We start from the raw sequence: 72,089 nt of genomic DNA, 5'->3' as shown, positions 1-72,089 counted from the left end.
ATCAAACTGGCCCAAAATTGGCTAGGCAACAATAATACTAGCTATGCTTTTGGAGCTGAATATTGGACAACTTGGAAATAGAAAATCACAATTCCTATTTTTGAGGGATTTTAGGAATCTCCCCAATATGAGAACAAATAAAGTTGATTGAGATGGTTCAGGTATTTACAATAGAGATCAATGTTTGTTCCAATAAGGGAGTGCTTTGGTACAAGGTTAGGTACAAAAAATGTAGAGGATGACCAGAAATGAGATGAATTGAGGTGATAAGAGATGTATGAATGTACATGCCTTGACACAAGAAAATTGAACGGCGATTCATGTTACTGGCCCTAAAATAGTTGGAATGAGGTGGTGAAAATGATGATGATGTTTGGGCTCTATCACTATAATTGGGGATTTTGTACTTTATCTGCATATCCTTTTGGGGTCACAAGAGGTTATTTGAATACACATGCCTTGACACAAGTTGAGTGGAAAAATTGGATTCATGTTACGGACCCCAAATAGTGGGGATAATATAATCGGGAATTCTGTTTCATATTCACGTCCTGTCAAGCCTTTCTTATGTTGTGTGGAAAAGTTCATCTGTATAGAAGTGGTGGTGTTAGTAAACAAACCAAACTTTGGGATTTTGTAGGAAAGCTTGAGGGAGAATGAGTGGTAAGGTCTTTGTCTTGAAATTGAAAGAAGTGATTTCTTTTGTTAAATTAGTCCCATGAGCATGGTTCAATCGATTCAATGGAGCTATGTAGAAGTTATTTTATTTTTTTGCCCTTCTCACAATTGCAGGATAGATCATGTTCTTTGTTAGGACTCATTTCACTGTTCTTATCAAATGTTGGTAATGTTGCAGTCGAATGATCCTGCGAGGATCCAGGAGTTCAGAAATATTATTGTTGGAGACGGTTTTTAATGCATCGAAAGAATAATGATAATCAATGAATAGTGAGTGGGATTACATATACAATTTTATAGTAAGTCTACTTGTCTCTAGTACCTTCAAACATTATTTGCAAATTTAATGAGTGGGGTTTAACATCACATCCATGTTGGTTTTGATTCTAATATCGTTGAACAACTAGCAAGCAATTTGTATGTTTTAGTTGGTATTTAGTCGTTCGAACCATCTTTGATTCTTATCCATGTCTTCATACATTTTTTCTTTCCAATACCCTATCATGTATTTAAAGAATTTTGTTCTCTATACAGATTTCATGAGCTCTCTGAATTCGACCAAGGAAAACAAAGTTGTCGTAGAAGTCTTGCTGGCCACAACGAACGTCGGAGGAAGCCACAACCTCAATCTTTATTTTCTTCACACTTTGCATGGTTGTCCTCATCTCCCCAAGGTTAGATAATCATCAATAGAGATCACTTCTTGAGGGTTCAGAATTGATTCTTGAACAGGGTTTGGTTTGCACTCGGTTTCCTGATTCTCGCAGAAGCCAGAAGCCAAAACCGGGCCAGAAGCTGAAGCTGCCCATACTAGCTTTTGGATTCTAGCTTCTAACGGAATGCGGGTAGACCACAAAAAATGAGTTCTTTTGGATGAAAATGTCCATAATATTCAACTTAATGACGAAAATACTCCTGAAATGATTTGAGGTTTTGATGTTAACTGACCAAAATAGTTAACAAAGGCATGGCTTTGGACATGACTGATTGAACAGGGTTCATTTAGCAGACCCCAAATTTTTGGGATAAGGCCTTGATGATGATGATGACTAGAATGTCCACAATCTGTTTTTCACCAAATGCCCCACAGCTTCTAGAGGTGTTTTTGGACTCCAAGAGCACTTCGTTGTCAAACAATCAATGTTACAATCACAATTCTTATCTAAGTGATTCAAATAGAAGTCATTCCGTAGAAGCACTTCTACTGACAGTTGTGCTAGACCATAGTCACCAGAATCTAAGACTTATTGAAAAAGTCGCGACTAAATCGTGATATTTTCCTTCACCGATTAAATCGCCACATTTTCATTAAGCTCTCAATTTTTATGAACTTCACAATTCTATCATGAACATCACGATTAAATCACAAACTTTGTGATAGAATCGGGAAATTAAAAAAGATGTCCTTGATGCACTAGTAAGAGAAGCTGCCTGACCACCGATGAAGTGTTAGATAATGATGATGCAAATGAAGATGGCATTGATTTTGATCAATCGATGAATCTTAACCTACACTAATGATTGTTAATATTATTATTTTTTTAACCATATAAACGTTGATTGTGTGGTAGACATTTGATTACTTGTTGTAATTTAATATGTGGGGTTTGGTGATTTTTTATTGTAAAAAGTATTTGATTATATAATATGAGAACAATTACATGTTCTTAACCCTTGCTCTATTTTTTCTTTTCCGATTCTTTGCTAAATTTGCCGTATTTTTCGAATTTTTTCCCTTGCTGACTTATTCCTGAACCCCAACTTGGTGACTATGCACTAGACGAAACCCAACTGGTTTTGTGCATGTCATGATTTTGTGTTTGATCATTTGTCGTTTGAGAATTCGTGATACTTCATTGGCAGAAAATGGAAGCAGAGTTGGGGGCTTTCTGATGGATTTCACGATGTATCCAAGACTGCCAGCAATGGATCTATGGCTGAATGTAAACCAACCGACTGCAGAGAGTCCTCCGGCTAACGTCTTCTCTAATGCATCCCTCCCATCTCTCAAGGTTCAATAGGTGGGACAGTCTTAAACTCCAGCTGTGCTCTCTCTCTTCCGTCAACTCAGCTATTGGGCCCTAGAAACCAAGCGTCGGGCCTTGCGGTGAATAACATAATGAATTCTGATGTGGTTTCAATGGGTCGATCAATGGCACCTCATAGTTCTGCAATGGCCAATTTCACAAGCAATGTGTGGAGTTTCAAGGGCAACAAAGCTAGTGGCAGCTCACAAACGATGCCACATGTTTTGAGCCTCGGTCAAGTTTCACAACTTGAGTTAGGTCAGCAGATGGACCGACAATATATGAAACTTGGGCATTTCCGGGGTCACGGCTCTTCCGCTCATCAGATGCATTGGCCTCTTTAAAAGACCCCGTTATAGCTCTGGTCCTAGGATTACTTTCGGGTCCTATGTTTTTTTGGTTGTCGAAGCATATTAAGGTATGTTAGCATGATTAGTTCATTGTTTTGAAGTTGTGCATACTTGCTTATAAGCGCGTATTGAACCTTACCTTAGATTAATGAATTTGCATTTAGTCGTCATTTTTTTTTTTCATTTGTTAGAAGGAAAGCATATATGCATTATAGGCATTTTGTTACAACCCAAAGAGAGAAGGGCTTAACGTTCTTCACCATTACCGCCTAGGTCCTTATGTGTAATACTTGGGTTTGTAAAACGCTTTCCGTTTGAAAATCGTTCTCTTGTGAAAATCGAGGTGTTTGAATCTAAATTGGCTATCAATAAATCAGAACTTGATTTAATCCAAATTGTTTGTTTTTTTATTAATCATTTTTAAATCACCTAATATTGATTGGTCTCTAGGTCACTTACCATCCTAATTTCAAAATGAATGGAATGCCGGATGCTTGTGCAATGCGCTTGAACCTTCGACTATGATCTTCTCACACTTTAGATGACTAGGAAATGATTCATATGGATACCGAGTTGACTCATCTAAATCATCTCGTCTCCATGAGATAAACCATTTTAACTTGAATCAAAATTATTTATTAATTTAAGTTTATATTCAAATATATATATATTTTTTTATCTTTTCTTTTATAAAAAGTGGATTAGAAGAAGCTCAATCACAAAACCATATTGTCATATGGATGATGAGTACTAAATTATTAAAAAATTAATTATTTTATCAAAAGATTATAAAGCCCAATTGATTTGGCTAACTTTTATTAATTCAAGATATTGGTCTGAGTCATATTGAATCATGGACAAGTCAATGTGATGAGTGATTCACATTGTCTATCTAACTCGATTGCCTTTGAAATTGGGATGACTTGCTTGTGTTAGGCCCAAGCTAGGGAATTTCAGGTCGAGCTCCGATTGTGTCACACTCTTGGATTTGACCTAGTTAACTGCAATTCTATCTTAATAGTAAAACTAGCGACAAAGATTTGTTTCCTTTAGTTATGTGTTTGAAACTTTTATGGAGTTGAGGCGTGCAATGATAGAAATTAGTTCTATCTCATAAGGGATGTATACCTAGAGGCGGAGCTAGTAGGGGCAATTGCCCCCACAAAACTTTGAGACACCCCTTTCAAATTTTTGTTGATGAAAGGCCTTCTCATATACTAATTGGAAATGACCTAAATATCCTTTTCTCCAATTTTTAATAAAAAACCTCTCAGTTTTTCCCTAAAGCCTTTCATCTTCAAGTTGTTCAACTAACCATAATTTGCCCCCCACTACAAGAAAATCCTCGCTCCGTCCCATGTATACCCTCTTTTATCATAAAATACATCATAAGAATAGATTGTTGAGTTGTGATTTTCTAACTCCCCCCTTCTGACATACTCTCCTGATGTGGCATGTGTTAAAACCATAGATTTCTTTTCCTTAGGATCCACAATTAGACATCCTCATAAACATGTGTAGTTATGTATCCCAATAAAAGAAATCTATGATTCTAACACAAGTCACGTCATGAGAGCATGGTGGAGTATATCAGAGAGGGAAAACTTGAAAATTTTCACTTGGTCAATACTCGGCAGATGTGGCATGGACACAAAATCATAGATTCTTTTCCTCAGGATACACAACTACACAGATTTTATGAGATGTGCAGAATTTATGATTCTGTGTTCATGCCACGTCAGCAGAGTGAAAACTTTCTAGTTATAGTAAATCAGAACTCTATTCTAGATTCTTATATGATCTCACCCTAACTTTACGAACTCCAAATTTCGAAATTTGATGTTTCTACCTACATCAAAAAGTTTCTCCTCCAGTCTCAAGCGGCACCGTCCAAATTATTCTGTGGGTCCCACCCAAAGTATCATATTAGTGGACACAATACCCAAAAACTGTCAGCCTCATGACGGGTATCATATCCTAATTTCATCTCTGCTTTTGCTAACAAATCACCAGAGAATCCTTCGCCTCGTATTTTTCTTGTCTCCTGTCCTCTCCTTGCTTACCTCAGTTATAGGCTTTAGAACAAATAATTCCGAATTTAATTGCTCTGTAACAAAAGCTTCCAACTCCTTTCCTAAAAGAGAGATTTACCCGCCAGATCCAGGGGTGTCAATGGGTACCCATTTTCCTGAAACCGATGGTTGATTCTTTTTTTTTTTATATATTAAAATTGAATTGAATTAGGTCTAATTTAAAATTGAATCGATAGGAATCGGAATCATTAGGTTCTATCTGATGAGTACCCTTCGATAATTAGAATCAATTTATTTTATCATTTAGTTTTACATTATACATGATTCAAGGTAATCTTATATTTTAAAATTAACATATATGATAAAAAAAAATTTTAACTTTCATATAAATTAAATATTTGAGTTTAAGATAAGTCATTTCTTTTTAAATTTATTTTTTTGTAAAGAAACTAATTTGAATATTTGAAAATAAAAGTCATTAAATCATCATTTTAGTGGAACAAATTATTATTAAGTTGATACTTTACAAATAATATGTTATTCTTTAGAAGGAATTTTTTTATTTATTATAATGATCTTGAAATAATTTTTCTCATTTGATTCTTGATAATCGAAACCAATGGATACCTATGATTTTTTATGGTTCCGAATCCGTTTCCACTTATTTTAAAATCAAAACTGAAATCTACAAGAATCAGAACCAATAAAATATAAAAGTTATGGTTCCCATATTCATAGGAACCGAATCGGAACCAACCTAGCCAGACCTAACTATTGTATTTTTATTATAAAAATTCCCCTTGAAGTTTTGACAATTCCCAAGGAACCTTACTTTATGAAGTTTGTTACCCATCAAACCTTATTTTATAGAGTTTGTTGGTATTGTTACTTAGGAAACCTTGGAGTGGGGATCCATGTCATTAAATTCAAATTGATGGGTTAATTTATTACTTAATATACCTTGGAATAGATCCTAAGGGCATCAATTTGCAATAGTAGAAACATAATATGATGACATAGGTTATAAAGGACAAAATTTTAAGAACTTTGAATAAAAAATTTAAAATAAATTAATTTTTATCATTTAATTTTAAATTTGGGAGTTCAATACCCATCCATTTTCAATACCTTCAATCAAGTTCAAAAATGAATTTTTTTTGTCCCTTTGAATCTAAGTTTTTCCATTAAATCTAAAATGATGTGGTGTTGGATTGCCAATTTGATAATCCATGTGGGTACAATGACCATAGTCATGCTAGCTTGATTCATGAAATAAGGTTTGTTCTATAATAGATAGGTCTGCCTGATAAATTTCTCTTCGTATAATCCCAAAAGGACAACATGATTGGGTCAGGTTATTCGATAATTTGATATGATCTGACCCAACTTAAACCGATTCATTAATATTGGTTAAAGTGTAAATGGGTATGTTTTGATTTGACTCTTATAGGAGTTAGAACGAGAATAGTTAATTTTTCTTAGTTTTGATACCTATTGTAAGTATTCGGGAAATTTTGGTTTCACTAAAAGAAAAAAAAAAAAAAAAAAGTAACAAATAATAAATAAAGAAAAATCTAAACGTGAAAAAGAAAAGTAAAGGTGAAATTGATCGAGGTTTTTGTCCAACACAGTGTCCTTAAGACAGATTTGTTCATGTTATTTGGTGTCTACTGTTTTATAAACAACTGTGTCCCAAGATATAATGATTAGACATACAAAGATAGTACTTCAATCTGTACGTCTAGCGAACTAAACGTTTATGTTTATATACTCAAAGATGCACACAAAAATCAAAATGCAAAGTAATAAAATTTTGATAAAAATTTTTAATGCCAAACAATGAAAACAGATGGAATTAAAAAGGGTGGATTAAACCCAAATCTAAAATTATATCCAGCAAAAATGACCTTTGGCTCACATCCACGTGAAGCTAATGGTCGAGATTCTCACATTAATGATTTTCATACCATGAATTTTAAATCCTTCTTGAACCCATGGGCCCCTTACGTGTGTATGGGTTTAACCAAGCCTCTTTCTCATATTCTCTTATGTGACATGAGAAGTTCTATATAACAATTAAATATTTTCTTTCTATTTATCCAATGTGGGACTAAAGAGTTTCATTAACAAAACTCAAAAGTTCCACAAATCACATAAAAACAAATCATGACTAGTAAGGATTGTTTAGAGTTGATTTTTCATTCACCCATAGAGATTTTTAGATAATTTACTAACTGAAAATATTTTCTTTAATAGAGGGAATAAGTACCCAAGTGAGCCCACTTCAAATAAAGTATGGATCCCACTTATCATCATGATTCAAAGTGACCCACTTGATTACAAAAAATCTGTATAATCTGCAGATATTTTCCAACACCTATCAATTCCAATTCTCAAATCAATGGAATCAAAATTAGAACCGTAAAAAAAAATTCTTTAAACTACTCTAATTCTCAATCTTTATCAATTTTTGATTCTCAAGCAGTTCAATTTCAAGAGACCTAACTCTAATTGATTAAAAAAAAAAAACCCAAAATTATCCTATTAGTTTCAATTTTGGTTCCATTCCACTTAAATAAGTACCCATTGACATCCCTAATATTAGGTGTATTTGAATGGATCAACAAGATGCATGATTTAAAAACTCGGTTTCATGTCTTGTCTCATCCAGACCTGATATCAAGTCGTCTCAGACGAGTTTTCCGATACGTTTGAGACGTCTCGTGAGACAAATAAAAAAATTGAACGTGAGTCCTAAATCTCGAGCAAAAAATGATTTTGTGAATTGACCTCATTCAGCTCCGCTACTGAGTTAACTCAGGCAATATGTTTCGGTCTCAGACGAGTTTAAAAACCATGATACGATGTAAGTTGAATTGATTTTTTATTATTTACCCGATTTATATATGGGGTGACTTCGAATCGGTTAGGTTTTGGATCCACCTTGAATTTATCCGATCACCATCCAAACCTAGCTGCAACATCAAAACATTCATAAAGAAAAGTGTCCCTGTCCTCTTTAAGGTTGGCATCATCCTTGAGATGGTTTGTGTCGATGTGATACCAGCTAATATGTCATAACTAAGGAGGACATTAGTTTGGGAGTCGATCCTCCTCCAATCTTCAAATTTTTTGAACTTTACTCTTATAATAATCAATTCTTAAAAAAATATATATTTATTGTCTATTTTATGAAGTACTTTTTTTTTTAAATAATTAGAAAAGACAGTCGTTTTCCCCTTATATGACTATCAATGAGTTAGATCTGACCAAAAATCTTATTTGATAACTTTAGGTCTGTATCCGATTCTTATTGGATTGGTTTATTAATATTCTTATGCGCTTATGTATTAAAATAATGATTATAATGAAATCGTTATTTAAAATTGTGAGGCAACAATGATGTAATAATGCAAAGAAAAAAAAAACTAAAATATTTTTTAAACCAAAAAATCCATCTCAAAGTTTTCTAAAGTATTAAAAAGGAAGAAATTATTGTTACAATAAAATTAAATAGATTTTACTCATTAATGATGAATTATATATATATATATATATATATATATATATCTTTGGGGATGTTACGTTAGTATTTTTCAATATATTTACTTTTTAATAATATCCTTATTTATTTTATTTTTTAGTGAAAAAGACAGGGATATGTTAGTTTTTTATATAACAAATATCATAGACGTTTTTTATCTTTGAATTTAAATATCATATTTACATTGCTTTGACAATTAGTGCATTTATTATGTACATAAGCATTAATTGGAAATACATGCAATTATTATGTAAAAGATCAATATACCCTCATGTTTTTCATTAAAAGACAAAATAAATAAGGATATTATTAAAAAGTGAATGTAGGGAAGAATGTTAACATTCTCATGAAACTTTAAACATGAGCATACATATATATAAGATAACATTTGGTAGTCAAATTGGGAGCCTAAGTTTTCTTTGAGATTTTATTAATTTAAATTTGTAAAAGAGAAAGGTTTTCTTGTTTGGTAAGTAGAACAAGTGGAAATGATGAACCCCTAAGTTGATATTTGAATTCAATCAGAAGCGATGTGAAAATTTGATGTATGATAGACATGTATTTAACGTTCTGAAGGCACTCTGGGTCCAACGATATATATGGACTTGGTACTTTTACAATTGCACCTACACTTACACATAACCAGTACTGTGTTAATGATCATGGTCCGATGACATTTTTGCTGAATCAATACGGGTCAGGTCTCAAACAGGGAATGATATTGAAAGGAATAGGGAAATTCAACTGCTTAAGTAAAGTAATGTTACAGATAATATAAAAAATAAAAAAAAAAAAAGATTTAGATAGGAAATAACATAAAATAAATCAAATTTGATACCTAAATATCTAGTTTGATAATTTGTTACTAATTTTTTGATTTTCTTAGTTCAGGTTCCTTTATGGTATCCATTTGTTAAAAAAACTAGGCATAAACTTCTTTATAACAAAATTAGAGCTTAGACCTAAATCAAATCTAATGGATCCCCAACTATTGGGGGCATAATTAGGTTTATAAACTATTGGGCTGAGCTTTTGCTCATCACATAGCTAGCCCATTAGTACCTCCAATAACTAGAATAGATATTTAATGTATTGTTGAAAATCGAAGCTACTACTTGTCGTGAGTGTTTAGACTAAAATTCGTTTTATTCACAAAAAAGTCAATATGAGGATTTCATAGAATCTCGGATCGACTAATTACACAAACCTGTGTGTATTGAGGCATCCCCAAATTACAAAACTACCCTCGTTAAGTATCGTGACATCAGGGATTTTGTTAAATCCCGGATTGTCTTTTCCGTGAGAAAAAAAATCATTCTTTATATTTTAGATCTACATTTTAAAACTCGAAAATTTATGAGGCACTTCAATGATTCATGAATCGACTTGTAAGAATCCAAATAAATATGTATTCAATTTATTAAATATTTAAAAAGAATTGATATTTAAATATTTAAAATTATATTTACTTCCTTTTTTTATTTATTTTAAACCCAAAGTTTCTAGTCTAACTTAGTGATGATTTAGAATTGGATCGATTGGGTTTTAGTATTTTGAGTTCGACAAAAAATTCAATCAATCCTAGTCAACTCAGCAAGATATATTGAACGACCAAAAATGACCCACAATTGTATGGTTAAGATCATACAATCATGACAATTAGGTGTGGACCCTGTAACTAAGATCATATAAACCCATTTATAAATCCAAAGTATTGATTTTCATGCCATGATAGTAAGTAAAAGACATTGTTTTTGTAAAAAAGCTAGCTTTGTATATGTGGATGGGCCTTGAAATTGCTGTTGAAAAAGACAAGATTCCCATTGTGTCTCTTTTATTCACTTTTTAGATGGTTGTGTATGAGAGTTAGTGTGAAAGAGTACAACTTGGTTTCTCACTTATGACAATCTCTTTAACAGAATTTGTGAGTGAGTGTCCCAAGGTGGATCCCTTTTATCAGCTTTTATCTAAATTCCCTCCACAAATCCATGTTAGGTCTGATTTTGGCTCTCACTCTTTTACAACTCTTAACTTGTACTTCCATTCTAATTAGGTGGAATCATCAAATCATCTCAATTTAATTGACTCATGCATATATTTTAAACTATTCAAGAAGACTTTAACATATTAAAAAAAAAAAAAAAAAAAAAACCTTTTGTAGAAAACCCTAGGCTTTATCTTGTTGTTAAAATAATAATAATAATTATTATTATTATTATTATTATATAATGCAAGATATCTCACATCCCTTTTACCAACATACCCTAATCGTTAGTTTTACCATTAAACTAACTTCTTAGGGTTTGAAAGTAGAAGGAGATAGCTACAATCTCAAAATTAGAAATAAGGTTAAAAGAATTTTTCTAATGATTGAACACGATGGGTTTTCGAAAAAAAAAAAAAAAACCTAATAAAATGATCTAAAAAATGCAAAATAAGAATGATTGAACCACTTTACTATCCCTCCCACATAAATCTTCAAGAGACTGAAAAACATATATTATATTAGTTAATTAATAACATGAGTTGGGACTTCATCATTCTTTAATAACAAAACAAAAAGACAACAATATGAGGTTTGAAGAGTTAGATTAGAGGAATCTAAACCGTAGGATCTTGACATTCTGCATGGGGAGTCTCTTTTTGGCTTTATTCTTGATTCTCTTAAACTCAGCTTTCTCACATGGCTGACCTACATCTCTACATACACTCTTATCTTATCTCTTTACAGCTTTACATGCAAAAAAAATCAAATAAATGTTTTTTTTTTCCATCAAATTTCAACTCTATATCAATAATAAAAGATTAAAAAGGTATAAAAGAAAAAGAGAGTAAACCATGCATCACCAATTGATCATGATCGGACGGCCTCGATCTTTTCTTAAACTTATATACTAAAAAGCAAAGAATAAAGAGGAAGAAAAAAAAACCTATGTTTGAAAGCTCCAACACTAGGGCGAATAAAGATCATAAGCTGAAAAATATTAGAAAGCAGGAATAATTACTTAGCTATCCTTAACTTTGACATTCATGAATTACAAACAATCTTATGTAAAGGGTAAATATGTAAAATTCCAATGTATACTTTATCAACTAAGAATCTCTGTCTAGAGTTGTAAATGATCTTTCTTCTTTCGACTTTATACGATTACAAAGATTATAATGATGCTCGAATAAATCTCACACATTTAATCAAGCAATGATAAAGAAATGTGGTACCTCAGGATAAGACATGGTTTTATACAAGATTATTTCAAGTTCACTCATTATGATGGTTCCATGTCGTTAGATCAAGAAAAAAATTTATTTTCATATATTTAATTAAGTATATGTATATTTAAATAATCCTGAAAACAGATTTGTATTTATAAATGATTTTATAGATATTAATAAATAATATAAATCAAGAAGTAAATTTTGAAGTTGAAATAACTGTATCAGTTCTTAGTTTGGTTCAATTCTATACAAGCTTTGAACAGAGAAACACTAAACTACAACTTGTTTCAAACCAAACCAAATCAGCCCAAAGCCATCTACTTGATACGGTTCTCGATTTGAACCGGACCAAGTTGCACTCCTAGGTATCACATTTGGACACACATCGTCAATGATCTAGACAGGGACAAAGCTAATAAGGAGCTGGGGGGGGGGGGGGGGGAATTGCCCTCGTAGAGCTTTGAGATAGTCCAGTCCTGTATTCTCAACTAAATAAATGCCTCATTCGCCCCCACTCACTCATCTCCCTCCTTATTTGCCCCCACCCTATCACCTCCCTCCAATTTTTTCCCTAGACCCCTTACAGTTTTTGAAGATGAAATTGTCTCTTGATTAAACCTTCTCTCGTGGACTAATTGAAAAAAATACTTAAATAGTCTTTTCTTCAACTTTCAATAAAAAATCTTTGAATTTCTCCTCAAAACTATTCATAGTCAAGCTTTTCAATTGTACTATTAATTATAATTTGCCCCCACTACAATAAAATCCTGACTCCGATCCAGAGGTTTGTGATGGATGGAAACAATATCTCTAGAGTCCAATTTGGGACTATAACTTGACATGTTATGAGGCAACCATCCAACCATTAAGATCAATGAATTGGTGGGTCAAACTTTTTGGGAGGACAGGTAAGTTACATGCAAGGGTGGGTCTAATTTTACCATAACTAAAAGTAAAAAAAAAAAAAAAAAAGTAATTATTAATTAACATAAAGAAGTTTAAGAACATTCTCTTACTAAGTTACCCCTACAGACCAAAAATCACAAAAGCAAAAGGAAACCACCAAAGAAGAAAAAACTATTATAAAAAAAAAAAAAAAGCAAAAGCAGAGTGTCCCGTGCGTGTGTGCATGCTCAGTTCTCTACTTTTCGTTTTTGAAGAATTTTCAAGAAAAGAAAAAGCAAATTAAATTAAAGACAAAAAAAAAAGAAACAAAAGAAGAAGACGAGTCGCTTCACCTTTCGCTTTATCTTAGCTTTACTTATCTTATGAAAAATAATTTAAGTATTTAAAAATAGTTTAAAAATATAAAATATGTTTGAATAAATCGGTTGAGTTTCTGACCTAGCTCAAAGCATTTCTCACAATTTGACAAATCAACTCAAATGATTTTCTGAGTTGATTAGGCAAGTTGCCACCAAAGAGTTTATTTGACAAATCCATTTCTTGAAAATCATTTTTCTATAAAATATTTTATCCCGAATCAACAACTCTTATCTAACTCTACCTTATAAGTCCTGATATTTGGCCTAAACTTAGAAAAAAGACGAATAATATGTGAAACCTGAATTTCTAGGTGATCCAATATACATGCTTAATATTAATTATTAAGGTTTCGTTTACTAAAATTCTGGATATTGGTTGAGTTATAAGGTAATTCAACCTAACTATTTGTGTTATATTTAATATTTTCTCCAAAAATAAAATATATGTGTGTTTTCTCTTAAATTTTGATTTTTTTTTTTTAACTAAAATATTTATTTATATATTGTAATTATTGAGATTGTAACACATGTAACCTTGAGATATGAAATGGATATTCAACATAGTATAATAATAAAAATAAATCAAGTGTGAAATGAAGGGTCTGAGACCCGTCATCCAAGATGTTAGAATCGGACCAAAGAATATTTTTCATAGGCCCCTAAGTTGGACTTGATATAAGCTAATGGCAATGAGTGGAGGTAAAAATCAAGTGAAAAATGATTACTAAATCCTAATAAGGAAAACAAAAACTATAACCAACTCCCAACTCCCAACAAAAAAAAAAAAAAACAATTAAGTGATTTAGGCATTAGAGTACTTTTGTAGATACACCCTTAATGTTTGAAGAACTTAGAAAAATCTATCATCAAAGCCTAAGTACGAGGATTCAAAATTTTCTAATTGTTGCTTCTATAGAAGAATAAACCAACTTTTTTCAGTTGTAGAAACTCGTAATTAATAAAAGTTCGATAGCTAAATCAAGCATACTTTTAGATAGTAAAAAAGAGGACAATTCTAAAATGGGACAAACTAGTTGCACAACACCCATTATAAATTGCACTCCATCACTTAAAAAATCCCCTTTCCACTCCATTTGGATGATTACACACCAAAAATGATTTTAAAATAAATCTTGCACTCCTTTTTTTTTTTTTTTCTCAAGTATGCCCTTAGGTTCAGATTAATTTTTAAAGAGAACAGGAACAAAATCAATCACAAAGCACGAGTAAAGAATACAAAACTAAAAATTAAAATAAAGGTAAATCTCTCAAAGATTACAAATTGGAGTGTAAGCAGTAGGTTAAAATAAAGGAACTTTGGATAAGATTGGTGTGCAATCAGCCATTAGTGATGTGCAACTAGTCGGTCCTTCTAAAACTTTACCAAAACATGGGATCAAAAACTTTTCACATTCAAAAAATTAAGATATCTAATTTATTTGCTTAGTACGAGTCAACTCGGTGGACATGAGAGTAGACCCTGAATTTCGAGTTTAACTTTTAAAATATGTATGAGGATTTAAAATTCCCCAAGTTCCCCGTACACTCTCACTCTCACTCTCACTCTCTTCTTGTCTTCTTCTCTCTCTAATCTCTATATATAGTTAGTTACATCACGACGACATCCACACTTGAAAACAAAAACAAGAAAACATGGAGATCTTATCACAGATGTGGTCTTTCTTAGGCCTTCTCACAGTCCTCCAAAACGTCTTACCTTCTCAACTTCTCTCTCTCCTTCACTCCTTCTACGAATCCCTTCAAGACTTCTTCAGCCCATTCTCTTACTTCGAGATTCCCGAATTCAATGGCTATTGTGGTGTCGATCTAAACGATCTCTACCGTCAGATCCATCTCTATCTCAACTCCATTGATCCTTCCGCCACCTGTCGTCGTCTCACTCTCACTCGTTCCAAAACCTCCACTCGCATCTCCTTCACTGTCGCACCCAATCACACCGTCCACGACTCTTTCAATGGTCATCATCTATCCTGGACCCACCATGTCGACACCGTACAAGACTCACTCGACGAAAAACGAAGTTTCTCTCTTAAACTCCCTAAACGACACCGACACACTCTCCTATCTTCCTACCTTAATTTTGTCTCCGCACGTGCCGAAGAGTTCGAACGTGTCTCACGTGAACGAAGACTCTACACCAATAACGGTCATGGATCTTACGAGTCTGGATGGGTTTCCGTTCCGTTCCGTCATCCTTCCACGTTTGAAACACTAGCGCTTGAACCTGATTTGAAAGAACAGTTAACGGAAGACTTAACGGCGTTTTCTAACGGAAAAGAGTTTTATCACAGAGTTGGACGGTCTTGGAAACGTGGATATTTACTCTATGGTCCACCTGGATCTGGTAAATCAAGCTTGATTGCTGCGATGGCCAATTTCCTGTGTTATGACGTGTACGATCTTGAACTCACCAAAGTCTCTGATAATTCTGAATTAAGAGCTCTACTCATACAAACTACCAACCGTTCGATCATCGTCATCGAAGATATCGATTGTTCACTCGATCTAACTGCTGATAGGCTCTCAAAGACAAAATTTAAAAAGTCAAAGTCAATGGAAAGTAATCATCATCCACGTGGCGATGATAGAGAAGATAGCGGACGTGTGACTTTGTCCGGCTTACTTAATTTCACGGATGGGTTGTGGTCCTGTTGTGGTGAAGAGAGGATCATAGTGTTCACTACTAACCATAGGGACAATGTCGATACGGCGCTCGTTAGATCAGGGCGCATGGATGTGCACGTGAAGCTCGGCACGTGTGGGATACACGCGTTCAAGGCGTTAGCTAGGAATTACCTGGGTTTGGAGTCGCACGTGCTGTTTGATGCCGTGGAGAATTGTATAAGATCAGGTGGGGCCCTCACTACTGCTGAGATTGGTGAGATCATGTTGAAGAATAGAAGAGATGTTGACGTGGCGATTAAAGCGGTTGTTTCGGCTCTACAGGGGAGTATTATTTTGAAGAGTGACCGGGAATCTGACGACACAACTAAGATTCCGGACAGTCTTGACCGGTTGTTGTTAGATTCTCCGGTAAATTGGGAATCTTCACCGGGAAAATTGGGTGGGAAGAGGAGGAAAGAAGGGTCTAACTGGGAGAAGAAAGTGAAGTTTTTGGTGCGACTCAAATCGTTGACTAAGTCAGACTCTGGGAGGAGAGGAGTATAGTAGTAGGTTAATGGCTAGCTACTAACGTGAGAAGTGGTGCGTACTACGCCCTTTTTTTTAAGTGGACCCCACCACCTATTTATTATGGATTTTGGGCTAACCACTGATGATGTATGAAAGAAGGGGATTGTTATCAATTATGTGTAGTGTTGTAATAAGTGGATCTCAGTTAAGTGTTGTAGTCGATCCTGTCCGTCCAATCTGGATGATGATCAACACATCATCCTTCTTCATGTTCTAATTAGATGTTGAGATTATGATTTTTCTTTTCTTCTTTTAATTTACAATCGATTGGAAAAAAGAAATCGTGTTTTAAGAACTGGGCATGATGATGACTACCATTTAATAATAATAATAATAATTATTATTATTGTAACATGATTTTTAAACTTGTCCGAGATCGAGATGTATCGTTCGAGTTAACTCGGTATCGGAACTGAACGAGACCAACTCACAAAGTATTTTGAGACGACCGTGTATCGTGAGATAAACGAGTCGTCTCGGACAATATTTTTCAATATCTCAGGTGATACAAACGGGACAACATAGAACATGATTAACTCACGAGTTAAAGGAGATGTATCGGATGAGATTTTTAAAATCTCGTCCGAGTTTACCAAGACAAATGAGTTAAAGTCTCAACCCTCTGTTCTTACACCTTTAAATCGATTTTTGTTTAATTTTGTATATTTTTGGGTTCATTTTTTAATAGGAATCATTTATGAAATTTTTAGATTTTTTAAATGGTTAAAAACCATTGTCTCAATGTCGAACAAGACAACTTGAACGAGATGAGACGTATTGTCCGAGTCAACTTGGTATCAAAGTTGAGCGAGATGAGACGTTATACCAAGTTTAAAAACCAAGAATTATAGAAAGATGCTATTGGCATTCCAACTTTTACTTATTAGAGCCCAATTTCTTAAATTATTTATCGCTCCCTAATTAGAGATCAAAACACATCATTCAAATATTATTTTTAAAAAATAAAAATTAATCGTTTGACGATAGTGAGAATTGTTGGACTCTTCCTTTTACTACAAATGAAAGCAATTGAAAATGACCCAAACTGCAACCTAAGAAGAAACCTTAGCTCAAGGTCCAGCCCAACCTTATTGGGCCAGTCCACACATCCAAGTTGTAAGCCAATAAGCCCTTTGAAAACCCTAGCTTATTTTATGTCCTCCTTCCAAGGTGTCAATTATGCCCAAGAGTTGAAATCCATGTGAGTCTTCCATCTTCCCTTTCAATTAATTGCTTTCTTGGCTCAAGCAAGGTTTAAAATCTCATCTCGAGGTAATGTTTTGTTACTAAGAGCAACCCAAGATGTGTGGTAATTCTACTTTAATATTATGTGAATGGTGTGCTCTTAGTAAAAGTTAGTGTGGTAATAGACTCTCTCTATTTATGCTTTACAATTCTTACATCTTGGAAGGACACGAGGACGGCTTGTAAGGGTGGGTTGGGATGGGCTGAGCCCGGCCCTGAGCCCATGTTTTAAATAGAGAGATCCTATTGCCACACCAATTTTTTACTAAGAACCATGGTTTCATAGTTCAGTGTGACATCTCATCCCATTCAGTTGTCTCGGATGATTCAACTTGTCTCAAACGAGAATAACCATGTAATTTGATTTAGAATAATTTATTCATATATACATAAAAAAAATTATAATTATATATATATATATATAAAAGATATGATAAATTAGAAGATGTTTAATCATAAAATTATTATTTTTATTTAGATAATAATTATTTAAATTAAAAAAATTATTTTAAGTAAAATATACAAAACCTTGGTTGACTCGAATGAGTTTTACCAATTCATTCAAGATTTTCAAAATATCATTCAAGTCGTTTCACTTAACTCACTAGAATTTGACACATGTTTGATGCTTGCCTATCTGTCTCCTGTTTATCCGAGTCAGATAGGTAAGCATTAAACATGTGAGCTAATTTATTTTTAGTATCATGTGCATTTGTGTGCGTTTAGTAAAATTTGGTGTGACAATAGAATTAATCTAATAAAACTATGGGCTCAAGGCCCTATCCTATTCCAGCCCAGCCCAACCCTACAAGGTGTATGAATTCTGAATCATGAAACCCTAACTCCGATTCCCTCGTTCCATCTAGATCCTTCCAGGTTCCAACTTCCAAGTTACAAGTCAGAAGAACCATCCAGAATAAGTCTTCTTTCCCTCTTTTTATCCCACAAATTTCCACTCATCTCCATTTGTCACCCATTTTCTTCAAATTCATTACTCTCTCTCTCTCTCTCACTCACTCAGAAACCCTAATCTCCATTAATGGCGAAGTACGGTGAAGGCGACAAACGCTGGATCGTAGAAGAAAGACCAGATGGTGCGAACGTCCACAACTGGCATTGGGCAGAAACCAATTGCCTCGATTGGTCTAAAAACCTTCTCACCAATCTTTTATCAGATCTCACAATTCTCAATGGAGAAGGAAATCTCTTCATCAAAACCAAAACAGTCGACAAAGTCGAAGGCGAAGCTTACGTTAATGTTCGTAAGGGAAAGATTATACCAGGTTACGAGATCAGTGTCACCATTTCTTGGGAAGGTGAAGCTAAAGATGCGGATGGAAAATCTCTCCTCAAAGTTGAAGGAACTGTGGAATTACCTTACATTGCTGATGAAAACGCTGATGAAGATCCAGAATTGAAGATTATAGTTAAAGATGAAGGCCCAATTGGAAAAAGATTGAAAGATGCGTTTTTTACGAATGGGAAATCGATTGTTTTGGAGAAAATTAGGGTTTATGTTCAAAGTATGGCGAAAGGAGGTCCGGCGAAAGAAGAACTGGAGGTTAAGAAGAGTGGAGCGAAGTCTTCTTTGGCGAAATCTATTGCAGATGCCCCAATACCAGCACCAGCACCAGCACCGGCACCTGCACCAGTTGTGTCGAAGAAGAAGGAAGAGAAGAAAGGGTTTAAGACGATTTCTTTAACGGAAAAGTTTAATTGTCGAGCCAAGGATTTGTATGAGATTTTGATGGATGAGAATAGGTGGAAAGGGTTTACACAGAGTAATGCAAAGATAAGTAAGGAAATTGGTGGGCAATTTAGTATTTTTGATGGGTCGATTTCGGGGATTAATGAAGAGTTACAAGAAGGGAAGTTGATCTTGCAGAAATGGAGATTTGGGAGTTGGGCAGATGGGATATATTCGAAGGTAAATTTCTTAATTTCGTTACTAATTGATTGTTTGGGTCATTGACATTTGACGGACCCATTGTTTTGATTTCGTAATTTTGTTACTAATTGATTGTTTGGGTAATTGAAAATTTGGCGGATTTTACAGGTTCGACTTACCTTTGATGAGCCTGAACCTGGGGTTACGATAATCAAGTTGACGCAGACCGGAGTTCCTGATGAAGATAGGTTGGTTTTTTGAATTTTGGGTTCTTTTTAGCCTCTTTTTGTTTGTGTTTTGGCGTGTTATTTGACCGATATTAATTGATTGTATTGCAGATATGGGAATTCGACTGTGGTTGAGAACACTGAGAGAGGATGGCGGGAGCTCATCTTTCATAAGATACGGGCTGTTTTTGGTTTTGGAATCTAAAATTTTCATGGAAAAAACATGTTGCCATGTGGAATTTTAGAACATTTTGATATGCTTTATAGAATCTTGCGTACTTCTTCATGTTGTTGGATGTTGTGAACTTCATTGTTTTGCTGGATTCAAATGCCGAGAAATCAAGGCTTGTCATGAGTTGGATTCTTGTCATTGTTATGCAATTCATTCATGGTAGACAATATATACTTTGAATGTGTTTAAGGGAGGTGGTTGTTATAAGATTATGATGCCTTTTTTTTATGTGCCCTTTGTTCTTATTTTTTGTATCTTATTGGTACATTTTCTTGGCTACATATCTGTCATTTACTTCTAATATTTCATTGAGGTTTGAAAGGAATACGGTTAAAAGGGTTTCTGTATCCTTGTCGAAATACTCATTGGGCCTGATACTATCTTTGGGGAGATTTCAGTTCAGTGAACCTTCCAAACTGAACCAACGAAAATATGAATACTATCCATTTGAACCTATTGATTAGGTTAAAGATACATTTGCATATACATATTTGTGTAGGAAACATACCATGGCTATGTTAGAACTTAGAAAGAAGCATAGAATGTGTGCTCCATTGTGGCGAAGAAAAAAGAGAACAACACTTATTGTGGAAGTTTTTTCCACTATGAGGTTAGAATATGTTCAACAAATTGATCTTCTCAGTTTAAAGTTGAAGCCTTAAATCCGTAGAAACGACTTGAGTAGGCATTGAGCCTTCTTTTGATTTTTAAGATCATTATCTTAGATATTTATTTGAATCAATAACTGTGTCGGATGTGATAACATGGCATCATAGTAAAAAAGTTGCCACAAAACTAACTTATTTGATTTATAGTGGCAAAGAATGTCATGGCTTAGCTCATTAGGTTAAGAGTAATACTATTTATCGAAATTCTTACCATAGAAACCAACTTCCGTTTATCCCCTCTTTTGCATAACAATTTGTCTCAAGTTTGTAACAAGTATGGTAGGGCCAACCTAAATTGAAAATGGAATTAATTATGTGTGCGTTTGTTGCAAAATTTTATGAGATAAAGAGAACACAACACAAAATTTACACATTTGGCAAGATTGCGAATGTCCACGGGTGATGATGGGATCCGTTCACTATTTCTTTGAAATTCAGGATTGCAATCACTCAATCTCTCTAAATTGAAAATCCCTCGTGGAAATCCTAAATCGAGTTTGCTATGAATATATAAATTGTACAAAGAAGAACTTGCCCTAGGACAAATAATTATGAAATTAACAAAACAGTCAATGTCAGTCTTTGGTTTATAATCCCTTCTACCAATATAATACCATCTAAAGAATATAACGCACAAACCTGACAGTGCTAGTAATAAATAAGTTTTCTCCAAAGATCCTTCTATTCTTTCCTCCCAAATGACTCAAAAGAAACGGTTATAAAAAAAATGATTCAAAGAATAGTAACTTACGTCCTTCTAAAGGCAGACTCCAACTGCTATAAGGGCGAACCACTCATTAATAAATCAAGTTGAAGAGGTGGGTTTTGATTTGTTAGAGAACTTGTTAGCCTTTGTATTGTCTTGCTTGTTAGGTCATCTTGTCTTGCCCTTAATAAATTATTTTACTCATCAAAGAGGTGGCTTTGATTTGTGGCCTTTTGCCTTTGTTCTTTTTTTCTTTTTGGTTTTTTATCCTCTTGTATTGGGGGCCACCTCTCTTCTTGCCCTCTTCTCAATAAAATTTGACACTTATAAAAAAAATGAAAAAGAAAAGGTGAAGCTAAATTTGCCTAGTCACATCCAAATGGATTTTCATATGGTTGATTTAGTGTAGTTGAATCTGCCGAGCCACTTCAAAATGGATTCACATATGGTTGGTCTATTCTCCATTCTTTTTACACATCAAACACATGGAAAATAACCTTTCTTGCTCCTCTTTTTTGGAGAAGCACTAGTATTTATCCTTTTGAACATTATAAGTTTGGAAAAATATTTCTGTAAAAAAAAAAGTATAAATAGGGTAGGATAGGAGTTCAATAATGCTCTAACGTTGAAATTGCCCATGTTTTTGGTTTTTTGGCTTTCGCCATCATTTTAACATGTGGATGATCATTTAAGAAATGTTTATGATGTTATGTAATAAGAATGTGTGCACATCAATGTTTGATGCGGGTACATGGTGTCTAACGTCACATCTTTGAGAAGCCCATCATGCTAACACAATTAAAGACATGTAAGAGAGAACTATGCCTAATTTGGATATTATTCTAAGGAGGAAACATGATGCAAGACGATGAGAAAAGAAGAGAAAATTTGGGGGTTAGGGAATTTGGTTTAGGATTTGGGTGACAATAGGAAAAGGGTTTCCAAAATCTCAATTGGCTATATGTTGTAAAACACAAAGTTTTACAAATTATGATATTTTGGTTGGGGTTGGATCAAGGTTAAAGGAAAGGAGAAATGATCAAGTGAATCAGAAAAGGATTAAGGGTTGAGGTTTGTAGGTTTGAAGAATTGAGAATTAAGAATTTAAAAAAGTTAAGAGAAAATAATAAAAAGAAAAAATAAAGATTAGAAGAAAAAAACTGAAGTGATAGAAAGATAGAACTTTAGAATCACCTACTGGAGAACTCACTTCACTTCATGAAAGAAACTCAATTCTTTATTTATCAAATTCTTCATTAAAAAAAAATCTTAATTACAATCTATATATAAATAAAATAAATCTAAGAATCCTAATAAACTAGAATACCAAATAAATAACTTAATTTTCATAATTTTCTCTCCTAAATTTTCAATCCTCATAAACTTAAATAAAATACAAAATTAAATTTATCAAACTACCCTTAAACATTATACCAGGACCATGGGCGAATATAACATGAAAATAAGTCCAAAATTATAAAAACAAATTCTTAAAACAAAAACTAAATAAAAATAAAATCTACTTTTCAAGCTTTAGTAATCCCCCAACATGTGAAGTCTCTATTATCCACATTTAATATGATCCTGACTTACTTCTCAACCAATGCATCCTCCATGCTCCAATAGATATTATCAAACCAAATAAATAATGGTTGGATTCTTATTTTATGGTTAGAATTGAAGCTGGCACTCTGAAATGCCCCAGTATATGTAACTCATTGATTTATTCACAATAGTATGTCCTTTTTATTTTCATGAGATAAAATCAACGTTAAAAACAAAAGATGTAGTGGCTCCACAATTTCTTGTGCTAATTGGTCAGATTCTTCCAACTTAACTTCTTCTTCAAGAATTAATAATATGTCTTACATTCGTCAATCTCACTCTCGCTTAAATTAAGCTCATAGATTTCTTCTTCGATTTCTTTATTACTTTCTTTGAGTTTAGGTGCGTGGACTTTGATCACATTTGCTTTATTATTTTAGTTCAAGCACTCTGATTTATAATGTCCACGACAATTGCACTTGTTGTATAAGTTATGTTGCATGTACTCTTCATACCATTGTTCATGTTGTTTGGGTTCTTCGTTTTCATGTATAATACGAATGCGAACATAGCATAAATATGTTTGAGAGTGGCGTGTTCGACGTAAATTTGACAACATATTTTTCAGCTCCTCTGAAAACATTTATGTTGATCCCATATTCTCCCAACGCAATCTGCTAATTATTTTGTTGCCTAAACTTAGACTTTGATACTAATTTGATGTAGAACAATGAGGTAAGAAGATGAAATCTGGGGGATTAGAGAATTTGATTTAGGATTGGGGATTGGGTTAATGATTTGGCTACAATAGCGTTACCTTCAAAGTTTAGGGTAAACCTCATGCAAGATGGTGAGGGGAAAAAGATGACAATAAAGGGGTTAGGGGATTTGATTTGGGATTTGAAATTGGGTTAAGGATTTGGGAGATAATAGGAAAACGGTTTCTAAAATCCCAATTGGCTATTGAAATGTAAAATGCAAAATTTTGTAAATTACGATATTTTGATTGGGGTTAGATAAGGGTTAAAGGAAAAGGGTTTATACGATAGGGATTGAAGGTTAAGAGAATGGGGAAAGGGTTAATAGTCGAGGAAAAGGATTTTCAAGAAATCAAGATTCAAGAATTCAATTTTTATATAATTTTAGGATTAAAGGGTTCTTGATTTCTTACAAATTAACAAAAAAAAATTGTAGAAAAGATAGATGAAGGAAGAAGATAGAAGATGATAAAAAAGCTTTAAAAAAAACAATATATTTACCTTGAAATCATCCCAATTATTTTCATGGCGTCAACCACATTAAATGCACCAACACTCAAAACAAGAAAATAATTTTGTTTTTTTTTTCATTCATCAACTATCTGAAATCAATTACAATAGTTATATATATAGGTCAGATTTAAAATCCTAATCCTAAAATTATATAAAAATTGTCACTTTAGACCTTGAGATGTAAATCCTATGTAGAACAAATACCCTATGCATATTTTAACCATTATTTTTTCAAAACTCATCGATATAAATCTTGGGCTCGTTGGATAAGTAATTGAATAACTTTCAAATGACACCAAAATCAATTTAATACGATAAGTTTTGACTCTTCAAAATCGGGTTTAAATTTAAGTGACGTGAATAGTATTTAGACTTAAATCAAATTCCTAAATTAACTTAATAATAAACTTATAGAATAAATAAGACTAGAAAAATGAAATAGGCCCATAACTAAAACCCAATAATTAAAATAAAATAAATTCCAAAAACTAAAACATGACCCAAATAGTTTAGGCCCATGAACTTCGATGTCCCTGTTAATTCTTCCTTGGTTGGAAAAAAACTTGATCTCGAATTTTAAAACACTCAAGGATGATCATGACTATTTGTGGCTTGTCCCTTTTGACTAATATTCATCCTCGTATTTTGATGTCGTGCTGAATGATGAATTTCAAGTTGTGATCGTTGATCTAGAAAAAACTTTTAGTGTATTTATCTGAGATGATTAAGTCAACGTGAGGTATGATAGTATAACTATATAATGGACATGAGTTGTAGATGCTGTCTCCAAAAGATTTTTAGGCTCGTTTGATGGGTTGTCCACTTCACGACATTTCTCCTGCATTGGTTCTAAAACTATAGGCACACCATCTTCTGAGGTGGTAGTCTCATCTTCATTTTTCGCAACCTACTTTTGGATTGATGGTATCGTAGGAGTTGACTTCCATGACGATACCTTGAGTAGATATCATTTGTATGAAGCAACATGTAAAATACCCTTCTCTACATCAAAAGTACCCTGGTCACGTGAGATCCTACCGCGCCCTAGCACAATATGACATTCCTCTAAAGGAACCTCGTTAGTCTCAAATCTATTAATGAACTTTCTTTGATAAAACTGAAGAATGAAATCTTCATCATAATATTTACAAAATCCCTTATTTTCGACATTTTGTAAGATCTTCTCAACAAAACTTGTTGAAATCAGGTTCTCTTCATAATCATCACTACACAATATCCTAAATGATTTCCTAGAAAGTAAAAAAAAAAAAAAAATAGTTTTGACTTTCAACACCATATCCCCTCAATGCGATCTGCTAATTTATGTCGTCCAAACTTGATTCTGATGCCAAATTTGATACATGACGATGAGGGAAAGGAAGAGGAAATTTAGGGGGTTAGGGAATTGAGTTTAGGGTTTGGGCAACAATAGTAAAAGAGTTTCCAAAATCCCAATTGGCTATATGTTGTGAAACGCAAAGTTTTGCAATTACGATGGGATTGGATAAGGGTTAAAGGAGAGGGGGAAAGGATTAAGAGTTGAAGTTTGTAGGTTTCAAGGATCAAGAATTCAAGTAAGTTAAGGGAAAATAATAAAAAGAAAAAAAATAAAAATTAGAAGAAAAAAAGAGAAGGGATAGAAACATAGAACCTTTGAATCACACCAAGGTTTTCTTGGAATCATACCAAGAATGGTGGAGAACTTACTTCAGTCCATGAAAGAAACTCATTCTTTATTCATCGAATTCTATGTTAAAAATAAAATCTTTATTACAATCTATATATAAAGAAACAAATCTAAAAATCCTAATAAACTAAAATACCAAATAAATAACCCAATTTTCGTAACTTTCTCTCTCCGAAATTTTCAATCCTTATAAACTCAATTAAAAGACAAACTAAATTACATTAGACTAAGACCATGAGCCAATAAAACATGAAAATAAACCCAAAAATTATGTAAATAAAGCCCTAAAACAGAAAACTAAATAAAAACAAAATCTACTTGTCAAGCTTTGATGTCTCCATCAAAACATGAATTCCCAAAGCCACATTTGCAATGGGTTGAACAAGCAGTGCAAAGTTGAAAAACCAAGTGGATTGTAATAGAAGACAAAGCTCATGAAATATTATAACCTCACCAGCTTGAATTTGGTTATTGGAAGGAAGATTTGGATATCTAACTGTTTCGTTGGATCTGAGATTGAGGCTTGGATCTTAATTTCATTCAAGAGTTACCTTCTCCACCCATTGACAAAGTAATTAAGGACTCAATCATTCTGGAATATTGACTATTGGATCCTTATCTGCATCTAATTGATCTAGTAATGGTTTAAACGAGTAGAGCGAAGTCCAAAAACCAAGTGGATTGTGATAAAAGAAAAAAGCTCCTTTAGAATAACCTCATCAGCTCAAATTTGGTTGTCGAAAGGAAGATTTCGATATCAAACTAGTTGGCTGGACCTGCTTGGATCTTAATTTCTTTCAAGAGTTACCTCACTTCACCCATTGACAAGGTAATTAAGGTACCAATCATTCTGGATTGTTGACTAATGAGTAAGTTTAATTGAGTGGTGCACACAAGATGATTGCAATCTGACATATTACTGAAATTGTTCATTTATATCAATTGAGTGGTTAGTAAATGGATTAGGTTGTAATTGATTTTGTAGTGTCTTTGTGAGGATTCTTCTCTATTAGATTTTATTGCACGGGAGTTTTGGGGAAGTGTTCCAGCAACTTTGAGTTATAAGAGAAGTATGGAGAGCTTGTACTAGTTAATGGTGTTTTGGAAGATCGAGAACTTTTTCCTTGTTGAAGATGAGGTTTTTCTTTATTGAAATGGGGTGAAATTAATAGGATTAAGATAGAAATTATAGAAAATGAATATTTGTTAAGATTGGAATGTGATCAGCAATTTGTGATCTGCTAGTAATTTAAGAGGCACGTGCCTCTTTATCACTTGATCAAGTTCACATTTTGTTATTGGCCAGCTAGTAGGTAGCATGTGCAAACGCACATATATTACAAAATAAAGTATTTTCGATCTTTCAACTTTTGGTGTTGAACTAATCTCAATCGACTTTCTTCATTATATAATAGGTTATTTTTGTAATTTAAAAAAATTAAACGTTGTGATTGCTACTTAAGGGGATTACCGGATTGTAATTCTATTCTTGTAAATAACTTTGATTATAGTTAAGGTTAAATGGAAATATGTGGGTAAGTTGGTTGCTTATGATTTCACATGAGCTTAGAAAATCTCTACTTGAGCATTCAACTTTACCCCTAAGAATATTAACAATATAAGAGAGTTTAACTCTAATTTATCTCTTGGGCAAAAAGTCAAATGTCTAAATTTGTTTTGTAAATTGAATCTCCATGGATTTTCTTAGCAATTGAACATACTTTAAGGTGAAAAATATTAGTAACACAAGGTTAAGGTTGGAGGGGAAAGTGGTCTTGGAGAGAGCTCAGGCATGTCATGTAGTGTAGTGTTTTTTTTTTTTTTTTTTAGCAAGACAAACATTTTCTCAGCCACATTTATACGTTGTATCATTAGGTTTACACCTTGTTAAGAATCTCATTCTTGCTTGTTGAACCATGTAAATTATGTGTTGTGTTCTCTTTACTTTTGTTTTGTGTTCTATTATTATTGTCATATTTTCTACAATCAATTCTCTTTTTAGTGTTACAATCAGAGACCTAAGTTGTATAGACATTTTGAATGATTTTGAGAATGTCACTTTGTGATCTTCCACATCATCAAAGGAATCTTTATTAGGATAGGTTGATTGTAGAGAGGAGTTGTATTATGGAGTAATTTTGATTTTCTAGTGTGAGGCCTATTCTTGAACTATCCCCCTTCTTCTATGCTGGAGGTCTCTTTTCTTTATTATTGCGAAAGAAAAATTATGAATTCTTGCAATTAAACTTGCATCGTAGCACTCATGATGATTATGCAGTGTATATGGAATCGAAATGGTGCTAGACATTTGTATGTGGTGTTTATGGAATTGAAATCAATGGTACCCCACTATGTAACAAGGACACACAACTTTTAGGTTTTTTCTCAATCGTGTGTGACACTTGTCGACAAGTGGACACATCCAGTTACGAATGTGTGAAGATAGTGTCTTCTTTTCAATTGAATTTCTATGGAAAAAGTTAATTTTGAAAGAGGGTTTCTGTAACCAATTCTTCGAACACTAATTTATTTAGTGATCATAACTAAGATTTGGTATTAGGAATAATACAATATGGTCCATAGAAATATTTTTAATTAAGGAAAAAAATCCCATTTGAACTGTTGTCATCATCATCAAAATCAAAGCCTTACACAAAATTTTTTGAGGGCTGCATAAATCTTGGTCCCAACATCTCCATCAACTTTGTTTAAACTCATCTCTTCTGTTAATTCATATTCGCTCTCACTACCTTCATTCACATCCTTTGTCAGTCTTCTCTCTCTCTTAGAACCTTCAAGTTACTTGTCTTCTTGTTTGAGATTATGTTTGCATTATACATTCCTTAGTTCATCATCTATTGAAGCTAATACATTTTGGAAAACTCTTGCATTTCTAATTTTGTGTTATTTTATTTTATTTTTTAAAAATGTTTTTGTTAACCATTTGAAGATTTTAATCGTTGCTACGTGTCGTTTCTTGATTCTAAAAAACTCTACACTGTCAAGCATAGTTAATGGTAGTGGTCTATGAAAAAAAAAATATTTATTTATTTTACTCTAATCGGGATGTCAAGTACATGACATTGGAGAAGCATACCTCCACTATCCAATTCTAATTGCATGGGTAACCTCCTCCACAATCTTCTATCCTTAATAAAGAGTGTGATTGCATAACAAAAATGACTGTTTTTTGTCATAAATTTTTATTGAACTTTTTTCAACAATATATGTAACCTTAAGTACTGAAGGTGCACTTCATTTATGTATATTTTTTATCTTAGATTCTATATATTATAAATCCTTTGGACTTGAAAGTAGCTCTTTAGAAATAACATAACCACACTGTCAATTGTTTCATCTGTAACTTATATAGATCAAATAGTAGATGTAGACTCAAAACCAATACTTGTGATCATGTGAAATGAATTTGGGAATTCATTTCTCCTCACCATTTACATTCACAGTAGGCTCTTTAATTTTATATTAGCATGGTGTGCTTCTCAAAGGTGGGGTGTTAGACACCATGTACCTGTGTCAGATCATCATAAATATTTCTCAAGTAATCATCTACATGTCAAAATGTTGGTGAAATCAAAATTGGGAGTAATTTTCTTGTTTTTTTTTTCCTATCAAATATAATGGGTACAATATCAAAGTTGAAGAGTTATAGAACTCCCATCATATTTCTTGATACATTCTTTTTTTTTTTTTTTTTTGTGTAGTCTAAGAATATTTGTAAACAAACCTATGATGGCTTTCAAAAAAGAGGAGAAAACTATGTAAAGTTTTGTTTTAATTGTATAATAGAGTTGAAATTGTCTTTTGAGGTATGTGTGGCGCTCCTTATGTGTGTTTTATTATATGGATATATCATATAATGTATTTGAATCATAATTGAGTGTCCTTTGACGGACTCGGACTCGGACTCGGTCCACATCATTTTGATTAATACAATAGAAAGAAATATCAGAATTTGTGCTTCTTGTAAACCCAAGTAGTGAAACTAATGAGGTACAGTGATACTGGCAGCATTTTTCTTCTCTTGATGTTTAATTAGATATTAGAGAGGTTGTCTTGGTCTCTCAATAAACTAGCTTAACTTATTTTTGGAAATTAAATATGGAGAGATCAGATTGCAAAAAAAAACCAACTCCTTTGAGCCACGATATTGATCCAGTCTTGGGGATTTAACAGTTTTTAAAACTTGGAAACTCAACTCGGATGACCACCGGGTCAAGTCAAATCAACAACTTAGAGAGTTAACTCCAACGGGTCACTGTAAAATGTAATATGTAACATACCTCTTACCCCTTTACCTCAGTCTTGACTGGCAGATTGATAGAAAATGACATAAACTGCCCTCATTTTCGACCTCTAGCCAAATGTTATCTATTTTTCTCCCCCAAAATCACTCTATCTTCAAGCTCTTAAGGTAATAAAATTTGGACCCTCCATTTCCGAAGTCCGAAGGCTATAGACACCATGGCGTTTTTTTTTTTTTATATCAATTATGGGTATCGTTAACATGTGCCCTAAGGGCACGCATTAAAGTGTAATAAATACACCTTGGCATCTATTTTTTTACCAAAACAACTCCAAATGCTTATTCTCAAGGGTAGTTATTGTACACGTTAAAAAGACCCTTTTTATTGTTTGGTGTGATGTCTAATTCCATTAGTTGGTGTGTTATAAGTAAATAATGAAAAAAAAAAAAAAATTAGCTTCTAAGCAAGCACAGGAGAAGATGGCATTAGGAGATGAGAAATTTGGTGTGAGTGTAAATTCTATTTGGTGTGATGTCTAATTCCGTTAATTGGTGTGTTATCAATAAAAGAAATAGCATTTCTCTGAAGAAAGACCCACCACCCATTCTAAGATTACCAGATAACCCCACCCCCACCCCCACCCTAATGGCCATAGAAGAACCCATGGTAAATGGGCCCAGATGTGGTCATGATATTTAAAGAGAGTTTCTGTTAACACACCAATATTTACCTATAACACACAAGGATTGGTGTGTTGCAACTACCAATAGAGAGTATCTGTAATAAAATCCATAGTAATTGATCCTCACAACATATAAAATGGACTTTTCTAACCTCAAGCCTACCATCAGCATGATCACCAGGATTTGAGGAAAAACATAGATTTCCTCCAGATTTGTCTTAATCTTACACTTTTTTCTTGGGAATCCCTGCCATCCCAACTGTCATGTTGATGGAGATTGTCAATCTGTCGGTGAGGCTAGCATTTTCGGGAAGAAAAAGAGAATCTCTATACTCACAACACGGACAAAGAAGGGTCATTTTCTTGCCAAACAATTTTGATTTTGTTATAAAATGACACCATAAGTGAATAGATGCTATGCTCACAAAATCTCATTTTATAAGGTATGTGACAATAACACTTATGGGTTTTTTTCATATTACAAATTACAATTGTGGGGTAATAAAGAAGTAACATACCTATTTAGACATTCCAAATTGAAGTCGGTGTGACAATAGTTCTTCTTAAAGTAAAATTTAGAACATTTAAAACATAATCCTTATGCCTTATGAATCTAATAACATAACGAGATCTCCTACTAACAATTTAAATAAATCCCTCTATTTATTAATATCTTACTTATAATACATTCTTAAGTAATACTTGAGTCCAAGTTTTTAACTAATTATACTCGGCCTGAGCCCTCATATATAAATTAATCATTTTACGTTATTGATAAATTAAATCACTTAACTTAAAGGAGTCCTTAGACTCAATCGGGCACAAAATTAACTCCCATGTGTCTTTGACAAGCCGACCCAGCTAACAAAAAATTGGCTCAGTATGAATTAAGCCCTCGAGCATTTAATTGGGTCTGGACAATTTAGTGAGCATTAAGGAATCCTCAATGTACTAAATCGAACCCCATGTCTTTTTTAACTTTAATTTCCTTATAGAAAAGTAAGGGTTCAACATACATCAAACTTGATGGGGTGTAACAAATTCCATACAACCTAATACCACCAGTGTGTTTCAATGCACCTCAAAATTTGATGTGCATTGAGACACACAACAAAACCTTTGCCTTTTAGGCCTTGTCAACGTATGTGCTTGTGCACATCAAGAAATTATATATACTTGAATAACATTTCAAAAAGTTTATCCCTTTTTGTTTGTTTGTTTGTTTGTTGATTAGAGTGAAAAGATTCCCATATATGAAAACCTTGGTGTGCATAACTCACACCCAATTCATTCAATCTCTTAACCTTTTATGGTTCCTTCATGTGTTCTAGTACATCTAAGTTGATGTGAGTGTTACACATCCAACCATTATTCTCCATTCTTCAACATTGCTTGGAGGTGAAGTTACTGAAGGCTTTCTACATATAAACTTGAACTTGGTTTTATCTAGGTCTCACCTGGCTATATCAATGCCACCTTTCTCCCATTTGTTCACATATGGGCTAAGTAGCTCTCGTTTGCATCCCATTTGCACATTTTTTAACCCAATAGCTTTCCTGCACACATTTCCTCCAAGCACGTGTCTCCATTTGAATGGATATACTTTCCTTCTTCTTCACGTAACCTCTTCATATGGTATATACCATGACTACTTTTAAAAAAAAAAAAAAAAACGCAATTAATGATTTCGTATAGTGTGGGCAATGGGAGCATTGCCACCACAAGACTTTTTGAAATTTATAGGGGGTAATTATAATTTTAAAAAATTTAAAATAATTCTACTAGTTTACTCCTATAAAAATTTTGAAATAATTGAAGGACTTAAGAATAATTATTCAATTTTATTTTTCAACTTGGAGAGTCGAATGACTCTCATTCTCCATTTTTATTCTAGTCTCATTGTCTTCTCCAACTCCCTCTCACCCTTGATTTTCTCTCCTATAAGTCCTAGACGACACCACCAGTTTCTCCACTACTCAATACTTGTCTAATCTAGGTATCCCCCCTCTCTCTGTTAAACTACTTCTAGGGTTTTAGATTTTGATTATGAGACATCAAGATGCGAAAACTCTTCACCTTAAAGAAGAGGCTAAGAGGTAAATCTACGCCTGGTGAAAAAGATAAATTTAAAGAACTTGCCCTCGGACAAGCTCTTTGGGAAAAAAAAAAAACTTTTGGAAAGAAGGAATGATGATTCAATATTTATCTTTTGAAAGAAGAAGAAATAGGTTTGAGATCATCTAAAATAAAATTTGAATATTAACCTTGCATTCCGTGTATATTTGATTTGAAAAATAGGTGTGGTACATAAACAAATTTTGGTGATAGTAATAGAAGTTTTCAAAATTTATTGACAACCAAGTTATGTTATTTAGTATTTAGATTGTTTAATGTGTTTAGCATTTTGTCTGGTTGATTCACAAGCATTCACTAAAACTAGATTGAATGATCCAGAAATCTATGCTTATGAGCTCTTCTTGTATAAGATACAAGACTATTCCAACACTATTGGTTTTACAAATGACAATGGAAAAATTGCAAGGAAGCCGGCAGGTTGGGACAGGGTGAAGAAAATTCAGTCCTAATTCGGTCCCAATCGCATATAATCCAAGTTGCAAATGACAATGCCCAAGTCTAATTCAACCCTAGCTTGGTCCCTTAAGTTGGCTAGAAGCATACAGTACCTAAAGCCAGTCATCAGTCCCCTTAGCCCTCAATTAACTAAGACCAAGCTTGACTAGTTGACCTTAATGGGCTTAGATTGTGTTTGGGCTAATTTTGAGAGTTTATAAAACATATTAAATTCAAACATCTTTTCTGATTATTTAGAGTAGTATAATGCTACTTTTCAATTTCTCATGCAATTCATAATGGAGATTAGGTTGCATCTAATTCTAATTTCTTACGCTTTGGATTTTGAAAGGTTTTGAACGTTGAAGACTATCATGATGATAAATTATATAGAATTATTGGGTCTCAGTTAGATTGCATGAAAGTGTTTGATAAATGGGATCAAGGAAAAGGTCTTGGAGATATTTGGGCCCCCCAATAGGAACAAACTCTAGAGCAACTTCAAGACAACGATAAAGACATTCAAATGCTCCATCGCATTTTAAGTTGTTAATAAGAGTATTCCCTTGTTATTTTCTTCAATATTTTATTTTTAGTTTATCAAAAGTTTTATTTAATTTATCTCAATAACTTAAAATTTTTGGGTGGTCAGCCAGATACAATACGTCAACCATTTTGACTCATAACACAAATATACAATAGTGAAAATATATAATAAAATTGAAGGTATGCCAACTATGCATTTTATATTACTCTCCACTTTCCAAAGAAAGATTACACTCCCTACTCAAAGTCTCAATCCAAAACAAACCAACCAATAAAAAAAATGACCAATAACAATCTAATAAATTATTTTAAACACAATGTTTAAAATAACATACAAACCATCATTTATATAGTGTGTATGTTTTAACAATTTTTCTTAATCTTTTTTTTTTTTTTTTATATTTTTTAATTAATCAAGTATAATTCTTTAGAAAATTTTCAATTTATTACTAAGCATAAGCCTTGATCATTTGACGATCAAAACTCTTTCAATTTTGTTATTCAAATATCAAAATTAACTTCAAACTTCAAAGGTATTCACATCATTATTTCTTTTTATAAATGTATAGGGGTAGAGTCCCATTGTAAATTATTGATGAAATATTGTTATCCCTTTTATGAATATACAATAGGGAGGAGCTCATTGTTAATTTTTTGATGAAATATTGTTATTTCTTTTATGAATGTACACGAGGTAGAATCCTATTTACTGATTATTGATTATGCTTATGAAATTATGATGTTATTAACTGTAATTTTTATTATTCATTGAAATTATTGATTATGATTATAATTAGATTAGTTCTTATTACCTTTATTTTACATGTCAAATTATTTTTTAACGTTAGATTATATAACTTTCTAAGATAGAATAATATGTATCTTTAATATATAGAAATATATTAAAAATCTTTATATCTAACTAAATAAATTAATTTTTTGAATTAGATATGGATAAATTTTTTATAAGAAAGTCTAATTTGAAACAATCATCCAATATTCGAGAAATTGTAGTGCTGATGACAAGTGACGATGTTCAAAGCATAATCATATTGAAATCAACTTGTCAGATCTTCCTTCAGATCCTGGGTTGCGAGTCAAAGTTTGGATTATAATTCTAATGATCAAGATGAAATCTGAATAACGTACTTACAAAAATGCTCATGTTCACCTTGTGAACATAATTTTTCACAAAAAAAGTTTGGGAAGGTGTCACACCGTTTCAATTCAACTTGATTTGATATTTTTGAAAATTGGTTAGAGTATATAGTCTTATGAAAGATGTTGTATTTTACTTGTGTTGCTATCTGATGAGAATTGATTTTGTAGAGCAAGTCAGTGATAATTCTTTCATTATCGTGGGATTCACAAATTGAAAAAAGAAAAAAAAAATTTTAATCCATGTTGGAGGCCCAAATAGCGCCCATAACAAAGTTTGAAGGAAATGTCAAGATTTAATGAACCAAAATTAATACATTGAAGTTGCTTATTTTTGATAATATGATCATGCTAAAAAGGATAATCGAATTCGTTTGACTACAACAATTGATTGTATCTAATTTCTTTTTACGTAAAAGGTAAGTTTTTCGAGGTCATGATGAATCTTAATATTCAAGAAATCGTGAAAATTTTCTTGAGCTTCTACAATTCTTTCAAATCATAATGAAATTGTCAACAATGTTGTATTAAAGAATACTCTCAAGAATTTCAAGATAGTATCTCATAATACACAAAAAGATATTGTGTATTGTATTACAAGTGAAACTATTAATACAATAATCAATGATCTATTTTCTATTTTGGTTGATGAATCTTGTGACCTATCGATCAAAGAATAAATGAAAATTTTGATTCGTTATGTGGATAAAAAGGATGTGTTATTGAGCAATTTCTTGGCATTACCCATATAAGTGAAATAATAATTTTATAGTTGAAAGTAGTAATTGAAACATTGTTTTCAAGACATGAATTAAATATGTCAAACGATACATAAATATCCCTCAATCCACCCCTCAATCAAAATTAGTCTAATATTTTCATTAAATCCCTATCACCTTCAATGTTGCATAATGCACCTCTTTTGTTCAAATAGTGGATGTAAATGATACTATCATTAGGAAACTTCCATAAATCTTGAACATCTTTAAGTAGGTTGATGTAGCAATATCTATCTACATAAAATCTGGAAATATGTTTCTCTTTTAACAAGATAATCCTTATTATTATACTTCTCAATCCTAGCATCTTGAAGAAATCTACCTCGATAACTGTACAATTTTTGAGTCTGAAGATACTATATAGATTTGAACTCATCGACATTCTTTTTTTAAAAATAGTATGGATAGACAACCGAAAAATCATTTTGAAAAATTAATTTTTTTAGTTAATCATATAGATTTAGCATTAATCTACCTAAGATCTAGGTAAGGGGTACATTTAAAAAATAATGAAGGTGTTAGGCATCATATTTTCTCCACCTTAAGTGGTAATCTTAGAACATGGTCATTTTTTGAAAATAAAAGAAAAATAAGAGATTGGTAAAATTTGGTTTTGTACCTTCGAATGCGAGAGATTTTAATTTTAACCTAGATCATGAAGGCTTCCTTATTGATGAAGGAGCTTTATTCATGTCAATAAATTTGAAAGCACACAATTTGAAAATATGTAGGCTTGGTGGTTATGGGCCCTTTTTCATAGAGAAAGACGTTCAAAACCATTTGTTTTTCAAAATTTTTTTGAGATGAGTACAAAGTGTGTAAGGATTTTGAAATAATCTTCAATCCTTATCATTTTAATCGAGTCAAAATCCAATATATTAAGTGTAGGGGAAAATGTCTACTATAAGATTGATCTAAACTTAAAAAAGAGATAAGAGAGACGATAAAAGATGAAAAATGGAAGGGAGATAAAATAAATTACTATATTACTTTGTCCTCACCCTACTTTGCTCTTAACTCGTTCTCTTTTTTGTGTTCTTGAAATGTTCATTGATATTGAATTTTGGTGTTTAGAGATTGAAGGTTGAGATGTTTATAATGTCAATGTTTGGAGTTGATGGATTTTTAGGTTAATAATTTTAAGAAGTGACATTGTGAGTTGAGATGTTTAAGTGGGTTTAAAAGAAATGAAAGATTGAGAGAGATGAGACTTGAGAATTTTGAAACTTGAAAGATGAGATTCAAGTATGAGGGATTTTATGAAAAAATGACGGACTTTTATAAGGTTTTAAAGTTACTTTTATGATAAGATGGGGCAAAAGTAGAAAATGGTGGAAAATGACACAAAGTTTGTAAATGAAGAATAAGAAATTTGGGATTAGTGGAGGAAAATTTTGGTAAAAGGGTTAAAATGACTTGCTTTTGTCCAATGCACATAGATAAAATCCAAATGGGTTGATTAGGCAATCTATACTTTGGTTGAGTGAGGGTTAAGTTAAGGGGTGTAAGTGTTAGGCTAAAATTTTAGTTAATATAATGGGGTAGGTGATGGATTTTTGGGAGGATGAGTATGATAATAATATGTGACAAAAATGAGAACATGTGTTTTCTTTTAGTGAGTTAGGTTAGTTGATTAAGGAGATAGGGTGTGGTGAAGTATGGGGGTGACTTTTGAGATGATGATGATGAGATTGACTTTTTGGGATATTGATTGTGGTGGTGACATGTGGCAAAGTGGTTAGAGAAGACATTGACTTTGGTCAATGGGCTTTGAAGCTCAAAGGGTTATGAATTTGGACATTGGGTTTTGATTTTGATGATTTTAACGGTATGGTAGATAAGGTTTAGGGTCCTGAGTGGGTCCTAAGGGGTATAGGTTTTGGGATTATGGTTTGGGTTAGACATTATGTTAGGTTAGAAGTTGATTGGGATTAGAATTGGACTAGCAATTGATGGAGATTGGATTTGAGCTTGAGAAATGTAAAGTGAATGAGTTTAGAAAGAGGTATTTATAGTGGACCATAGGCCAATTGAAACTTAAGGACTTTTGTAATGTTAAAAAAATATATAAATAAATAATATTAAAAAAAAATGACCAAGTCAACTAAGGTTAATCGAGTTAACCATTGTTGACTCGAGTCAACCATTGTTGAATCAAGTAAGTTGACTGAGTCAACCAATATTGACTGGATCAAGTCAAGTAAATCTAGTCTAAGAATCAGATTAATTGACTGTAAATATTTATTTTTTGTTTTGAGATAAGATAGGTTTTTTGTTTAACTTTGTTGTATGACTAAATCATCAAAGTAAAGATAGCAAGTCTTTTTAAGAGTTCTTCTTCCATCTTCTACACATTGAAAGAAAAAAAGTAAAAGAAAGAAAGAAGATAAAGGAAAAAAGAATGAGAAAAGAGAAGGAAGAAATAGGCCCTTACATTTTTTATAAACTTGTTATTTTGTTTTTATTTTATATATTTTACACATATTCTAATATTTCAAATACATATATAAAGTGTGTTTTCATTTCTTTATAAACTTGCTATTTTATTTTTATTTTTTAGATTTTTACACATATTCTAATATTTCAAATACATATATAGAGTATGTTTTCATTTCCTTATAAACTTGATGTTTTGTTTTTATTTTGTATATTTTACATATATTCAAATAATTCTAAACACATGTGTAAAATGTATTTTCATTTCTTTATAAACTTGTTGTTTTCTTTTTATTTTATATATTTTACACATATTCTAATATTTTCAAAGACATGTATAATGTGTGCTTTCATTTTGTTTTTATAAACTTACTGTTTTGTTTTTATCTTATATATTTTACACATATTCTAATATTTCAAATATATCTATAGAATATGTTTTCATTTCCTTATAAACTAAATGTTTTGTTTTTATTTTGTATATTTTACATATAAAATAATAATTTTAAATACATGTATAAAGTGTTTTTCATTTCTTTATAAACTTGTTTTATTTTTATTTTATATATTTTACACATATTCTAATATTTCAAATACATGTATAAAGTGTGTTTTCATTTCTTTATAAAGTCTTTGTTTTATTTTTATTTTATATATTTTACACATATTTTAATATTTCAAATACATGTATTGAGTGTGTTTTCATTTCCTTATAAACTTGATGTTTTGTTTTTATTTTATATATTTTACATATATTCTAATATTTCAAATACATGTATAAAGTGTGTTTTTATTTTTATTTTTTACAAAACTTTTTGTTTTATTTGTATTTTATATATATTACATATATTCTAATATTTTAAATACATGTATAGAATTTTATTTACAAATTTTAACTTGCTAATTTTTATATGTTATCATTTCAAATTAAAAAGTGTTATAAGAAAAATATTTTATTTAAAATAAAAAATGAGAATGAGTTTTCAATTGATTGTCATGTTTTTCAAATATCCTGTTGGTGAGATGTTTTTGCGTATGTTGTATAAGACACGAAAGAGAGAGAAGATGAGAGATATTTCAATCATATACTATATAAGTCACGAAGGAGAGAGATGCTTCGACTAATGGTCGTATAAGACTCGAAAGAAAAAAAAGAAGATGAGACTGTATATTTAAAAGTGGACTGGATATTTAAGACACGTGTATATTTTACTTTTAATATATTTTAAAAAGAAAACAAATACCTATATGTAATATTTTAGTGATTTACTAAAGAGATTATGAAAACCTATAAAGAATAACGTGTTGTGATATTTTCAAAACGATGTGTTATTCTAGAATACAATTGCATTATTTGAATTCTTATGTATTATAAGATACATAATAACACAATATCATAACAGGAATCCGATAATTTTTTTTTCTATCTTTAATAGAGAAAAAGATATAGATAATTGTATAATTGATAGAGATTATCGAAGATCACATACACGGCAAATTAGCATAGATGAAGATGGTTAGTTAATGATCATTAATAGTCTAGAGTAGTAAAAAAATGACCTACTTGATTTGACTCGTTTCTTAAGGTTTAGTCAACAGTCAACTTGAATCAAAAAATAGGCACATAAATTGTAGTAGAGGTTGATCATAGAATTAAGAGCTAAATATGAGATTCCAAACTGATGAAGTATTGGAATAATCGTATTTTGACTAAGATGTTTACATTAATCGCGACCATCAACTCTTTATTATAATAATATATTACTTGATGTTATATTATGAACAGTTATTTTTTAGATTTTTTAATTGTATTTCATTTTCCTACTAGGTTTTGTAATATCGATATTTAATTATTTTCAATTATGTGGTGAATATCAAACATGTATGATTTGCAAATTCCTAAAATGTTTAAAATGCTTGTAGGGTATTATTATTTAGAATTGTAAGATTCCCCTATTTGGTAATTCCCTTGTTACTTACCCTTATAACACGACAAATTTTAGGTGCAATTGATTTAGGTGATCTTTGTGAGGAGGCTCAATACTAAGGCTTTATAGAAGATTACTCCAAGCTTCTAGGAGGGGAGTATGGGTACCACTAATGAGTCTTGAACTAGAATTAAGTTTTGTTAGTTTTTTAGTACTGATTTCTTATGGAAAGAAGGAGAAGAAGTTTGAAATAATCTTGATTTTCAAATTGAATATAATAGAAAAATATTACCTCAATAAAATGGTCGAGACATGCACAAAGCACTGTCCTAAAATGAAATTCGCCCCTGTTATGGTACCACAGTCTGTAGGCGTTCGTTTTACAGGATACAATAACCCACATTTCCAAAAGGGTACTCTAAATTGGAAACATAACTTCGAACTCGATGATGTTGTGTGCTTTCACAACGTAGAATAAAAAATGTATTAGCAGTCGAAAAATACAAAAATAAAATAGCAAAGATAAAATGTGTTAAATCGATTAAACCTTGAAAATAAATAAAGAGAAAGTGACTGTTTAGAACAGTCACAAACCTCTTCGAATGTGTTGGTTCTAGAACATACACAATGTACTGGTTCAGAAAATACACACTAGTTCAAAACAAACGTATAGAATTTTTAAATAAAATTGGACCTTGATAATTAAAGTAAAAATGGGCTTTTGCGCGCATCCATGTGAGGTGTAAATATGAGATTTTGCACCCCCTGCGTGCACGTTATACGTGCACACACATATTAAGGTTTTTCGAACTAGTGGATCCAAATCCCAATTGGAACATTGGATTTTTCTCTTGGGCCCCCGTGTGTGCTCGCATGAGTCCGCCCACTACTTCTATCCACTTTAAAGTTACTAGAAGTACAACTATTTAAGAATTACAAATCAATTATTTTCCTAATCGATGCGAGACTAAAATTACTCAAGGCAAAAACAAAACTTTCAACTAAACTTAAAGCAATAAAGGAAAAATATAAAATATAAAACATAAAACATAAAGCAAATATGGGATTGAATTACTCTATGGTTTAAAGATTGTTGTACCAAATAGTTAAAACATATTGAATATTAAAGGATTTTCAAATTCACCCTCTAAATTCCAATAGGTTTAAGTTTTCAACTGTCGTTTTCTTATGTAACTATGAATACAATATTATGTTGTTATTGTTTTATCTATATATGTCAAGTATATTAATGTTTGAGGATATATCTGTTCTATTGGGCAATGATCAGGTATGATATATAGTTATTTATTTATCATTTACGTTTATATATATTGACTATCATGATATGAGTTATATATCATGCCTCTATATTCAACTTGAGAATCATAGGGATTTAGATTGAATTTTTAGAACGTGACAATATGGTATCAGAACATAACATTAGGTCTGTATGGGACATAATCACGTTCAATCTTAGGAGTCTAAAAACAAAACCTTCCACATCGAAAGTTAGGATCAGAAGAAGTGTATAGAAAGAATAAGAAGTAAGTTGAAATCTTACAACAACTACTTTATTTAGAATTAACGAGATGGACATGATTAAAATCTTTAAGAAAATTGTGTGTAAACAAACTAAATATACTGAAATAAAGGTTGCACTTCGTTGATAAATAGTATCACCTCTACAACATTTATATTCTACTTAGAATACTATGAGAGGACGAAGAAGCTAAGATACATGTCCATCATCTGGCTAAAACTCGGATGATAGTTTGAATTGAATATTTGGGACAATTGCAGTTCTGGCAAAAAGTCAAACAAAGTTGGTTGGAGAGGTGGCAAAGCTTGGAGAAAAATAAAATCACCAATGTCACGCCCCGAAATTCCAACATGAATCCCTATGATTCATCAGTCAGGTGTGAGGTAATCAATCACACAACCTGCTAGAACATTCACAAGTAATAATACTTATGAATATATATATATATATACGCAGTGGAATAAATATTTAACTAACATCTATACGAGAGTCTAGAGTAAACAGAAGAAATCGACAAACACTGATATAAGTCAAGATCCTCAATCTCATAATTCATCAGCTTACGAAAATTTCTAAACTAACATATTTCTTATCTATAAGCAAAAAATCATTAAGATTCCCTACTAATCCTCAAAGACATGGTGGTGGCAAGACATCAATTTGTTATTCCTCGATGACCTCCTCAAAGAACGACTCTTCAATAGTTGAATAATCTAAAAGGGGAAGGATAGGGTGAGTAACAGGGGAATGTTACTCAGCAGGATGAACGTCGTTCTAACAGCGAGTCATACATACACGAGTAATCAATTGAATAGTTAAATAATGCAAAATTTTCATAATGTAATATATAATAAATCTCTAAGCATACTCAATAAACAGTTATAATAATTTCAATCTATCATTTCTATCATTTAAAGTAACCTATGCATCTATCAAATAAAAATATCTATCAAACATCACAAAATAAGAAAAAAATACATAATAAGAACACGACGGTGTAGTCGATAAGAGAGTAAAGGAACACGTCGATATAACCGCCTCAATTATGACAATACGATATTCTAAACTTAACCTTCGATGTGGAATCCCATCGTTATAATCTAATTTTGTGGCCGGTCTAGCATACCAGGGTTGAATGACCATTTATCCGGCTCAGACTGGCCGTTGACCAAGAACCCAATACTGAGTTCAACTAACAGTGAGGTCGACCGTTTGACAACTATAGACTAAAAGTGATCACTAACTAGCCCAGGAAACCCCTTGCATCGAAGCCTATCAAGAGGCAATGCATATGAACCCCGCCTACCTCTACACTATACAGAGACCGTCTTTACACACAACGTTTCCCAGAAAATAAATAAGAGAAATTCCCAGATCTCATAAGCTGTAATATGCTCTAAGGTATCCCATACTACCGAAGATCATATGACATTTAGCACTATCCTAGATTGACGCACCACTTTCGGATACATAGCAACACGTTACTCTTTATGAATTTTTTACAAACCTTTACTGGTAAACAAAATAGTTTATTTTGTATATAATATATTATTTTTTTTAATCGAAAATACAAACAAAGTCTGGTAGTGCCCTCCAATGACAGTTATCTGTTATTTTCATCCATCAATCATCTCATCCCTTTATCTATCTATCACATTTTACGTGGCATAGCCACTACGTAGAACTAGAGGCATTGTCCCATCAATTAATCGAGAACATACATTCTTTCTATCCATCCATCAATTAAATCAATCAATCTATCATCTAATTTTCTACATATCTATTAAAGTAATTTCACCTTTAAAGTAATTCGAAATCTATGGAGTATCAACCAATTTCATTTGATGGTTTTGGTTGAGTCGAAAGACTCGAAAACGAAGATAAAATCATAAGACGTAAAAGTTGAAAATCTGTGAAAATTTGGCTAAGTGTTGAAAAAATGATTTTTCAAAGTCAAAATTTAAAATAGGTAATTTCTTTATTTTTATTTATTTATTAAAGAACTTAAAGTAATACTTAACTATTTTTAATGAAATAAAGGTAGGAAATGGGTATATATACTATATGAAAGTAATAAAAAAAAAAAAAATAGAACCAAATTCAGCATTCGGATACTTTTTCGAATTGCTGATTTTTTGTCGAAACTCGATCAAAATTGATCCAAATATTATACCAACTATAAAATGCTTATATTACATCAAATGAACTAAAACCAATCATAAATAAGCATGCAAACATGATTCAAATCGTTCAAATATGTATAAACTTAATGAAACGATCGATTTATCGACAATCACATGAATTTTCTATGAAATTATCATATAACTAAAAAGTAGAAGGGAAGGCAACCTACCTCAAGCTATATTTAATGGTTGAATGGAGTTTAAAATCACCTTCGGTCAATCTCTAAATTTTTCTTCCGGCAAAAATCGGATTTCTTTGCGTCCACACGTAACCCTCGGCAAGAGGAATAACTTTCCTTACATAGGCTCGAATTGTTCTCGTTTGGCGTAGATCTGAGTTTCAAATATCGAGAAAAAATGGTTGAGATTTGTTTGGAGAGGAAAATAAGAAAAATCTGATTTTTCTAATAGAATTCAGATATTTATATAACTTAAGTTGGGACATACTTGTCATTTTGAGAATTATTTTTTTCGAATGCTGAATTGGACAAATTTATACTCTATTTCGGGTGATTTTTCGACACGAATCTAATGATATGATCGATTTTATCAAATTATGTCTCTAAGGTGTCGTTTACCTATTGAAAAATATCTAATGCGAAACTCGATGATTTGATAATTTTTTCAATCGACTTTAGATTTAGGCGTGCTTACAGGCTAAAGTATGTTTCTCGATCATTCTAAATCTATTAGTGAAGTTAATTTTTCTCAAAATATTAAAAATTAAGAATCCATACTTTTAAATCAATGCACGGATCTAAAATTCTTTCCTTGAGATACATTTTAGGATTTTCAAGTTATTACAACCAACATGCTCATGATGCAATACCACCACCACCATAGCCAATGATGAGAACTCCCATGACACATGCATAACCAGCCGTGAATGATCCTTCAAAATTTCAACAGGTTTCATCCGCCAACTTTTAATGGATCAACCGATCCAACAATTACAAAAGAATGGCTAATGTATACTGAAGAACTTCTTATAGTTATGCAATGTTCAGATGAGGAGAGTTATTTTAGCATCATTTAAGCTTGAAGGAGAACCAATCCATTGGTGGAGGATGACCAAAAATTTATAGGGAGAAGAACTGTTTACTGGGGCAGGATTCCAAGATATCTTCATTAAATAATACATTCTAGAATGTGTTAGGGACAAGAAGGTGATGTAATTCATGAATCTACGACAAGAATGGATCTGTATCTGAGTACGAATCAACATTCACTTGATAGCCAGACATGCACCAGACTTGATATCCATTGAGTCAATAAAAGTAAAAAGGTTCATTGAGGGACTCAAATCATTCCTCAGGAGAAGAATAGTCAGGTTTGACGTAACTACTTACAAAAATGTGGTAAATCGAACTCAGGGGATTGAAAAAAAAGAAGAACATATTCAGATAACTCAGGGACCAATAAGTCGCCCGATGAGTATATTGATGTTTGAGGATAAATATATATATATATATAGATATGTTCTGTTGGGCAATGTAACACCCCGAATTTTTAATTCGTATCTCGAGGAAAAAAATAGTGGAATTTTAAGAAAATCTTGAAAGTAGGACTTAGGGTAAAATTGTAGGACCTTATTCTGATCATTTTTAATGGAATCTGACCTTACCATTAGATTCAAAATGATCGAAAAACATAGTTTAGCCTGTAAGCACGCTCAAATGCGAGTCCGAATATAAAAGTTGCAAAATCCTCGATTACCGGGTCGGACCAGGCTAAAACAGTGACTTTTTGTTATAACAATAATTTTTAAAATTCAATTATACCATTGGGTTCATAACGAAAAATTATTCAACATGGACTATTTAATTATCAAATTTGGAGACCAGAAAGTTGAATTATCATCAAAAACGAAAACGACATCAAGTTTATGGGTCACGTCAGGCCAAAAATGTAAATTTTTTATGGAGATATAATTTGTAGAAATTGACTATACCATTAGATCCGGAATGAAAAATTAGGCGAAATAGAGTATTCGTTTGTCAGTTTTGGAGACCGAATGACCAAGTTATCGTCGATCAAAACAATAGGCGAAATACCGAATTCGTCCCAAATATTATATAAATAATATTAAATTTTTTTTTAATCTCATCTTCCCCACTCGTCCAAACAGTGCGAAAAAAAAAAAACGAAAAAAAAAAAAAGAAATTTGTTTTTCCTCCGATTTTTCCACTTCAGATCTCTCGCAAACGGTCCACTTTCGACGATTACCGCAGAAGAGAAAAAGGTCCGCAGCTTCGTTCTCTACAAAACCCACCCAACCTATCTTCATTTCACTTTCTATTTCACCCGATATCGTCAAAAATCAGCCGTATTTGGATACGGAAATTTCAAATTTTGACCTCGGATTTCGTCCGTTTCGGGGTCAAATCGCTTTCTGACGCAAAAGGGAGAAACGTCTGCAGCCTCATTCTCTACATAACCCAACCAAGTTCCTTCCGTTTTCTCGTCTTTTTCACCCCGTATAGTAAAAAAATCAGTCGTATTTTTATACGGAGATTTTCGTAACTTCGACCTCGGTTTTCATCGATTTCGGGGTCAAACCGTCTTTCGCCGTAGAAGGGAGAAGAGACGAGCACATCGAGATCTTCAGAACCACCGGGCCGATTTTGAAAATCAACCGCTTCGAAGTTCGGTCCGTCTCGATTTTCGCGTCGTTCGCCTCGATTTCCGCGCACGTGCTTCAATTCCGTCGCCTAGTGATTGTAAGGAACTCTCAATTTCTATTAGTAATCATAAATTGTGAAAATTGCATTTAGAATTTTATTGGAAAAATTTGGATGTATTTCCGAAATATAGAATTCTTGGTTTATTTCAAAATTCACGCCAGAAATTGCATGTTTGATATGTTTAATTGTATTTTTAACAAATTATACGTGGGTAGAGTATTTTAACGGGTTATTGCCATAAATTGGGTCTTGTGCACTGCTCGGACCCCGTTTTGATATGAAATTTGTATTTTTTTTTCAATATTATTGGTAGAAATAAATTGTATAATTGAAAAATGTGATTTAATATTCAATGAACTCATATTGAGTTGATGAATATCAGAAAATGGATATTTTATGAAGAGATTGAAAACTGTAAAAGTCGAAAAAAGGGAAAAAGGGTATGAAATGGTAAAATGTCAGAATCACACCCGAGGGGTGATGTCCGCATTTTACGTTGTTGTGTTGTATGCAGGTTGGTGAACGGATATCCAGGGATAATGTTACTGGTTGCATGTTTATTTACTTTCTGTTAGCGCGAGGCGCTCTGTTATGTTATTTATTTTAGGCCGGGTGGCCACACTTGCATGGTAGGAAACTGGATATCTATTCTCAACCTTGTATTGTTAATTTCTCTTTTGTTTTCAAATGAAAATAATATATATAAGTAGCTATTTTGTGAGCTGTTAAAGAGTTTGTGAATGCCTGAAGGGATAGTGCATCATATCATCCGGAGTGGTGTACTATCCTGGGATGTACGGTAGGGACCACCAAACTCATACGTGGTATGGGACGCGTATGAGAGTGGAGTCACAACTGGAATCCGGGTTTATTCCTCTCTATCTTTACCAGTGAATTTGTAATGTAAAGGTGGTCGTATACGAATGGTTTGTAAATTTGGGAATCACATGTACGCCTGATAGGCATAGACGAAGATGATTAGTCAGTGATCACTAACAATCTATAGTAGTCGAACGTTCTGATACATCGAAAAGAGACCCATTGCTTACGGTCACGTCAAACGGCCAGCCTGAGCCGGATAAATGGTCAACCAAACGTGATAAGTGCAGCGACCGGCCACAAAATCAGGAACTAAAAGCCAGAGAGAAATTGTAACATCATGTCCCGACTGGGAGTGATCTAGTCGTGAATCCCAACACTCTAATTTCAATACTCCACCATTGTGTATTATGTATCTGTTGCTTATTTTGATATATAAAATGAAATCCATATTTAATGTTTCCATTTGATCAATTAGATTTGTATAAAAAGAGAATGTTATAGTGAGTACTGTTGATTGATGTAATGTGAGTTTTAAAATGTTTAGTTGCTCATCCCTGGCTATATGTACCAGTTAATCGTAGTTTTCTTCTGTAAAACTTTGTTTATTTTAAAATGATTCAGTATGTTTATTCGTTCATGTTAGGAGAGGTTATTGGTAGAGATTGTTGCTTCCTTACTGGGTAACCATTGTTACTCACCCTTTCCTTCTCCATTTTTTTTAGTTTCAGATCTGAAGCTTGGCGAAACAAGTGTAGGACAAGAGCGAGGATCATCTGGTGGGTCAGATAGACAGCCAGAGTCCGTCACCTGGTAAGTATTGGAGTTATACTCCATTTGTCTAGGAGTATTATAGATTTGTATTGAGCGTTAGGACTCTTGTTAGAGTGAGAAAATTTTGTATAATCCCGTAAATTTTCTTCTTCCGCACTCTGATAATTCGTACGTTATTAGACTTATATAGGCTTCCGCTAGTATTATATTTTGTATATGTATGCAGGATTGTATGTCGTTTATCAGGTGCAGGTTGAACGCCTTGGAATGCTAACATAAACAGAGGAGACCATGTCGAAATTTCGAGGTGCTACATAATACCTCGAGATCTGACATGGGGATTTGTGTTAGCGTTCAGCGGGGCGCCACAGGCAATAATCAGGTATGACATATAGTTATTTATTTGTCGTTTATGCTTATATATTGACTATTATGATATAAGTTATATATCATGCCTTTGAATTCAACTTGGGAATCATAGGGTTTCGGGTTGAGTTTTTGGGGTGTAACAACTTTTATTTAGAAAAATAATGGATTTTGCACACTTAGGCCCTTGACCCTTTTGTCAACAATTTGATTTAAAAATACACTTTTTGAATGGGCCCCATGCAAATTGGGGTGTTTACAACCCCAATAATACACAATAATATCTATTTCAAAAAATAATAGTAGCATTTATTAACTAATTTCAGACAATTAACCAAAATGTAATCAAATGAACATAAGCTTTAAATCCTAAACAAATGAGCATAAACTCTAAATCGTAAAACAATTTCAGAAATAAATAATCAACTTCCAAAATAATTAACCGTATAAACAATTAATTGTAATCAATTCTAAACCCTAAAGATATGAAATTTCACAATCAATAGAGATGCATTTATAAACAAATTTCAAACAATCAGTGTGTAAAAACATACATGAACTCTCAATGTACTGAAATATCCCAAGCAAAAGAGATCAATCAATGTGTTCAAAACAAGATATTAGTGTAATGAAATAACCCTAAAAAATGTTGGGATCAAGACATGAACTCATTGGTATTAATAAAATTGAAACATACCTGAGATTAGTATGTTCAAAATGATGGCTTCAAATGTTAAAATTCATAACAAAATATCAGTGTGTTGAAATAACCTAAAAAAATCATGGGATTAAGACATGAATTCATCTGAGTTAAAGAAATTTGAAAAGCACTACATACCTAAGATCAGTGTGTTCAAAACAATGGCTTCAAGTGTTCAAAATGATGATTATCTCGAGTACAAATGATGACAATGGCTTGAAAACGAGCACGAGTTCCAACAAAAATGGGGGTCGAGCATGAGTTCTAACGAAACTGGAGATCAAGCGCAAGTTCTAACGAAAATAAGGGTTTAGGATTTCGAAATATCTATGATTTACATTTAGATTTAGAGTGGTGATGAGAGAAATCGAAGAAAATCGAGAATTTAGGGTTTTGCTTCAGCGTTTATGTTGAGTTTGAAGTGTTTGATCAATCGATTAGAGTAAGTGTAAGAGGACAAGGAAAATTTTGTACTTTTACATTTGTGAGGGTATTTCATAATCCTTTTCGTTTGCACAAAATTGTTTAAGTTAACATTTTGACCAACTCAACGAAGGTCCTAGGGGTAGATTACATCTTGCATTTTGTAGGGACCCTAATTTCGACTATTTCGCTAGGTAATACAAACTTACCCATCATGATTTTTGAATGCCAAATGGCAATTTCAACAAGCTTTAAAATTTTACTATGTTAGTAAGGCTAGACTTTATTCTTCAAAATTACATGTGGTCGATTCACATTGGCTATTTATCTTGTTTTTCAACTACGTCAAGATAACTTGCCCTTGAAACTACTTCAAAAATGTGTAATATTCATATTCTATTATTTAAAAGGATATTATAGTAACTTCACGTCATAAGAAGCAGACGAGCATAAGCTAAGCTAACTACTTTCAGGCTTTTTGGCCAATTCGGCTGCATTTCTCCAAAAGAGAGCATCATCACACCATTACACAGACAGAAGAGAGAGAAAGTAGAGAGAGAAAAAGAATGTCTTCAATTAACACTCTTTCGAACAACAACAACAATGGCGGAAGACAGACATATTGGTGTCACGAGTGCGACATGAGTGTTTCTCTCTTCTCTTCTTCTCCTCTTCTTCTCTGCCCTCATTGTCAGGGCGATTTCCTTGAAGAAATGGAACTCAACCCTAACCCTAACCCTAACCCTAATTTCTCTTCTCTTCCTCCTCCTCTCCACACTTTCCCCAATCTTTCTCCTTCACCTCCTCAAACCCTAACTCCAACCGAAGACGATGATCTCGATCCCTTCCAAATCCCTCCAACTCTTCGTCTCTCCAACGCTTACCTCCTAGACCGTTTGATCCAACATCTCGCAGATCCCGATGAAGATCCCACCACCACTACTACTCAATTCCACCACCATCATTCCTCCTCCTCTCCTGCCTCCAAATCCTCCATCGAATCGATCCCAACTGTCAAGATCACTAGTTCTTTCTTAGCTTCCGATACGATTCTCTGCGCGGTCTGTAAAGACGAGTTCTTAATCGATGTGGAAGCCAAGCAATTGCCTTGTAATCACATTTATCATTTCGATTGTATTCTTCCTTGGCTTTCGCAGCATAATTCTTGCCCCGTTTGTCGATTTTGTCTCCCGACTGATGAGACCGAGAGGAGATCGAGTAGTGGTGTTGCTGTCAGATTGAGGAGTTTGGTTGATGAAGAGGAGGATTTATTTGGGATGGAGAGGACTTTGAGGCATATTGTAAGGAGACATAGACTTGTTTTTCCTTTGAGATCGAATTCTTTGGGTACATCTTCATCACCGACTCGGATGGCTCAAGCCGAGACGAGTTCGGCTGGACCGGCAAATAGTGGGGAGACCGTGTCGAGCTTTCCGGTTGAAGGAAGCAGTAGTGTGGGTGTTGGTGCAAGTGGAAGATTGGTTGAGGATGGTGATACTGTGATGTCTGAAGTTAGGGGAGGTTTGATGGATTGAGTGACTTCAGGTATGATTTTTGGGATAATTCCTTTTTGTGTTAATGTTTGATTTTGTTTATTGAAATTGATCTCTTTTGGTTTGATAGAAATGGGATTAATTTGATATCTCATTTAAATTACAAGACCAATTCTAGTTAATTGGGTCTAAGAAATTTAGGAAAGGTTAAACATTTTTTATTGAAGTTATGGAACCAATTATAATAGATGATAGAAGTCAAGCAAACTTTATCATTGGAGTCCAATCTCTAATTTCCTTGATCTCATGAATTCTTCTGTTTTTTTTTTTTTTTCTAGATCATATGACCATAATAAGACTATTTAATTGAGTGTTTCATAGTTAATTTTGTTGATAGTGGTATCTCTATATTGTTTATATAGTTAGATTGCTTTTCATCGAAAGACAGTATGCTTCTTTAATGAACATAAAGGCTCCATCTGAAGTGGCATATTGTAGTATTTGGTCCCATAAATTCTAGATGTGTCACCGAAATGAAAGTTAGGGTGCCAAGCTCATATCTTTGACCTGTTGTTGCTAACTCTAGAAAGTACGGAAATTATAGGTAGAAAGTTCGGTAAGTTGACTGTCAAGCCATGTATTGTGGCAAGCATTTCCAAGTAACTGTGGTATTATGGTATATAATATACACATATTTATATTAATGAGTATATTGATGATATTCTTTGTTTTCATTTTTTGGATAGGTATAGGGTTAGTGGTTAGCAAATGAAGGTGTGTTCAAGGGGGGTTTGAACTTAGAACGTGGAAACAACACTCCACACATCTTACCACTTCATAATTGTTTTTATTGTATATGTCCCAAACTCTCAATTTGACTTCAATAGGGACATTTCCACGGGTTGCACTTGCACCTACTCGAGAGGATAAGAGTTTTTCTTGCTTTAGATGGCATCATATCATAATTTTGCTCAATGCTACTAACAACTGTTTTGAAATCTAACTGGATTGTATATCATTGAGTAGGTTCCAAAAGGAGTTGGGATTCCATTTATTGGACTGTAAAGTGCATAAAAATTTCTCCTTATGAGTTAAAAGGGATTCCATTTTTTGTATCTTCTTTTTTATGTTGCTTTGTTCCCTTTCCTGTAAAGGAGCATCTCTCTGCCTCTTGCTTTTATTCTTATTTAAATTTTATACTTAGTAAAAATATATACACCTATGTATACCACTGGATATTGATTATGCCATGGAAAATGCGATAAACTATCTAGAAATGGCATATGCGCTTGCATTTGACAATCGTGAGTAGGGGTGGCAATGGGTCGGGTCGTGTTTGTGTCGTGTTGAGGCAAGGGTATAATGAAAATTTACCAGACTCAAACCTGACCCATTTAATAATTGTGTCAAAAACTTGAACCCAAACACAACCCATTTATAAGTAGGTATACCTGACCGGACCCACATATAACCTGTTTAATAAATTTCTAATCTTTATTGGAATAAATAAGTTTCATTTGCACCACCAAAAATAAAATACCATTACTAAAAATAAAGTCACGCAATAATAAACCAATGTTTACCAACATAAATTAAGTATCGCTAAACATAAACTAAGTTTTATCATAAAAAATGGGAAATTTTAAAAAATTCTTAAATATTTGTTAAAATATTTAAAACTACACGTTAATGACAAAATAACTAAACGTGTCAAAAATGGGTTAAGGGGGTTGATGCCCCTAACCTGGACCCGACTCATTTAATAATTGTGTTAAATAGGTTGACACTAGTATGATCCAAGCCCATTAATCTCGTGTCGTTTTCGAGTCATGTTCGTGGGTCGTGCCAAGATTGCCACCCCTAATCGTGAGTACATTAACATCACTTCTTTGTTGAAGTAAGCCCAATCTAATTTGTATAGAGAAAACCTTTTTCTAGCATCCTAAAGAAGGATCAATCTTTTCATATAGGCTTTCTTTCACTCAATTCCTAAGCCATGACATTCATCATCAGCATCATCAAAGCCTTATTGTAACCATGGCCTTAAGTTAATTGAGTGGTCAAAGGCTGCAACATAAGACTATGTGAGAATGTCCCTAATAACTGTTTTCTGACATTAAAGAACTACAAAATAAAAGTAGATACCAATTCAAATGGCTGACCTAGAAATCTCTTGTAATTTTACAATTTTATTCTTTCGTCTTGGACACCTCAACTAAATTCCTTCCACTCCCACTTTTTATTTATTTCTTTATTTTTCTTCAATCTTGCTTTCTCCATCGTGTAGGTATACAATTTTCTGTGGAGTACTTGTGTTTAATGGATGTTAGTCCCAATGTATATTGATCCACAAGTGGTTCCCTTCCAATAGAAACTAATCTCCTTGTGTATATACGAGACTTTTGGTTATCACAGTAATATGATGTTAGATTGACTTCTTCGATATTAAAAGACTTATACTAGATTCCCTCCTTAACATGATTATTTTTTTCATTGTGCGCGCGCGCGCGCGTGTGTGTGTGTGTGGTGGGGCTGGGCTGGGTAAAATGTATAGATTTCATTAATAAAAACAAAAGAAGTTGATAGAGAGAAAGGAAGGCTTAACGGTCAAGGAGACCTCCTGAAGAGCACAACCCAGCCAAACCCGATTACTAGAAAGAAAATGTCCCACTCTCTCACAGAATCAATGAATCCCACTTAAAAATAAAGTCCTTGAAATTTGCTCCCCTGAACTCCTCATGCATCTTGACCAAAGAAACAGATTTGCTTTGATATTCATCATTACAGCACTCATTTCTTTCTCTTTATCTTTGTAAGATATCGTATTCCTCTCCTTCAAATACACCAGCAAATAGCATATAGGAGTAGACACCACCGGGTTCTACCTCTGCATTAAAAGCTTTTAACATGACTAGTTAGTAAGGACCAATGTAGATAAAAAAAAAGAAGAAAGAATTTAATACATATGAAATAATGAAAAGAAATGGGATCAGATAGCTTGCTATTGGGGAGGGATTTTTTATCCTATTTCTACAAGGAAATTCTCTACTCCATCCGACTAGTTCCCGGTTTGAGTCCCGGGTAACCCATTCTCAGATGAAAAATATATAAAAGAAAAATATACAAGGAGATGATTGACATTTTTCCCATTTTCTTTGCACCATTACGTAAAATTCACAGTGAACTTTACACAATTGATTAAATAGGTCAATGGTTAAGATTTTATCAAGAACATCTGACCGAACAAATATATACATAGATATCTTTCTATGGGATTATAGACCTTGATACAAGTGCGAGGAATGACTCATTTGAAGAGTTAGAAAGCACCGAGTAGAATGCTTTGACCAAGAACTCACCAAATCATGACCCTTAATCCAGCAATAATTTTCCTCCAAAGACCAGCCTCCCCTTCCCCAAATCTTGACAATTTTTTTTCCTACAAGACTTGATTCATTATCTCCACAACCATTATATTTGGTTTCTATGACTTTGCTACCGAGTTATAACGATATACTTTTCTAGGTCCTCAATCACCTGTACTTATTTCCAATTGTAGGAGCTGATGGTAGATCATTGGATTTCTGAAGTAAAAGGCGTTTTTGTGCCTTTTATTGCTTGATGTTGAAAACCTTCATAAATTTCATGATTATTCTTCTTATTTTACTATTTTTTAAATAAATTTTCATGAATGTGAACAAAATAAATTTTCCCTTATCATGCTTTTGAACATCAAGTGTCATCTTCTGGGCTTCTGGCATATATATATATATAACTTTTCACATATTTGTACCATTATCCATGCATTTAATTCAATTTATTTAAGTAATATTCATATTCAAAACTTCATCAACATCAAAGTTTTATTTCTAAAATTGAGTTTGGCTGAAGGAATCCTATTCCCTCACATCGGTCCGTCTCAAGCCCATCTCAAGCCCAGCCTTGAATTAAACCATCATTATTCATGTTGACAGGTTGCGAGTTTTTACATCGGCTGCCAGCCCTGATGTAAACTCTCCATTAGCTGGGCTTGGGAGCCACAATGTAGTAGAGTAACTTTACACGACTCTATAATGTCGAAATCAATATTATTTGTGTTACCATTGAAAGCTATACAGCATCCACGGATTTTTTTTATAATCATTTTTTCATTTATTTTTTATTTACTGATATAAACTTCATTTCTTTCCTCAACAGAAGATGTTACTCTAAACAGAGTTGAATGGAGAAAAAGATTCATGTTGCCTTCCCCAATATTAGGGATAAGGTGTAGACAATGACGATAAATTTTGTGTATCTTACCGACACAAAAAATATTATCTATATTTTGTGATAGTATTGTGCAGATGAATCAGTATGTCCAATTCCTTGAGATGTGTCAAAACGTTATAAAATTGCCCTAATTCTATGCCCACTGCGAGCTCAAAAACTGCAGCTTGGCACTCTTCCTTTGGTCAATTAAGCTGAGTTTGGATTGAGAGAAATGGAGAGAAGAGAAGAGAAATAAATGAGTTTTTCTCTATTTCTCTTGTTTGGATTGTTATGTGATGGGAGAGAAGAGGAGAAAAATGGAGAGAAATCTTTTAAAAATATTTTATTATGTCAAATCTGCTCTTGGATCTCTTTTAAAAATATTTTAAAATTTCAAAGTTATCAAGTTATCTCCTGTCAATCCAAACAATGGTGGAGTGAGATTGAGTTTCTCTTCTTTTCTCCTCTTAATGAATTTCTCCTCTCTACTTCTCTCAATCCAAACATAGCCTTACCCTTTTATAAGAAGGGTACCTGACTTATTTTATTATTATTATTTTTTTTTTTGGAATGAGCAAGCTATTTTTTGTTTATTTTAAGTATAGGAAGGGGTTTGAACCAAAGACCTTAGAAATACCACTTAGTTAAGTGGTCTTTCTTAGGGTACCTGACTTCATCAAGGGATGTTTATTTCCTATGTAAAAAGTTGTGATGAAGTTTGTGGTTCCTCGAAATGCGATTTGGGATTAAATCCTTTTGGTGATTATTTGAGATATCCCTTGGTTTTCAAATTGATGAGATGCCCCTTTGACTTTTTCTTCTTTTCTACTAATAAAAAATAACCTAAATTTTTTCTCTCATTTTCAACTTTAACAATCAAAAAGGGAAAAAAAAATACATATTTTTATATCTTTGAAGCACTTCAACTTTTATAGAAAATTAATTTTAATTTATTTAATTTCATCTTCAATCCCTTGTTTTGAACATTCTTTAGTCCCTAGTATAAAGCATAAAATTTTCAAGCAAAAGATCTCATCTTGTACTTAAAATTTTCTACCTTATTCTTTAGATTTGAAGATTAAAATAAAATATTATAAAAGATTGACAATTAGGGCGAATTTTTTTAACAAAGTTGTTGAAGATGCTTGGTTTTGGGAAGAGAATTCAAAGAGGTATTTCTAGGTTTCAAGATGATGATGAGGTTAAGATCATTTTTATTAGTCTATTGGATAAGACTGAGGTTAAGGGGGCATGTAGACATTTTGGGGAATATTTGAGATATATGTTATTGAATTGATGACATTGTCCCTTGAATTGGGTCTTCTCTCATAGATTAATGAGAAAAGGTCTAGATGCCTCTTCTTCAACCTCTAACCTAAAAAATAACTCTTCCATAAAACAAGTCATTTTCAAGCTCTGGCTTGAATCTGGCAATTCAGAGCCAACTATGTACGATTCCAACAAATCAAAATCTTTGAAGGAATTTGTTGATGTGGTTGGTTTGTGCAAGTGGTTTGAAATCAAAATGTTGTCTTGCAAAGCTCACTTATTTTTTTGTTGTTGTTGTTCCTGCTATTTGGTGTGAAGTATAGACAAAAAACCATTGTTGGTGCTCGGTATCATTCAACTATAAAATAAGGGGGTTACACGTTTTTAATAAATTCTTTTTAATTAAAAAATAATTGGCTATTTTATTGTATTTAGGTTTCGATTCATCCATGGGTAGGCTAATCTTTCAAATCCCTCTATTGGGTTGTCTGATCAGCAGAGCAGAGAGTAAGACAATAATGATCCGTCCATGGGTGGGCTAATCTTTTACCTTGCGGCATGGCATATATGCAATTCTAGTATTATTGAAACATTTCTGTAATTTTCACAACTTGGAAGATGTTTTGCAGTATCTATCAAACCAGTATTTATAGGTTGAAATATTCCCATCAGGTCCATTTTCATTCTCGATCATATTGGAGTTCATCAAATGCGAACTGGGTATGAACTCTTTCTGCAAATGCGAACCTGGGAACCTGGGTATGAACTCTTTCTGCAAATGCGAACCGCTCATGTACCAAGCCTATATGGCTCATTATTTAAATTGTTTAACACTGTTAAGCTCTTTGAGATGTATCTTTAGGCCACCCAGAACAAATGGCTATAGAGTTGCTATGAGCATTAGAAAGTCCTGTGTAGTAGGGGCCTACGATGAGTCCGACCAAAACAACCACTCCACTTTTCAAACACAAAAAATTTATCAATCATCACGCAGAGGAGGCCTACTTAAACTTTACTCAGAAAGAATGCTTAAACTCAATTCAGTTTGTGTTGTAATACAATAATTAGTTTAGCATACATATATAGAAATAAATGGATAAAAAAAACTCATCTGACCTCTTCAGTTGCTCCCGTATAATTCAAAAAATACAAGTTCCGTGTTTCTCGGAAACTCTCATAATGCAGATTACACTTGCTTCTTTGATCGAATGGGTGTTCATTGTAAACCCACTTCTTATGGTGTTTGTTACTCAATTGCAGTAAAGCTTTATCACTGAATCATAACCAGCAGTGAATAACCAAGGTTGCAATGGATGAAAGGTACAATCCATTATTCCTGCAATAAAAGCACAAAAAATAATGGATAATATCAGGAAGTAATTATTACAAAGAAAATGGGTCTGGCTAGTTTGCTTTCGTGTTCTTCCGAATGAAGAAAAATAATTGGTTGATGGACCGCAAAAATAAATCTGTGATAAACATACTAGACATCCCAAGATCTATAAGAAAAGGTGTTTTCAATCAACTAGGGCTTCAAATGGGTCAGGTTTGGGTCAGATCTGGGTATACCCATATTCAGATCTGGATTTTATATACAAATCTGACTTGGATCCTATTAGCTAAAACCATACTCGAACCATTCTGCTTTCGCTAAATACGAATCCAGATCCAACCCAACCGAATTACGTGATTTGGGTCGGTCTGGTAGAATAATTTTGGACCGTTCAACATTTTTTTGACTATATTTCTTTTCTACTAGCTATGCTACTCAATTTTACCATTATAACTCCTTTATTTTATAAGAGTTCATGTTATATTAAGGTAGTAGAAAAAAGATATTATAAAAATATAATTTTCAAAGCAATATATCATTTGGATCTAAGCGGATATAGGGACAGATCCGACTCAAGTCAAGGGACATCAACCCATGTTTTTATTTGGATCTACTCAAGGGCCCAAACCAGCTAAATTTGGATTTCGGATAAAATCCGACCCATTTTATGCCCTACAATCAACACTGAATACTGATAGGAACATCACCAATTTCATGTATACAGATGGTGTTTTCTTGACGGCTGAGTCTGACAATCAAGACAAATTTACTCGAATGATCCAATAAGATAAACAAGTCACATTTGATTAAAAATCTGTCACTCACCATCCCCGCCTTTTCTGTTCCCAAATTCCAAACAACTATAATAAAAATATAAAAAATAAAAAATGAAATAAAAGCAAATACAAGCACTGACCTCTTCCATTTGTGGATACATGACCTCGAAGAATTTGCAGTGGAACAATAAGAGGATTCTGATTAAGATCCGAATAAACCGTGCCATGCAAGACATATGCGGTGGCATCTTCGGAACTTGAAGCAAATAGAGGGTACGAACGATGGAAGGCAACATTTGTAATGTCCTTTTGGTGCAATCTGAGAATATCCAGTACCAAATGAGCATCAAACCATATAACCCAAAAATATAACTACGGCTTACAAAAATTATGCAGACCACAATGAACCGATAATTATAAAGGGGTAAGCTGTTTGATTAATTTAGAGAACTGCTATTGGCGCCCCAACTTTTTACTTGTTACACCCCAATTAAAAATGAAGAAAATAAGTAAATGGTTGAGAATAAATAAAAGTTGGGGTGCCAATAGAAGCGCTCTCATTTTTTGTTTTGCTAGATTTCTAATTTTTTTGGGTTCAGGATTTCATGTGAGCTTAATCATAATTTTAAATAACTACTAAAATTGTTTGAACAAGTGTTATAATGTTTAGTACCTCTGAGCCATAATTTGAGCCAAGCCGATAATGTTTGAAAAGTGTGTTTTTATCTTTAATTGGGATGTGACAAAAAATTTAAGAAATTGGTGTCTAATAAGTAAAAAAGTTGGGGTGCCAATAGTAGCTCTCTTAATTTAAAGCTGTATTTTCAACGACTTTGTGTTCAAATGGAACATTTGTGTTCAGTCCCAATGTAGTTTTAGTTGTACCCTTTAGTGTTTAGGCAGGTATCCTCAACCTCCTTTTTCGTAATAATAACTCTATACTTACCAAAACACAAAAAAAGACGGGAAAAAAAAACGTTTCCAAGCCACTAGATACATACACTAATTTGCGGTAAGGTTCAGACGAAAGATCCATGTCAAACCAACAAATTTTTCCTTCACGGCTTCCCACAATTACATTATCACCTACACAAGAGGGGACGTAGAAGAAATATATTAGAAAAGTTCAATACAAAAAGAACCTCCCCATTGTTGTTTACATCTAAAATGATAAATTGAGCAAATGAGAAACAACCAACCTCCAGGATGAATTGCAATGGAGGAAACCTCACGAACACCGGGCTCCAATTTCTTAATAAGCTTTTCCTTCAACAGATCATAAACACGGACAACTTTCTTTGTTGCAACGAAGATCATGGAACGATGTGGATGAAAAGCTGATGAAACTGGAAGCCCATGCAACTTAAATGGAATTCTTTGTGTGCTCTTTTTCGAAAGTTGGTGTATCAGTATTGCTCTTGAGTCACGTAAAATGAAAGGTCAAGGAATGCCATGTACACAAATACTAAATGCTGTTTGATATAAGATAAGAACAAATTTTGTACACTTTTTTTCCTGAATGATACATGAGTTGTGCATGAATAAGCACCCAAATAATATGGATAGCTCTTTTTAGAGAGCTTCTATTGACACACCAATTTTTACTAAAAGCACACCAAGATGTGTGCACTAAAAGTCTCCTCAATATCACATGAATTGGGGTGCCCTTAGTAAGAGCACCCCAAGATGTGCACTAAATTCTCCTTGATACTACATGAATTAAAGTGCCCTTAGTAAAAGTTGTTGTGGCAATAGACTGCCTCTATTTTTATTTTGGGGGTGCGTGTTAGACCCACACCAGGGACTAAGTTTTACCTTAGCAACCACGTAAACCTATAAAAGCTCTAAATGGGAGAGAAAGGCAGATATTTCAGAGGAGAAAAAAACTCTCAAAAATAAGGAACCGAGTTACCCCTATAACAATCAACCGAACAAATGGTAGACGTAGAAGTTAGTATGGATCAAGTGTAATAAACCACCTACGAAGTACTAAAATAAAGCATCTCTCAAGGATATCACCCGGCATTAGTGTAGTAAAGTAGTCTCCCCTACGATGCCATTCAACTGAGGACACTGCCTGCAAAAGCCCATAAAAGCTGTCAAATATATATCTTAGTAAGTAAAACATATAAACTGATATTAAATTCAATGACAATAATATAAGTTTTTTTTTTTAATAGATAATACTAGAATTTTACCAACAAAAACTACTAAAGGATGAAAGAAGACACATTAATGCACCTTAAGATGCTTCAATCTGATTCCTCCCTCGTGGTTGTCGTGTTGAAGCCAGTTCACTATGGATGTGCTATGATCTATACAAGCAGAAAGGATAAGCATATTTATTTATTCTAAGGCCCTGCTTGGGACACTGCAAATGTTTTGTAATGCAAATGGTATGTGATGGAAGATTTACAATTGCTTGGCAACCATTAAGAAATCTCTTGCAAATCTTTTGTTGTGGTCAGATATATTTGCAACACAAAATTTCTTTGTGATTTCGAGTTAAAATAAAACATGGAGAGAATTTAAATTTATTTAACCTCATCAAAGAAATTATTCAAATTACAAATATACCCTCAGTACTTGCTACATTAACATACATATGAATTTACAAAAGGTATAGTGACGTATATATCAGAATAACAAAAATACTTATCAAAGAAACTATTCAAATTAGTATTTGTTACAATAACATGCATATGAATTTCCAAAAATACCTCCATGATGAGGGATATTTTGTAATAAAATTAATGAGGTATTTTTGTAATTTTCATATACAAGTAAATGTTAAGATGAGATGTATTTTTGTGAATTCATATGCATATTATTGCAGTAAGTATCAAGGGCTACTTTTATATTTTAAATTTACTTTGAAGAAGTAATTTCAATATGCAATTTAATTTATCTTAAGGATATTTTCTTAAATTTATGTGCATATTGTTGTACCAAGTACTGAGGGTATTTTTATAATTTGATTAATTTCCTTGATAAGGAGTATTTAAGTAATTTTGCTATGCATAAGTTGGATTCAAATAATTTAGCAAATGATTTCCAGTACTTTTTGAGACAAATCATTTGCTGAAATTTCTTAAGAATTTAGGTTTATCCATGCAAATTTTTTGCAATGCAAATCATTTGCATTGTGTAACCAAGCACCAATAAAATTGATTTTAGAAAATTATTTGCAATTGCAAATGATTTGCAGATTCCAAGTAGGGCATAAAAGAAAAAAATGATAATTGTAGGATACCAACCAGAGTCGTCCAGTGCTGCAGGTGTCTCAACACGTAGAAGTTCCTTAACCTTTTCCTGCTCTTCTTCAGTTCCAAGTCCAGTGTTTAGAAGTAGAACATCCTGCCCTCTTCACCATATAAGATAGTAAATTTCATTAAAAAAATTCCATGAATAAAAAATTCAATAAAATATAAACCAAGCAATCTTCAAGTAACCAAAAGCTTTTGAACATTTATTGAGAAGCAATGCGAAAGGACTTACACAGACACCGCCAAGATAGGAAGGCCTGGCACGGGATTCCAGGCAACACAATTGACAGCTTCACCAACCTTAAATACTTTAAGGGTTCGACCAACATCGACATCCCAAATACGCACGGTTCCATCAGTTGAACCTACAGACATAATTGGAGATTTTAAGACACCATACAAAATAATCTATTTATTCCTAAAAAATTAAAGCAAGATGAAAACCAAAAGATATAATCCTGAACCTGAAGCAAGCCATCTGCCCGACACTTCGATGGAAATTGATAGAACAGCACCCATGTGGCCTTTATACTCAAGATACAATTTTGATGGGTAAGGCTTTAGATCTTTCGGACTGGGTAAATTGGGCTTTAGAATTTCGGGATCAATGTGAATCTGAAGAAAATGAACAAAAAGGATATAATTCCAAGTTGCTATTATCAATGGCTATGAAGATATAATTACATGAGAAACTGATATAGCACATATTTGTTCTATTATGTAAAACCATCTCTTACACGTCTCTTCCGCGTTCTAGGACATAAGTATAGGTCTAAACAACGATCGAATGATTCCTTCAGAGCAGCCTCATAAGCTGGAACACTTCGTAGAGACCCGAACCTAAAGTAAATGGATATCGGTTAAAAGGTTTCACAAGGTTGCATTATCAAACAAAAGAAGCTAAACACTAAACCCTAAACAAATAATTATAAAGCAACCCTATCATACCTTCTTGGAATAAACTTAGGGCGGTCTTCCTCATACATAAGTTGGTAAGAATTGATCTCTTCTTGGGTAGGAACATATTCTACTGAAGGATTGTATGATTCCTCGTGACCTTAAAGAAGAAGAAATGAAAATTAAAGTTTAAAGATCAAGTTTCTTTAAGGTGGTAAAGCAATGGCCTACTATAATAACCCATAGACAGATTAAGCAAAACGAGAAAATACCAGCTAGTTTTGGTTTTGGTGCAGGAATGTAACTTAATCCATGCCCAGCCTTCTCTGTAGAGCTGGAATCATCTCCCCACAATAGATATAATTGTGGTTCTTCCTTCGGTTGATTGATCTTTATATTCCCATTCCTAATTCCTCTGACCAACTCAACAACCTGTCCATTCAAGAAGATGAAACATGAAACTAACACTAAAGAGTGGATAATCCTCTCAGTTACAAGCCTTTCAGACACAACTATTTTTTTTTTTTTTTTGATAAGTAGATCAATTGTATTAAAAAAGGACAGACCCAACTAATAAATACAAATAAAATATAAAGACATTCATACAACATCGGTCAATTTAGAAGCAAATAATTTACACTGATATCAGAGAAAAACTAAGGCAGGTGACACTGAAGCATTACCATCTCACACACACACACATAGGGTCCCATTCGGCAGCTAAAATTGGGAGCCAAAAATTTTCATATATGGGTTAGAAGTTTGGGAATGGGCTGCTTTTTTGTGAAATAGTGAGGATGATCTCCTCACCATATAGATCATCCTCACAAAAAATTAACCCTTTCCGAAACTTGTAACCCCATCAAAAGTGGTTTACAAATTGATCCATGATTCTTCAACTTGTGAATTGGGGTTAGAAGTTTTGGAATGGCTGGTTTTTTGTGAGGATGATCTCCTCGCCATAGAGAACATTCTCAAATAAAATCAACCGATTCCGAACTTCTAGCCCATATAAGGCAACATTTTGGCTGCCAAACATTGCCCGTACATACATACAGGAAGTAGTCCTTCCAAACATGCCTCAATCAATATACAAACTTTACTAACCCTAGTATCTTCTCATATCATGCAGAGCATAGGGGAGGAATTACCTTTTTGCTTTCCCATTTTGAAGGAATAAATCGCCTCTTCGGCTCTGGTGCATTAGACAATGGATGCTTGGCACCATCCCATGCAAACCAATCAACATAAGGCTGCATAAGAGACATGGGAAATATATTCAAATTTCTTCATGAACAAAATTAAGAACATAGATGGATTATGAAGGAGAAAATTGAAACTAACAACTATATCAGCAAAATAAAAAATGAGGACGACAAATATGAAAAAAATAAAAATTACATAATAATCAATGAGAAAGTACAGACCGCATATGGATCAACTTCAGCATGTGGAGTCTTTCCTTTCAGCAATCTACGAATTATTTTTGTCTCTTGTTTTGTCAGCTCCACCTCCTCATCATTGTACTCATCATAAATTTTGCGCCTAAACATACATGTGTACATTTAAAAATGAGCATTTTAGATAAAATGACAGAATGAAATGTAAAACAGGAACTCTAGGAAGCAAACCAAAAGGTGCAGCTCACCATGCTATCCCACTAATAATAAAAAAAGTTGGCTAGTAAACCGGCTCAACTTTTTTTTGATAAAACTTAGCTAGTAAACCGGCTCAAATGGTTATTATATTGTTTCATAGTTCTTTTTTTCATTTTTCAGTCAAGTAATGGTAAGCATTTATCTGTTCAAACTTTTTTGTCTTTTGGCAAAGTGGCAAACTTGTGCTTCACCATTTCTATTGCTTATTAAAAAGATACCATGACAATAAGTGATTGAACCTAAATGGGGGAAAAGTTATGTAATTTATAGCTAAATTGATAGAGTAAGAACCATAAAACTTAGACCAGAGACTCAGTTGATGAGGCTGAAAAGTCAAATATGAACCAACAAGGGGTTGGTGAGATGGCTAGGACTATGCCTCAGGAAGCATTGGTCATGAGTTCGAATCACTTCACCCCTTGTTAGCCAGCACCCCAGTGCTTTAAAAGGCCAGGTACACACGTGCTGGAAGTGGTGACGGGCATGTCCATGGGATTAGTCGGACGAAGTCCGGATACCCATGTATCAAAAAAAAAAAAAGTCCAAAATGTTAGATGAGTAGCAAATAAAAATATATATAGGGGAATCTAAAGGAAAAGTTATTCACAAAAGGATACTTGGGGGCATGATGACGTGCCAAATATCACTAAAGAAAAAAATGAGATATAATGAGACCAAAGTCACCAAAGTCGCGGACTTTTTCAAAAAATCGTGTTTAAATCCCGATTTTAAAGACTAACAATTAAATCACGACTTTTTGAAAAAGTCGCAATTTAAACACACCAAAATGTTTTTTTTTTTTTTTAGAAGGGTTTTTTCAAAGACCATTTATTCTTAAGTTTAAAATAGGATTTGATGATATAAATGATAACATCACTTAGTAGAAAATTTTATATTGTATTAACACTATTTCAATTTTTTCCCGATTTTTTTCGACCTTTTCCCTTGCTGACTTCTTTTCCGAACCCCAACTTGGTGACTATGAACGAGACTTGGAAAAAGAGTAGAAACAAGAAAAACTTAATGCATAAAAGTGATAAAAACAAAGAGGTTGGTAAGGGAGAAAAGACAAAGCAAATGATGATCAACAAAAAGGCTGGAAACTAAAAAAAGTGACAAATTAAAGGTGTTAAGAGGTCACGAGGCTTCATTGAAAGTAAAGGGCATTACTCAGACTATTACCATTGCTTATTAGATAATCTAAGGAACCACACAATAAATGAGCAGATTAGAAAAAATGAAGTTGAGTGAATTTAATAGTATAATATGCTATTGAACTCTTATGTCCTAATTATTTTAATCAACTTAAGAATCAAGAAATTTTTTGAAGATTAATTGTTGATATTAACTGGTCCTCTGAGGAAATGGAGGGGCTCTTTGTTCAGTAGTCATTAAGGTTAAATCTTTGATGCATTTTTGGTATTGAATTTGTAAATAGTATAAAGGAATTCATTTTGACGAGATCTATAAATGTAAAAAAAAAAGGTGGGGGAGAGAACAAATCTTTTATGGTAAAAAATTCATCAATCTTAGTTATTTTTCAAGAAGAAAAAGAAAAAAAGGGTTTTGTTGAATTTCAAGTATTCAATTTCACTAATAAGATAAGGAGACTTACTTCACATTTGCAAGTTAAGTTCTAGATGGGATGGTGACAACTGTTAATAGAGAGTTTTTTTTTTTTTTTCCGGGGGTTGTGTTTATGATGGTAGTCACTTGTTTTTCCCTTGTTTAGCTGGAGATTTTTTGGTGAGGCAAATTCTTCCCCCTTTCTCTTTTTGTAGCGTGGACTTTTTCCATTTTTCATTGTAGTTATCTTTCAAAAAGTTCAACTAGTTTTTCATTAAAAACATAAGTACCAAAATTGTTTTGTTGATTTAAGTGGCTAGAGTTACCACACTACAATTTTGATGAGATAACTACAATCATTAGTAACCATGTAATGGACCATTTCAATATTGATTGACATATACAAAGATTTCAACTTGAAAAAAAAAAAAAAAAAGATGCTTAATCCTCTAACTACCTCATCCCATGTGAAAGGGAAATTGCAATATCCAAATCCTAATATTTCAAGTTGAATTCTTTTAAACCAAAAGCATTTGATGCAAAACATTGAATGGTGAGGGTAAATCACATAGGATCAAATAGAGGCAAGCAAAAGACACATGTATCACATATCGATCTCATTTTGAGAATAGATTTCATTTTTAAATTATTTTTGTACTGTTGATAGTTTTGAATTGCTGGTTCTCATTGGAAACTTACCTTGGTGATATATTCTAGGTTTTCATATGAAACTAATTACTTGGGGGGAAAGGTATTTTCCTTAAATATAGGATGTAAGGGGAGCCACCCTAGGAAAATTGCTAGTAATATACTTAAGAAACTATTTGACTTGACCCCTCCCTCCCCCCTCCCTCCCTCCCTCCCCCCTTTTTTCCAATCCAAATTGGGGTGGTGTGACTATGCCACTATTTCCAAATGGTAAATGCCATGAAATATATCACTCATTTTCTATTCGATTAATATCTATTCGTATTCTAATCTAATAGAATCAAATCAGACTAAGAATAGATAAAACAATTTGGATAAATAAGCTTCACGATATCCTTCTTGTTGATTACCAAGAATTTGAACAAAAAATGGATACATTTCAGGGCAAGTCATTATCGACAGACATTAGCCATTTCTTGACTCCATTGGGTAAATTAATTGGGGAACCTACACCGAATTTGAAAGGCCTTTCTGAGGTAGAGTCAGCTCTACCTTCTCTACATAATGGTGTTGAATCTGTCAAGGCCCCCGTATTGTGTTGATTCCACACAAACCCTAACCTAGAACCATGATACTATTGTCATTCTAAATCAATGTAATTTAAAGAATGAGATGTGGAACCATGACTTGAGGTTGTACACTTGTAAGGAAGAGAATTTTTTCTTAGCACTCCTAGAGTCTTGAGAAATTTTTTGGAAGAAGACCCTGAAGATATCTTACTTCACTCCATTTGGAGAGCTTTAATTCAATCTAAGTTAGATTTCTCTTATGTGAATATCATCTTGGATTAGGGTCCTTAGCCTCTATCAACTTAATCGATAAGAAAGAAACATCTGTGATGAATGGGCTTCTAGGAAAGTGGTGGAGGAAAGCATTTTTCCCTTAGCATTAGTCCATTTCTCTATGCTCCTTAGGTCTCTTCCACTCGCTCCAATAATTTTCTTTAAAAATTTTGATTAAATCAAAAGGGAAAAATAGTGCAGAATGTGAAATGTGTTCCAAAACACTATGTAAGGTAAGGTAAAGATGAAAATATGGATTGAACAAAAATCAAACGAATCCTATGGAGTTTCTCATTTGGTCCAACCTGTACTTTGATGAATTCATTCAATCCCACCACTTCACCATTTTTCACGCATGTTCAACTACACCTCTTTCTGCAGTGGCTTGGCAGGCAATGTTAGTCTTGTAATGCTTTTAATGCCAAAGGCAGAATCTTAGGAAGTATCCTACCATTTGCAATTTTCTAGCACATTTGAAAAGAAAAGAATGCTAGAACCTTTGAAGAAAAAGAACATAAGATATCCATTGTAACTTTCGACATCAAAGCATTGTCATTTCTTCAACCAACACAAACAAAGAATTCAAAGATTTTTTTCCCCAAGGACTTTGTTTTTAAAGGGGAATCAATAATGGTATGTGTGTAGGAATTTCGAGTTGCCCTCGTTCAAGGTGGTATTTCTATGGTCATTGGTGTCTTTGGGTTGGGCTCTGTGAACCTCTCTTTGAGCTTGCCTCCATCTATATAATTTTTGATTTTTTATTACTATATGCAATTTGCTACATCCACTAAAGTTTTCAAAAGGAAACCCTAAAATTACAATACAATCATCAAATAACAGTTAAAAAAACCTAAAAGTGCGACAGCTTGCATAGTTACGCTTAGATGAAAAAATTACCAATTTTTTGAGTCATCAACCCCATCTAAAAATGAATCAAGCTTATCTTTTCTAGGTTTCTTCTTGATCTTCTTCCCACTAATATCATACCCAATGTGCTCTTCATCCTTATACCATTGCAGTGGAACATCTCCAATAGTATTTCGAGAAGGGACCTATAAACTCATTAAAAAAGTTGTCAATTAAGATTGAAAAATGGTTCAAAATTAAATCGTTTTCTTTTTTTTTGTTGAGAAAACGAAGAACACGGAGCAAACCTCATCTTCAGAGGAATCGCTTTCTTCGACTCTATAATCTGCTTCAACCTCTCCATCTTCAGCTACCATCTGATCAAAATATTAAATCAGATACTCCAAAAGTGAAATTTTCAATTAATGTAGAAGTAAAATCAGTATTAATAGAAGTGGGGGAAAAAAAACCTTGTTTGAAAGGGTTTTCGTTTCTGGGTTTTTCGATTCTTCTATTTTTTTACTATTTTTTGTCTTTTTCACATTATTCTTCTTCACCTCCTCTACTGGATCGAGTATAACAGATCTCTCTTCTTCTTCTTCATGATTTAATAATTTCTTCTCACTTCTCTTCCTCTTCTTCATATCTTTTACCGTACGAACCAAACGAGACGATTTCTCCAAAAACCTCTTTTCCATCTTAGAAATAAACCCTAAACCTGTGACAGAGTAGTGAAGGAGAGATTTAACAGAGCAGAGAAGGAGAACTAGGGTTTTTTTTTCTTTTTTTTGGGTTAACTCATTGTTTTAAAACCCAGATTGCCATAACGAGTCGCCTCGTCGTACACTTGACTTTTTAGGACACTGCGCTGACGATGTGTGTACGGACATCGATGCTTTTCACTCGTATAACGAGAAAAACATGTACAGATCAATGCAAATCTCGAGGTAAGAGCAGTGTTGAACGCAGTGTACTCCGAAGGCACTTTATCATTTTTCTTTAAGACATGATGCAAAGGACTCTACATTTGAGAAGAATAAGGCTGCAATGACCTCAAGCTGAACCTCATATCGCACTTCATGACACATGAAAATTGATGAAATCATAGATGCTTTTTCACTCGTATCTCAATGAAAAGCATCTATGATTTCTATCCACTTTCATGACATAAAGTGTGATATGAGGTTCTAACTTGAGGTCACTCTAACATGACACAATAATCCCTAATAAGCAATACGGATAGACCATTTAAGTCTCACTTAATAAAATCTTAACTTATCAAGGATCTTTTGAGGATTCTTTAAGAAAAATACTCTTTTAACAACTTTACAAAATGTGTGTATGGACATCGATGCTTTTCACTCGTATCACGAGAAAAACATGTATAGATCAATGCAAATCTCGAGGTAAGAGAAGTGTTGAATGCAGTGTACTCCGAAGGCACTTTATCATTTTTCTTTAGGACACGACTGCAAAGGACTCTACATTGAGAAAAATAACGTTGCAATGACCACAAGCTAAACCTCATATCACATTTCATGACACGTGAAAGTTGATGAAATCATAGATGCTTTTTCACTCATATCTCAATGAAAAGCATCTATGATTTCTATCCACTTTCATGACAAAGTGTGATATGAGGTTCCACCTTGAGGTCACTCTAACATGACACAATAATCCCTAATAAGCAACACGGATAGATCATTTAAGTCTCACTTAATAAAATCTTAACTTATCAAGGATCTTTTGAGGATTCTTTAAGAAAAATACTCTTTTAACAACTTTACAGAATGGTTTGATGTAAAAATATCTAAAGTCAAATAAAAAATTTAACCAATTTATTTGGTTATTAATATTTCTATGAAAAATAAAAAATAAATATTTTATTTATTAAAAGTTATTCATAAATTCAACATAATTTTATTTTGACTCATTTAAGTCGACTTACTAATTTTTGAGTTGAATCAATTCAATGAATATTCAAGTCGAATTTTAAAATTATGTTTTAATTATTGACAATTATTTATATATTTAAGAAAACTTACATACATATCCATTTGATGGTGATAATGACCATAATCATCTCCATCATCATCTTTGTCATAGTCATTGCCATCATCCATGTCAGTTAAAGACTACTAATTTTGGGAAGAAAAATAAGGATTTTTTTTTTCATTTATATATTTTTGTCATTGTTCTATAAAAGATGATCATGATTAGAGGGCTTGTCATTAATTTTAAAATATAGGAATACGTAAAATATCATCAAATAGACACATTTATTTAAACATAAAAAATAGTTAAAAGGGTAGTAATGATATTTTCACTTTAAAAATTCTTTTAGACTAATATTTAATAATAATAAAAAGAGTACTAAAGAGTCCATATTTTCAAAAAATAATTCTTTACAGCCATTGTCCCTTTTTCTTTTAAGGGAAAATTATTAAAATAAATAATTGATTAATTAGTAATTATTAAAATAATAATAATTTTTACGAATTTATCAAAAAATAATAAATTGGCGGTCCAATCATCGATTTTTTGTGTTGACAAAAATACCCCCATGAAAACCAGCGGTTGGACCGTCGATTGTCACACCCTTTGAAAACAGGCGGTTGGACCGCTGACTTTCATATCCCTTGAAAATCAACCGTTGCATCGTTGATTTTTGCACGAATTATATACCTCGCCAACGTTAACCTCATGTTGCTTAAGTTCATCATTTAAGAAAAGAAGCTCAAGTCTTTTGTTGGTGAGTTTCCTTCTCTTTACCTTCTTTTGATGAGTTTCATTCTCTTTTACTTTTGTAAAATCTTGGGTCTTAATTTTCTTCTTTTAGGGTTTGTTTAGAAATAATAAATAATATTTTTACATATCAATGAATTGGATTTTCCTTGATCTTCTAGGGGAAACCCTTAGTCAGATTAACTTCCATACTATCTGTTTTACATTTATCTTGACATAGGGTTAATCTACATATTTTTCGTTATGTATTACAAAATGGAAACTCTTAAATACGAATTAAAAATTGTGACGCCCCGCCAAACGCTAACACAAATCCCAATGCCAAATCCCAAGGTACTAGGTGGCACCTCGAAATTTCGGCATGGTCTCCTCTGTTTATGTTAACGTTTCACGGAACTCAAACCTGATAAACCAATTTATAATACAGCCTGTATATAAAACTGTAAATACAGGAAATGAACAGCGGAAGACTAAATTACATCTAACATGTAAGTAGATCAGAGTGCGGAAGATTTAATCATATACAGGCTTACAAAATACTCTCACTCTAACATAGGCCTAAACTCTCAATCCAAAAACTACATACATCCTGGATGAAACTGACAACATTAAGGGATGTGGCCCTAGTGCTCACCAGGCAATAAACTCTAATCGTCGATCTGATCGACCAGATACTCCTCAATTACTGCCTCTACGCCTGCCTCGACAACTGCAAGTGCTGAAACTAAAAAAAATAGGAAGGAAAGGGTGAGTAACGAAAGTTACCCAGCAAGTCCACAGCCAATTCCTACTAATAACCCTTCCTAAGCATGATCGAATAAAGCATACTGAATATTTTTAATACATGCAA

At 33.1% G+C, this 72,089-nt stretch overlaps 3 protein-coding genes and 2 pseudogenes across 3 annotated transcripts; 4 read left to right on the top strand and 1 right to left on the bottom strand.

Annotated features, from left to right (window-relative positions):
- Positions 1-3,225, top strand: part of LOC147381603 (squamosa promoter-binding-like protein 9) — a 6,532-nt pseudogene extending 3,307 nt beyond the window's left edge.
- An 11,500-nt stretch (positions 3,226-14,725) lies between these two features.
- Positions 14,726-16,569, top strand: LOC147381602 (AAA-ATPase At4g25835 pseudogene; annotated as a pseudogene).
- Positions 16,570-18,420: 1,851 nt separating this feature from the next.
- Positions 18,421-20,146, top strand: LOC147381601 (uncharacterized). Its single transcript, XM_086430189.1, has 3 exons — positions 18,421-19,498; positions 19,628-19,707; positions 19,798-20,146. Exons 1-3 carry the CDS (start codon positions 18,611-18,613, stop codon positions 19,889-19,891), a joined length of 1,062 nt encoding a protein of 353 aa, XP_086286315.1. The 5' UTR covers positions 18,421-18,610; the 3' UTR covers positions 19,892-20,146.
- A 29,980-nt stretch (positions 20,147-50,126) lies between these two features.
- On the top strand, positions 50,127-55,493 carry LOC147381600 (E3 ubiquitin-protein ligase RING1-like). The gene is made up of 2 exons (XM_086430195.1): positions 50,127-51,194; positions 55,340-55,493. The coding sequence occupies exon 1, from the start codon at positions 50,216-50,218 to the stop codon at positions 51,182-51,184; it is 969 nt and encodes a 322-aa protein (XP_086286321.1). The 5' UTR covers positions 50,127-50,215; the 3' UTR covers positions 51,185-51,194; positions 55,340-55,493.
- A 2,180-nt stretch (positions 55,494-57,673) lies between these two features.
- On the bottom strand, positions 57,674-69,275 carry LOC147381599 (ribosome biogenesis protein BOP1 homolog). The gene is made up of 17 exons (XM_086430188.1): positions 68,965-69,275; positions 68,803-68,871; positions 68,546-68,700; positions 64,362-64,479; positions 64,086-64,187; positions 63,207-63,366; positions 62,986-63,094; positions 62,775-62,877; positions 62,502-62,652; positions 62,270-62,402; positions 62,029-62,135; positions 61,013-61,086; positions 60,751-60,848; positions 59,971-60,188; positions 59,773-59,857; positions 58,912-59,090; positions 57,674-57,998 (listed from the first exon to the last, which is right to left on the bottom strand). Exons 1-17 carry the CDS (start codon positions 69,190-69,192, stop codon positions 57,913-57,915), a joined length of 2,175 nt encoding a protein of 724 aa, XP_086286314.1. The 5' UTR covers positions 69,193-69,275; the 3' UTR covers positions 57,674-57,912.
- Positions 69,276-72,089: the final 2,814 nt, after the last annotated feature.

Source organism: Akebia trifoliata, unplaced genomic scaffold (genome assembly GCF_017979445.1).
Source record: "Akebia trifoliata isolate Shusen 1 unplaced genomic scaffold, ASM1797944v1 Contig00341_ERROPOS679206+, whole genome shotgun sequence".
NCBI lineage: Eukaryota > Viridiplantae > Streptophyta > Magnoliopsida > Ranunculales > Lardizabalaceae > Akebia > Akebia trifoliata.
This window is presented reverse-complemented; position numbering and strand designations above follow the sequence as displayed.

Bases quoted from the DNA above. Each gene is read 5' to 3' on its own strand.
- LOC147381601 (XM_086430189.1), top strand. From the start codon at position 18,611: ATGGCGAAGTACGGTGAAGGCGACAAACGCTGGATCGTAGAAGAAAGA. The intron at 19,499-19,627 runs GTAAATTTCTTA...CGGATTTTACAG, and splicing joins CAGATGGGATATATTCGAAG to GTTCGACTTACCTTTGATGA. The intron at 19,708-19,797 runs GTTGGTTTTTTG...ATTGTATTGCAG, and splicing joins GGAGTTCCTGATGAAGATAG to ATATGGGAATTCGACTGTGG.
- LOC147381600 (XM_086430195.1), top strand. From the start codon at position 50,216: ATGTCTTCAATTAACACTCTTTCGAACAACAACAACAATGGCGGAAGA.
- LOC147381599 (XM_086430188.1), bottom strand. From the start codon at position 69,192: ATGGAAAAGAGGTTTTTGGAGAAATCGTCTCGTTTGGTTCGTACGGTA. The intron at 64,480-68,545 runs GTAATTTTTTCA...ATGTATGTTTAG, and splicing joins GTTGATGACTCAAAAAATTG to GCGCAAAATTTATGATGAGT. The intron at 64,188-64,361 runs GTCTGTACTTTC...TCTCTTATGCAG, and splicing joins CTGAAGTTGATCCATATGCG to CCTTATGTTGATTGGTTTGC.